The 55691-nt window shown below is 56.4% G+C and overlaps 1 protein-coding gene across 2 annotated transcripts; it reads right to left on the bottom strand.

The window, feature by feature from the left end:
• Positions 1 to 25513: 25513 nt before the first annotated feature.
• On the bottom strand, positions 25514 to 53406 carry CTDP1 (CTD phosphatase 1). 2 transcript variants are annotated; one of them, XM_087818923.1, is made up of 13 exons: positions 53102 to 53406; positions 48837 to 48920; positions 48274 to 48367; positions 46401 to 46529; positions 44303 to 44453; positions 43583 to 43673; positions 42968 to 43134; positions 41625 to 42572; positions 41172 to 41313; positions 40310 to 40513; positions 34427 to 34586; positions 29643 to 29818; positions 25514 to 26303 (listed from the first exon to the last, which is right to left on the bottom strand). In XM_087818923.1, the coding sequence occupies exons 1-13, from the start codon at positions 53404 to 53406 to the stop codon at positions 26165 to 26167; spliced, it is 2790 nt and encodes a 929-aa protein (XP_087675049.1). In that variant the 3' UTR covers positions 25514 to 26164. The 2 variants fall into 2 exon arrangements, with proteins under 2 accessions (XP_087675049.1, XP_087675050.1); XM_087818924.1 differs by lacking the exons at positions 29643 to 29818; positions 34427 to 34586.
• Positions 53407 to 55691: the final 2285 nt, after the last annotated feature.

Below are 55691 nucleotides of genomic sequence, written 5' to 3'. Positions count from 1 at the left end.
AGAGGACCAGAGTGTGTATGAGAGTATGTGTTTCATTCCTACCTGCACAATGGGTCTAAGGTTGGAATGTTGGTCTGTGAAACTCAGAGCTAAGAAATTATCCCCATAAAAAGTAGTCTTAGGTGGGTAGCATCTCTATGGCCTGTCAGCACCAAACACATACTCAGTCCGGAGCAGTGCTGCTCAACGGGGTGACTCCCCCAGAGGCATTTGGTGAGGCCTGGGCACATACTTATTTCTACCCTGGGTAGAGACCAGGGTGCTGCTAAAACCTACAGTGTACAGGACAAAGGGCTGGGACCAAGCCCAAATGTCAGCAGTGCTCCTGTCTAGAGGGACATGCTTTCAGTTCAAGCCTCACAGGATTCCCACAGACGAAGCCCCAACTAAGATGAGTTTACAAAGCAAAATTATAAAACACTCAAGGCAACGACCCACATGGGCAAATATCGGCAGACATGTGACTAGTGGGATTAGGCTCCTAGGAACTTTAGGTAATAGAACTATCAAAAATAAGACATGACAGAAGGAATTAAAAGCACAGAGGGAAGCAGACATCATGAAAGAGACAATGAAGATCTAAATAAGAGGCGAAGTTTCTAGAAATGAACAAATACAGCCCAGAGACGAGGCACAGTCTGGAGGCGAGGCTGGGCTTAGGTGGCGCTCTCTCCCAGGTCTCCACAAGGAGTCGACAGGAGACAAACATCACGGAGAGGCCATACATGCGGGGGATAAAGCAACGTATCTGCTTTACCAGGAATCCTGGAAAAACAGGCAACAGTCAACCAAGGGAAGAAATCCATCGGGATTGAGAATTTCCAGTGTTAGGGATGATGCTAGACAGGATGGGGAAAATTCCACGCCTGGTGCGTTACGGGGGAGCCAGAGAACCTTAATCCCTATAATCAATACATGCAGTGGAACCTGATGGTTTTAAACTTGGGAAATCAGACAGCTTTTGTTTTTTCACTCTGAGGAAAGACTTGCTTGAGTGCTGGCAATGGCAGGACCTTCTGGCTGTCTCTGCTGCGCTATTTCCAGTTCGAATCCCCAAAACGTTTGGTAGTTGGGCCTGGGACACGCTCAGCTGCTCACAGAGGAAGGCCTGGGCCACGTCTTCCCGAGGCAGACACCCTCAGAGGCCAGGGGAGGCATCTTCCCCTCACCCTGCTGTTTCCATCCTGGAGTCCTGCCTGAGCAGGCTCACCACCCAGTCCCTGGAGCGGCTGTGCCCACTGCCCACGCAAGCCTAAAGGAGCCAGCACCTGGCAGGAAACCAGCACCTGCGGCACCAGCAGGCTCCTAGAGAACAGAGAAAACAAACGGAGGATGGGGCGCCCATGAGGGACGGCCTCTCCGGGGGCTGCGGAGGCAGAGCTGGCTGCGCCTGTGAGCTGCGCTGAGCTGTGCGCAGGGCTTCCTCCTCTACGTGAGAGGAGAGAAAGGGAAAAGGGGGACCCGGACCTGGAACCGGGTCTGAAATGCCAGAGCCTGGCCCGCCATGAGGAAGTGCTTGTTCTGTAACTTTCCCGTTCTATATTTAGGCTTAAAAACATGACCTGGAGCCCAGCTGGCATGGCTCAGCGGCTGAGCATCGGCCCATGAACCAGGAGATCATGGTTCAATTCCCAGTCAGCACACATGCTGGGGTTTCGAGGTCTGATTCCGGGTCAGGGCACATGCCCGGGTTGCGGGCTTGATCCTCAGTAGGGGACGTGCTGGAAGCAGCCGATCAATGACTCTCTCATCATTGATGTTTCTCTCTCTCCCTCTCCCTTCCTCTTTCTGAAATCAATAAAAACATATTTTACAAAAAGAAAAACATGAACGGGAACGGACTGAAACCTCTGTAGTGGACCACGAGGTTTCAGATTTCAGCAGCAGTGAAGTGCTCTCCCAGGAGACCAGAGCAGAGCCCAGAGGGCCCTCGGGAAAGGGTTAGGGGCATCACCTCGGGCTCAGGCGTCTTTCTCCCCTGATCTCCAGACAGCTGGCCCAGGCAGCTTGTGGAGAGACCACACAGACCCCAGGACCAGAGAGGAGGCTGAGAGGAGTGAGGGTTCCTGGAGGCCCCACCCAGCTGACCGGTGAGCAGTGTAGGGTGGAGGAGGGGGTGGGGGGAGAGGCAGCCTGCCCGCAGGGCCTTGGACTTTCTAACCTTCGGGGCAGGCCCGGCAGCCAGAGCAGGAGGGAGGTGTGGCGATGGCTCAGAGGAGCTCCGGTCACACACTCAGACTTGCTTTTGAGATGAAGCAGCTGAGCCCAAGGACAGTGACAGTAGCTTCGGTTACCTTTTAGGGCCTGCCAAGTGGTAGGACTTTCGTGAATCCATTGTCACTTAATGTGCACATGAACCCAAGGCAGAAATGTAAGAATTTTTTAGGAGAGATCACCAAGAGCAAAGATGTGTCGTTAAGACCGAGACTAAGACCATCCACACCCCGCATTCCAGTTACTATGTACGGAGCCCACAGGTGGACAGCGGGAAGGCTGACAGGCAGGAATGGATTCGCTGGAAATGCGGTGCTGGGGGAGAGTCTACAGAGACCCGGACCAACAAAGATGCGCAGGTGAGTCCTAGAGAAAATCAAGGCTGAAACATCTCTGGAGGCAAAAATGACAAAACTGAAGCTGTCTTACTTCGGACACATCAGGAGAAGGCAGGATTATCTGGAAAAGACAATAATGCTGGGAAAACAGGAGGTGGCAGGAAACGAGACCAAACATGAGAGGGATGGACTCCCCGAAAGAAGTCTCAGGCTGAGTCTACGGGGCTGGGCAGGGCTGTGAGGACAGGACACTGTGGACGTCACTCATCACAGGGTCCCCAGGAGTGAACTCAACAGCACGTAACACACACAGGACCCTGAGAGACAGCTTCTGCTGGCTGCATCTTACAGGTTGGTAAACTGAGGCTCGGAGAGGTTAGGTAACCCCCCAGCCGCACACTGCTCAGTGACAGCCAGGATCCCATCCCCGTTTACCTTCCCCGCCGCTTCACGGAGATTAATCCAGGACGGAATACGGCCGAGGCACCTGCCCTCACCTACTTTTGCCTGTGAGGGGGTTTGGCTCAGCCCATTGTTAATAATAATAATAATTAATAATAATAAATAATTGTTCTTAAGAATAACTGTCCCCAAACTGGGTGAGTCTTCTTTTTAAAAATGTATATTCCTGAATGTATTTAAAGTTCTTTATTTATTGACTGATTTTAGAGAGAGAGAAAACCATCAGTTTGTTGTTCCACCTATCAATACATCTTTGGTTGATTCTTGCATGTGCCCCGACCAGGGGCTGAACGCACAGCCTTGGCTCATGGAGACAATGCTCTGGCCAACTGGGGCACCCAGCCATCTGCAGACACTGCTTGTCCTGACTGGGGGCTACTGGCACTGAGTGGGCGGGTCAGGGGTGCTGCTCAGCACCCCACAGGGCACAGGACGTGCACCATAGAGTCATCCAGCCACAGGTCAGTGTGCCGAGGTGACCTGTTCAAGGGCATCCGTCTCCTGAGTAAACAACTCATCAAAGAAGCCATTGAAGGAAGAAGTGACAAGAAGCTAGATATCAACTTAGAGTCTGGTCGTCACCCCGAGGCTGTTGGGGAGCCAGTCGCCCCAAGCTGAAGGAGGCGATCGGGCTGCCACAGGGAGGACGTCGCCGTGAGGAGGAAGCTCAGAGTGGTTTGCCCTCAGCTTAGAAGCCACCTGTCTCAGATGTAAAATGTCTCACACTCTAGATGGGCGAGAACACTAAGCCAGCACTTACAGCTTTGACAGGCTATTCTTGCCTCTGTTTGCTTTGCGAGTCTTCGTAGACTTGGTCGCACTCATTTACCTTTTCCCTCACGGCCTCTCGCCATCAGCCACCCTGGTTGGTGGGACAGGGGCCGCGGGACAGAGGCGACACCCCACCCCAACCTGCTCGCCGGTCTGGTCTCCCTCCAGGTGCTCACTGTGCGTCGCAGTCGAAACGCTTACCCCCTGACCTGACACAGGCTCACGAGACCAAGCGCAGACAGCAGGCCAGGTGGCGACAAGGAAACCGCGATCTAGGTAAGAGACACTTTTCTTCCACAAGCCACCGGCGCTGACCACGCGAGAGGCTGAAAGACAGACACACCCAGCTCTGCTTGCTGCCTTCCCTCCTTACTGCCCTCCCAAGACAAACGTCACATGGATCACAGATAAAGTCGCCTAGGGGGTAAAGACAAAGAGCCCAAGGCAAATAACTAATTTTAAATAAAATGTGACTCTTTAGGAGGTTTTCAGAGCCTTAAAATAAAGATGAGAACTCGGGTCATTTCTATAATTTCCTTCTGATGTTAAACTCATTTGTGGTCAATTATTTTGTTTTGAAATGGATTTATTTTCTATAGGTCAAAGTTATACAGATCACAAAAGGCTTCCAGGGTGTATATATGAGCAGAATGGAAAACTTGCTAATTAGATCTATTTTTAGCCACGTTGTTGACAGAAATCCATGATTTCTTTTCCATTACAATTTACGAGAACCATGTATAATCCCCAAGTCTATAAGACATAGAAATTTGGTGACTAATAACTCTTAATCACAAAGAAAGGTGCACACAGCCCAGCTGCGTATAGCAGCCCTAAAGGTTTTTCAAATTAAACTTTTTGTTTTGAGACTGTAGAGATCCTTGGACCCTTCACCCAGCTGGCCTAACAGTAGAGCCTGCAGGCTGCAGCCAGGAGGCCACCCTGACACAGTCCAGACACTGCTGTCCAGCCTGAAACCACGAATCCATCTCTGAACCTCTGTCGTTCCAAGAACGGTATAGAAATGGACTCCCGTGTTATGTACCCTTTGCGGACTGGCTTTTCTCAGCATACATCTCGGAGGTTCACCGGGGCGGCTGCTGTATCGACCGCTCGCTCCAGGGGTGACCTCTCAGGGTGTGGATGTGCCCGGCTTGCTGAGCCGTCGAAAGCTGAAGGGCAGCTGGGCTACTTCCAGGACTGGGGTATTACGAACAAAGCGGCTACAAACACTTCCATAAAGGGTTTTCTCTCCTCTGGGATAAGTGCCCAGTGAAGTGTAAGGTTTTTATTTTTGATAAAGTCCAATATATCATTTCCTCTTTTACTCACTTACGCTTGGTGTCAAGAATAATTTGCCAAATCTGACAGTGCATAGGTTCCCTACAATTCTACTTCTAAAATGTACAGTTTTACATTTTGAGTTAGTTTTTGTATAAGTCGTGGGACTGAGGTCAAGGGTTTTTGGTCTATGAATGTCTCATTGCTGCAGCACCGTATCTTGAAAAGACTATCTTCCCTCCACCGAGTCACCTTTCAACCTTTGTCAAAAATAAGCCGGGCACGTTTGTGCATACATGTCTAGGTTTTCTGTTCTTTTCTAGTGACCTATGTCGACATCTCGCCACCAGCGACACAGTCTTGATAAATGCAGCAAGTTCCAAAGCTGGGTGGACTGAATCCTCTGACGTTACTCTTTTCAGAACAGTTTTACTCCTCGGTTCCTTTCCTTTCTCTGCAGATAAACTTTAGAATGTTTAGTCTATATTTACAAAAACAATCTCACTGGCCTCCTCACACACGACCCTGGTACAGTCGCTGGGTCTCCACACCGTGGGGAGAGTCCGTAGAATCTCGACATGCAAACCCTCGGGTGTTCACTGTGCCTCTTGTGCCTGAATCCCTGAGACATGCAAGGAAAATGCTATGTTCCAGTACGACACTAGCAGCTAAATCAGATTTAATGTATAAGTAAGAGAAACATGCTTAGTACGTGTTTGCAGGTGTGCCGTTAAACCCGTTTGTGTCTGAAGTAGCTACTTACATGAGCAGTTTTGCCTCTGGAGCCCAGAACAGAGATTCCATCCCCCACCACCACGTGCTCCGAGCTGTGGGCCCGGCTGGTGGGTGATGGAGTCACCTGTCTCCTTACTGGTGTGCCCACCAGCAGCGTGGAGGAGACGTGATCCAGAAGGAAGGTTAACACTCCTGGGAGTTCTGCTTTCCTTCTAGCAACCCCCAAATCCATACTGAGCATGTCTCCTCTCAGGCTGTCTTGGGGACAGTAGATGGACCCTTGGCATGTCGAGGGACCCCAGGGCATGGGCCCTCAACAGTTTGTCCTGCTCCCATCATTTCTAACATGATTGTACATACAACATACTCAACAACAGCTCCTTTATGTCCTCAATGGTCTTAAGACTGAGAACTTTGAGAGCCGTTGTCCTGGATTCCCCAGCCCTGTCCCAGTGTGGGGCTCTGAGCCCTTGCTGGGCCTGGATGACTGCCCTGCCCAAGAGGTCGTGGCTCTGGTCCAACCCAACCCTGATGCCAACCACTGGGAATACATTTTTACAGGGACTGGGCTACTGGAATCATAGGGGAGCGTGAAGGAGACTTGGTTTGAAACTCTTGTGGATCCAGGGGTCACCCTCCTGTCCTCTGCCTATCACGCAAGGGGTGGAGGGGGTGCGCCCCCATATGACCCGTGTCCCGGCACCTGAGGGGGGGCTGCACTGAGGAGCGGGAAGTCTGGAGTAGCCCCACCCAGGGTTCCCTGAGCCTTATGTGAGGGTCCCCAGGATGGTCCTCAGAAGGGGTTGGAGACTCCCATTGTGTCCCCTAAAAGACCAACAGATGTCCTCCCACCCCAGGGAGAAGGGCCGGCTTCCTCAAGGGCACTGTTGGTGCCTTCTCAGTCACCCGAACAGAGTGCGTGTCAGCCAAAGCAGATGTTCCCCATACTGAGTTTTTACTTTGAAATCACGACAATTCCTAATTGGTCACTTCTTTTCAAATCAGTTTTATGAAGCAAGCGTCCCTCAGGGCCAGCATGGACGGCACACACTCTGACTTCCAAGGTGAAGGGCACACACAGTGGAGGTTATCTCTCCACTCTCTCCAGCACCGATGTGGGACGAGCAGCAGAGAAGCCCGACAGCAGCCTGGTTTCTATGCAGCCATGGCTTCCTCGGGGACCAGCCCTGCACATCCAGCAGACCCGGGCCGCCGACTTTCTGCAGAAGTCAGTCTTCCATCGACGTCTGAAGCACCCACCTGCACTGAAGACCACCCGCTCCAGAAACTGTCCTTTGGTTTGACTGCAGGGTGCTTGACTTGACCACGGAACAGAACCCCCGACGTTCCTGACCTGACATGCGGGCCTCTCCCTCCCGACTCCGTGCCAGGCTTGGCGCAGACCCACCTTCCCGATGATTTCCTCACACACCTACCTCTTCCCTCCAGGGCCTGCATCTCTCTCTCTGCCCATGTCCTCTTCAGGTCTGGGGCACGATGCCTGTGATGTGGTGCTTCACAGAAAAAGCTGGTTTATAGCACAGCACAGGCGTGTGACTGTGTGTGTGTTCACACCGTCGCTCTCTGTGGGCAGGTGTGTAAAAAACTTCCCGATGGAGTAGGTGTGGGCCATGAAATTTTAGGTGATTTCCATTTTTTTTCGTTATGTTTTCTCTCCTGCTTTTTTTTTTAAAACAAAAGATACAAGTAATTTTAGTATCTAGAAAAAAAATCAAAGTATTCTAATTTTAGAGGGGAAATCACATCGTATAGATTTTTATATGGTGAGACTGAAGTCCCGTGAAACAACAGTATGATCAGTATGCCTCTGTGTTAAATCCTTATCGGCATTTAATAGCCTGAGGATTAAGCTCTAAGACTCAAATTGATGTCAGCCGGCAGTCAGGGAGTTGGCTGAGGCCGCCTGGGCCTCTGATTCCCGGGGACTAAACCCTTTCCTCTGTCCGCAGCAGCCCGGACGGACAGAGAGATACTTTTGTATCCGCACAGCAGCCAAGCTTTGAAAACCAGGGTGGACGATACTCTGTAACATGTTGCTTTGCAAACAGTAAGGCTCAGAATTCTAGGATGAGACTTCCAGTCACTGAAAGGTTTTCCTTTTCCTTTTTGTAACCACTTGGTTATATTAAAGAAATGTAACTTTTGAAACAAGGAATTTTAAAAATCTGTGACATCAGGTAGTGAGACAACAGTGTCCCTGTGTGAGGACAGGTGAGACCAAGCCTGTGAAGAACCATCATTCATTTCATACAGTCGTAGGAACCAAACGTAAACCACTTCCACTCTGGCAACAAAACATTACGGTTACGTCCCGGTGAAGGCAGGTCCGCGAGTCTGCCCTGTCAGGAGACGCCAGCTGGCGTGGGAGCACAGGCCTCGGGAACGCAGAGGGTCCGGGACCGTGTGACCCTTCTCACCAATCACGTCCCTGGGGCCAGAAAGAAACGCAGCCTGGAATGAGCAGCTTCAGATAAAGTGAAGTTTGTTGGAAGCTCAGCAGGAACTTCGGTTCATCGGGGAGACAATCCACTTGGATCGAACCGGTGATCATTTAATTTTTATATAATTTGACTTCAGCAGCCAGAGCTCCAAAAATAAATAGCTGTATCTCTTGTTTCAGGAACATGTTCTCTTCATTTCAAATAGTTTCTCACTTAAGATGCATATTTGTCGTGAAAAGTGCGGAGACCTGGCTCAGGATGTTGAGGAGGGAGGAGGCAGGAGGGAGGCAGGAGCAGCAGCCTCGCCGCTCGCCAGGACCGCATCTCGTGGGGGAGGACACTCTTCCTGCCGCACTGCACCCCCACCCCTGTGGCGTCTTCACCCGTGGGTGCGGTTTCCGCCTGCACCTCCGTGGGGATGACGGAGCAGTTGTCAAGTCCTCTTTCAGGGTGGACATCACGTGGCTCCCGGGTGGGAGAGCAAACTGTTTGCAGCCACTCGCTTCCCGCTGGGACGGGCCTGGAGCCTCTGTCCCTGGCCCGGCGGCCCTCCCCGCCAGCAGGCTCGTGGCTAGTCTGTCCTGTGGGGGGGTGGCCAGCAGGGTCACTGGGCAGGCGCCGCAGGAAGGAGGTGAGGTGGGGACCTGCTTCTGTCCCACAACCTTCTTTCCTGGGAGGACCGGACGTTCTGCCCCCATTGCTACCTCCCTGGAACCAGGCCCTTCACAGGCTCAAAATGCTGAACGAATAAAGGAGTCTTCGGGGTCAAGACTAGTGGGTTAATTCGGCCAAAACACATCACCTTATGAACCCCTGAGATTCAGCCTCCACCCATGGAGGACGTCTGCGCCTGTCCATTCGGCAAAAACCGCCGTGCGCCGGGCGCCGGGGGAGGGGCCTCTCAGGAGGGGGTGACCCTGCGAGGCCTCAGAAGGGCATATTCGGATGTTTCTTTTTCTTCTCTACATTGATTTGCCTAAATGAGTCTTAGACACTCATCGCCATACAAGATAATGTTCCAATGATACAACTAACCCATGGGAAGACCGGAAAGCTGCAGAGTATAATAAAACATAAGGAGAAATACCTCTAATCCCGGCACCACAGGCACCACCGCCGATGCTGGTCTCATGTGTAGTTTGACTTGGTGGGCAAGGGGCACGGGGCAGGGGAGGTGGACAGGGCAGCTGGGGGAGGACACCCACATCACAGAGGCGGGAAGCAGCCCCAGGCAGGGTCACGCTCAGCACCTGCAGTCTCCATTTCCAAAGTCCTGCCCTCCTCTCCCTCCCATGAACTCAACAGTAAAACAGGCTTAGCAAGACCTACAAGGAGAAGAGCTTGGGGTGTGCACTGTCTGGTCAGATGGGGACAGCGGGCATGGAGGCGTTAGAGTGTATGTGTGTGAACCCGTGTGTAATTCGTATTTAAACACTGAAAGAACCTTGGTCGGCGCTGCTCAGTGGTTAGAGCATCAGCCGGAGCACTGAAGGGTCACGGGTTCGATTCCTGGTCAAGGGCACAAGCTTGGGTTGCAGGGTCAATCCCTGGCCCCAGGCAGGGCATGTGCGGGAGGCAACCCATCAGTGTGTCTCTCTCACATCGATGTTTCCCCCCCACCTCCCTCCTTCTTTCCACTCTCTATAAAAAAGTCAATGGGAAAAACATCCTTGGGTGAGTATTAACAACAACAAATACTGAAGGAGACAGAAGGAAATACAGCAATAACTTAGGATCCATTACCTCAGCAGAGGGCAACACATACAATTTTTCTTTAAATGTGTGCTTTTCCTTAATTGATATTTCCAAGTCTCCTATAACTAAATGTACTTCTCTGATACAGAGGAAAAGCTATAACAGGTGGTTAAAGTCACATTTGTTGCATCTGGAAAATATGACAAATTGTCTTTCCACTTGTACCTTGGGCCAGGCGCTGTTTTCTGATGTCACCTTCTGTCTGCGTGAGTCTCCTCGCAGCTCACACAGCCGGGCATCACCTGCTGACCCCACAGGGGCCCTCGTTTCCTCACAGGGACGGCCCTGAGGAAGCCCCATCATCATGGGTTTCTCAGAAGAACAACCTGTCACGATTCCAGAGATGAAACTCAAGGTGTCTACCCTGGGTGTGGCCGCTGGCTCCCACATGCCTACACTTCCTGACCCTCTAGAATTTTCTATTTCTAATTTGGAGGGTATTAAAGGAGTCAATGATACATACTTCCTATCTTTGCTCATGTAAAAGATGTCTATTTTTTCTTTTGGTGGAAAAAATATTCAAGAAAATTTGTTCACAGTCAGAAACTAATTTTCTTGAAGAAACTGTGAACCAGCTAAATGCTCCAGAATGGAGATGGGAAGACGAGCTCTGCCTCCTCATGACATCAATCCCCACGTCACTGAGGCCCATGCAGGACTGTTTGGTCCTGTGACTAAGCGGCCAGTCTGCACAACAGGCAGCAATTTTCATGCATTTCATTTCACTGAAGCATGTCAGCCCACTGCATTATTGTTATCACGTTAAGTAAAATATCCAGGTATAAAACTTGTCATTCACTTTTTTTCCTGTTAATCTACAGAGACACCTCCCCCAACCCCAAGAAAGAAAGAAAGGAAACAGGAGGGAAATCCTCTTCCTGGCTGTTACCAGCCGTGTTTGACCCCTGTAAATTCAGGGAGACCAGAATCCGCTGGGCAGGAGGGCTGGGGCTCAGCAGAGCACACCGGGGACAGGCCAGGGCTGGGGGGCAACACTTGGAAACTGTGGGAGCTCACTAAGTTAAATCAGAGGGAAGCAGATCTGGGTGCCGCTGCACACACAGTCGGGCCCTGGGAGCCTGGCCAGCTGGAGGCAGACCCTCTGTCGCCCACACCCTTCCCAGGCCAGAAAGAACGGAGCCAGGAATGACTCCTTTACAGAAATAAATGCTCCTCCAGCTAGAACTCAGTAGAAACGGCCACCACGTTCAGATTAGCCTGAGGGCTTTGAGGCTCTGCTGGGCCCCACAGTCCCAGCCTTTGATTTCCCTGCGCCCAAACACTCCCGAGACTATGATAAGACTTAAGTGCCACCGTTTAAATATCTGAGAAGGTTAAGAATATCCAGGAAGGTCACCCTTTGAATCACAGCCTGGGGCTCGGGCCACACCTGCACTAGCCTGCCTTCCTCACTTAGCCGGCTGGTCCTGGGGCCTGAGCCCAGGTGGGAACAGAGCAGGAGTGGCCTGGAGGGTAAGCAAGTGAGGCTGGCCGAGGGGCCCCTAAAGCAAGAGATGCCCTGGTTTCCAGGGGGAGAGGCGAGGACACGGAGCACAGGGCACCCAGCCCACCCTGGGCCCGCAGAGCACTGGACGGGAGAGCAGAACTGGGCTTGGGGCCCAGGGCCCTTGCCCTGGGCAGCTTTGCTCTGTGAATTCCGTTAGGGTCCTGCTGCGTTGATTTAATAAAGTGACATGAAGGTCTTCAGTACCATTTGCACTAAACACACAATCAAGTGTAAGTCTTTGGTGTTTGCATTTAGAGCTCATGTACCCTGACTTCCTTTCTTTGACAAAGGCTTCTCTGAGTCAGAGGGCCGAGGCAGTCGGCCCTCCTCTGACTCAGGGGGCTCCGGGATGGGAGTTAACGGGGGCCCAGGTCTCACGGGGACCACCTGCCTTGCAGGAATGTATCCACTGGTTCCAAGGATCCATTAACAACAGCCTGAGGAACCCGTTTGTGCATCACTGGTCAGTCTGACCCCACCTGTCACACGGAGAATCTGAGCTGGACCATTTAAAAATTCCTTCCAGAAGTCCTGTGGCTCTGAATGGACCCGTGGCTTCCTTGCAGCCATCTATTTCCACCTGATATTTGGTTTAGTTGCTCCTCAAAGTTTTCCGATTTAGGTTTGTTCTTACAAACAAACCAACTGGGTAAATGGAGCCCAGGAAAGGCTGCAGGTGTCCACAGGTGAGACCCCAGAGGAGGGGGCCTCAGAGTCAACCTCTGCTTCCCTTCAGCTAACCTTGAGAGAACCACCAAATTTCTCAGGACAGTGCCGGATGGCGACGGTGACATGGCCCAAGTGGACCCTGAGTGGCCCTCACTGTGATGAGCAGGTCACAGCTGAAAGGCAGGTTCCGCCAGCCAGCCCGCCAAGCACCCGCATCCCTGACCGGCTCCGAAGGCTGTGCCTCGGTGCCCCGGGCTGGCTGCCCTCTGCTCCCCTCACTGCGCTGGGCTGGGGCTACCGGGTAATGCTTCTGTGACGAGGAGAGACCTCCAGGCAGTGGGCCTCCATGACTCCAGCCCTAAACTGTCCCCCGTCCCCCACGAAACTGCCCATCAGTACACACGTTCAGCTGTCCAGACACACGTGCGTTCTCAGACCCCGGGAACCCCCACCGTCCTCATCGCAGTCCCTAGGCGCCCCTTCGGTTCATCCCAACCCCCAGCACCCACGCACCCGGGCGCTGCCCCATCTGCTCCCGTTCATGCCGCCCCCAACATCCGAGCGAGAACGCCCTCCCACCCTCCTCCCACCGCACTGCGCTCCGCGTCCTGCCCTCCTGGTGCCTGAGTAAGAGAAGCTTCCTCGTAGGAGCAGCCAGACCCGAGACAGGAGGACTGGGCTGCGTGGCCCTGGCTGCCAAACCACCCGAGAGGCTGAGATGCACCTGCCTTGGCAAAACCAATATTTTATTTCCTACCAGCCTGTGTGCCCTGCCCAACCTACTAATTATGGCACACATACCTGTAATTAGGGTGATGCGGCACCAACCGTACGCTGGGTAGGGCTCTCTCTTTGTTATAACTCAATTAATCCACAGCACATATTCTGCGGAGCATCTGGCTTGCCCGGGACTCAGTGCCAGGCGTTGAGAAGAAAACTGCACAGCCTCCCGCACCCCCCCAGCTAAGCACTTGCTTCCCTCTTTTCCTCTGTGCCTACAAAAACACCCATTTTTTTCTTAAATTATGGAAATCTCAAGGTATAAAAAAAACTACCGCCAAGTGGAATATATAAATTGAAGAGGAATCAGAACACTATTTGGCACTAGCCTCGGAAAGAGTCTGAAAGTTGTCACAATGTATCCCCAGTTAAGGTGCAGATATGACAGTCTTTCCTTGGCAACACTGTTAATCCTGCCTGTGTGTGGCTGCTCTGCACCCAGCACCCACAGCCAAGTGGACTGCACCCCGTGGTGTGTCATGATGCCTCCAAAATGCACGGCTTAAGGGAAACCAGAGCAATCCCATCCCATTGACTAAGGGAGTTATGAGTGAAGTGGAGCCTTACACCCTGGAGATGGGCAGGGGGCTTCCTTTTGCTTACACCTTCCTGGGGTCCATGGGACTGGCCCTGCATTTCTCAGCAGAAATGAAAACTTCTCAACTTAGTCTGCCCCGCTTCCATGGCCTGGTGGATAGGATGACTTTGGGGGGCTCACCTAATCGATGCCCCGTCTTTCAGTGACTGCCCCTGAGCAGGGCTGCGGAGTCAGCCAGCCTGGGCACTTGGGACTCCTCACCCCAATGCACCAACAGGGTCAAAATCCATCTCACAACCACCGACTTCAAACACTGGCCTTGAGCACATGCTGCCCAAGCCCTGGGAAAGAGGGAGGAAAAGGGAGGCTCCAGGTGGGGGAAGAGTGTTTTCTGGGATTGTAAAGGCCAAGTGGGACCCACCCAGCCCACACAGGGCTCGGCTGTGGCTTTGGGAGAGGTGACAGAGGGAGTCACAGTCAACAACTGTGGCCCTGCTCCAAGAGCCAGAAACCAGAAACCCAACCTGCTGAACTGAGGCGGGCTGGGAGGGGGCTGGATGAGTTACCCCAAAACCACTGGAGCACAAACACTTAGGGGGTGTAGGGAAGCCACAGGGTCCCCTGCGGGCTTGGAGGAGTTCCAGGGGTGCAGTGAGAGCCCAACTCGCCTGCTCCTTCCTTGCCCCAGGGCCAACTGCCCAACCCTGATCTGCTCTCTGTGCCCCCAGCACCAGCACCGAGCTCTGCGGAAGAGTGTGCAAGCCCCCGGCCCCTCCTCCGTGGGCTCGGGCAGCTCAGGCTCCGCGTTTGCAGAATTTGCTGCCCCCTCTGCCAGGTTCAGGTCCGCGCAGGGTCCGCGCCCTGGCCAGAGAAGGCGGAGAGGGCACTGCGCGTGTGCTTGTGTGCATGTGTGCGCGTGTGTGCATGTGTGTGCATGTGTGCGCGTGTGTGCATGTGTGTGCATGTGTGCGCGTGTGTGCATGTGTGTGCATGTGCGCGCGTGTGTGTGCGTGTGTGCTTGTGTGTGAGCGTTGTGTGCATGTGCGAGCGTTGTGCGCGTGTGTGCGCGCGTGTGCGTGTGTGCATGTGCGCGCGCGTGTGCATGTGTGTGCGCGCGTGTGTGCATGTGTGCGCCCGCGTGTGTGAGCGCGCGCATGGGGGCAGCGTTCACTACCACTAGAGAGGCAGGAAGGGGTGAGAAAGGGGCCGGGCCTGGAGGACTCCCCCGCATTCCACCCCCTGTTCCCGGAGCTGGGGAGCCCACCCACCCAGCCAGGGCGCGAGCCCCGAGAGCCTGCTCCGGTGCCCCCACCGACTTCCCACCCAGAGCCTCTACCCCGTGTCGCAGACGCCGCTCTGCCCCCCTGTCGTTGCTCTTACCTGGGCTTGGCCGATCCGACGCGGACCGACGGGGCGGCGGCAGGTACCAGGCTCGAGCCGCTGCCGCCGGGACCTCCGCGAAAGCGGCGGGGTGGCCGGAGCCCGCGCCTCGCCGGCGGGCGGGGCGAGGGCTTGGGGGCGGCGCCCAGCACGGCCGGACCCCTGCTCCAGGGGCCGGTGGAGGGGCGGTAGGAGGAAGGAAGGCGCTTCCCACGTCTCTCCCCAGTCCCTCCCGCACCGCGCCGCGCGGCCGGCGGAGCCGCTGAGCTGGACCAGCCGCGGCGGGACAGGTGCCTGAGGCCCCCACGCCCCCTCCTCTGCTCCGCCCCGGGACCCTCCGGTGTAGCCCCTCCCGCCGTCCCTGCTCCGCCCCGGGACCCTCCGGTGTAGACCCCCAGCCCCATCTCGCGCGCAACTTTACCTCGGACCGGACTCCGCGCGCTGCGGCTCCACTAGCCCGGCCGGCGGCCTCCGGGGGCGGAGCGTGGCGTCTCCCGAGCCCGCAGCCCGCGGGGCCCGGCACCGCCCCGCGCCCCGCCCCCGGCCCGGCCCGGCCCGGCCCAGGCTGCCCCCTGGCTGCGGTGCGCGGCGCCCCCTCGCGCCCGGCCGTGGGTCTCGAGGGCGAGCGGACCCCGCGCGGCTGCCAGGAGTCCACTGGGAGCGAACCCCCGCGCGCGCGAGCCCCGGACCCGCCCTGCGCCCCGCGCCCCCACCGTGCAGACGCTCGTGCGCGCCCACGGGGGCTGGACCAGGGCCCCTCCCGCCCCGCAGGCCACCCTCCCTACAGGGCACCGGCGGGCTCTCCACGTGGCGCTGCCGAGGGCCCTGGGGGCCGCTTGGGGGTCTGGAGACGCTCGCAGGCCCCCAGCAGAGCCTGCTGTGGGGCAGAGGGGCCAGCGGACCCCAGGGACCAGGCTCGGTCTGGGAAAGGATTTCAGTTACCAGAAGGAAGTGTCTGCAGCCTGAGCCTCAACACCCAGGCCCGGAAAGAGGCTTTTTCTCCATAGAAACACTAATTGAATTTGGAGCCAGGGAGGCCTGGCCACCCATCCTTGAAAGGCCACCTCCCTCGGGAGTGTTTCTGGGCCGTGTCTGTAGCAGGCACTGCCCGGTGGGCATCTGTGCTGCCTGGGAGCCAGGAGGGATTCCCTTCGCACAGAAGCCGACCGTGCGGGAGAAACTCACTGACACAGAGAAGCAAACAAGAGGCTTCATGGAAAGCTCTCAGCCGTGCCTGGCACAGTGGGTGCCCAGCTGCTGGTAGTTGTATCTATAGTGGTTGAGCATATAGGAGTTTTTTGGTAAATATTCCCCAGTCCCTTACTGCTCCAGACCCAGCTCCACCCCAGCTGCCTCTTGGGGGTTTTTGTGTGTGTTTTTTAAATCCTCACCTGAGGATATTTTTCCATATATTTTTAGAGAGTGGAAGGGAGGGTGGAGGGGAAGAGACATTGATTGGTTGCCTCCCGCATGCGCCCAGACTGGGGCTGGGGATCGAACCTGCAACCCAGGTCTGTGCCCTTGACCAGGAATCGAATTCTCTACCCTTCGACCTGTGGGCCGGTGCTCTAGCCAGTGACCCACTGACCACGGCCACCCCAGCTGCCTGTTGCAGGCCCTGCACCTTGTATGGAGTCCCTGGGCTGCTGTGGCCATGCAGAGTGGACGGGTCCATCGCCCCCTTTTCCTGACACCATGCCTTCATTAATTCAGCCTTTTCTGGCACCACGTCACGTTTTCCACCAACGATGGTTTTTTAGTCAACAAAAATCTGTGAATCGCTCCGTCTCTACTTGTGCAGCTGTTTTTAGATTTTTCCTGATCCACTATTTTCAGTTATTTGGTTCTTTAAACCCTAGGTACAGCGTATTACAGTTCATTCCTGTTCAATTTCATCTCATTTTTGGTGAGCCTGTCAGGAGTATCAGAATCTTAATCTGCAGCCTCTTAGTGCCTTCTCACCTTGAGCCTTTGGAACACCCGTAAATCCAAGTCGTCCATAAAGTCAACATTCTCCGAGGTAAGGAGCGCCTGGGCCAGCAGCGCTCTCCTCAGTCTGGTGTTGAGTAACCATCAACTTGCCTTGGACCTGATGGTCTGTCTCTGCCCGTTTTCCGGTTTGTTTGGGAGGTGTCCATGGAGACAAAGGCCTTTCTGAAACTGAATAAACCAATCAGACTGAACTGGTAAGTGCCCCAATACCCCTTTACCCCACAAAAGGACAACAGACACGGTCTTTCACGCCACTTTTCTGTAGCACTGGACTAATACCCCTTTCTTTCTGAAACAGCGAGCTGTGCCCCTGTTGGCCATGGCAGGTGCAAATCCTAGGCCACCGCTGAAGGTTTGTGGGTCCTTGACCAAGTCACTTACCTCTCTGTGCCTCAGTTTCCAGGTCTATAAAGTGGAACTAATAGTAGAACCTACTTCACCATTTGTTTTCATAATGAGATGAGTTAATACTAGGACACACCTGGCTCATAGTAAACAAGCTGTAGATCATGACTGTTTTGTTAGCACCTGAAATAACCACGATACTTCAGGTGCTAACAAAACAGTCATGATCTACAGTGTTTCGGGAATGTTGAAACAAAATAGTGAACATGTCTGCAAACCAAGGAGCTTTGAAACATTGAACCCAGGTGACCCTTGGAGAGGTCACGCAGTTCTTGACACTGTTCTTGACACGCTTTCTCCAGCTTTTCCCTATAACGCTCTGCCTTGAACACCTTGCAGGTGTACCTTGACCCACTGTCTTGGCCACAGTGACGTGCCAGTGCTGGCGTGTCCGGCCTCGGGCCGGGCAGGCTGCGTTCCGCTTCCTCCTCTGGCCCTGAGTGTGTGTTCCTGAGCACCCACCGAAGGTGCGCAAGTGAGGAAGGGGACAGAGGGACGGACACGGTCACTCTGCAGACGCCTAATCACGCCCTTTACCAGTGTTTCCCAAATCAGTAATTGTCTTCTCGACATTGAGCTATAGTTTTTATTTCTTGGCTGATTTTCAAAACAAGGTGACACGTTCCCTCCCTCTTTTGGTTACGTCTTTACTGAGCGAGAACTCAGACCCCGTACAGTGACCCCACTTCACCTGTGCAGGTTGGTGGTTTCAGGGTGCTCGGAGCCGCACCACTGTCACCACAATAGGTGATAGAGCATCGCACCCCCCATAAAGCAACCCGGGCCCTTCATCACGGCCCAGCCCTCCCAGCCCCCGCAACACAGACCAGCTTCTGTCTGTCTGTCTCCCCCGTGTTGGCTGATACTTGAGAGCGGGAAGGGACGGGCTTCCTCTCCCGAAGGGACAGTGCTCTCAGGCTCCCCCCAGACTCTGCTCCTGGCTCCTCAGCCCCTCAGACGCGCGCTTGCTTTCATCTGTCTGTCTGCCTGGTCCTTAGCTTTCTGTTTTTCTTCTTTGTGGGAAGAGCCAATTCTTCCTCTGTCACCCGCCCCCGCACGTGGTGGCCAGCCACCCTCTCTCCTCCAGGCGGGCCCTTCCCCGGTCACCACCCCTGCCCCACCGCTTCATCCAGCGGCTGCCTGAGAGCAGCACCTTCCTGTGTTTCTCTTCCCTGGTTTTCTTTCTTAGGGGTTCGCGGGATTTTCTGTCTTCAGGTCACTTTGTGGTCCCTCAGATGTCCAATGGCTGGCACCTCTTGTCTGCGTGGTTCTCGTCTGCCCTGTGATCTGCTTTGATGGATCAAACACTTCCCATCACAAGGCGGCGGCTCCATCTTCCTCAAATCTCCTTCTTACAAAGTTCACTCCTTTTTTTAAAAATTTATCTTTATTGTTGAAATAGATGTCCTCCCTTTTCCCCATTGCCCCCTCCACCCCGCACCCACTCCCTGCCCCAGGCCTTCCCCACACTGTTCTCTGTGCCCATGGGCTCCGCAGAGATGCCTGTAAGTCCTTTGGCTGATCCGCCCCCACCCCCTCCCCCTCCCGCCTTCCTCCTGAGATCTGCTCCAAGCTTCCATGTCTCTGGATCTATTTTGTTGGTCAGTTTTATTTAGTTCATTAGATTCCACATATGAGTGAGATCATGGGGTACTTGTCTTTCCCTGACTGGCTTATTTCACTCAGCATAACACCCTCCAGGTCCCTCAGGCGCCGGAGGCCCACCTTCCGCTCCCAGGCCCTCCCCTCCTCCTGACCCGCCAACGCCGACGGTGCGAGTGACCGGGGACGGCGAGCGTTCAGAATCCATGCCCTAGGGGGCACTTTACAGAACACGTCTCAATATTGCTTTGTTATTATGAAGGTTCCTGATGCACCGAGCAGCTCAGTATTTTTTCAGGAGTGCCTCCTATCATTTAATCGAACTCTTCAGTGGAATGCTCGACTCTTTTACTACCTCTGTCGATTCTGTGCTTATGAATTTAACATTCGACTTTGCTTGTCATGATTCTCAGAAATAATCTCAAATCTGATGTAATGACATTTTAAAGTAGTTGAATTGCTCAGTTCTGTAGCACGTACTAGGTTTTGGATGACTGGGACTTGCTTTTCTTCTGAATTATTTGGCACCAATGACATTCTGGAGAGACTTTTCTTGCCTTTGTGAGCAGAGTGGAGCCTTCGCTGCTCAGGTGTCGGGGGACAGGCCGCTCGCGCTGCTCGGTTCAGTCACATGTGTTAGGCCCCCCCACCTGAAGGATGGGTGAAACCTGCTGCTCTCGGGAGGCCGGGAGGCAGGCTGGAGGAGAAAACGCCCGGGCAGGTAGCTCCACCAGCCTTCAAACCTGGGGATGAGCAAACGGCACCCGAGATGGGAGAGGGTGGGCGGTTTACGCAGACGGCGGGTGGCTCATCCGTCCCGGCTCAGCCCTCACGTGGGCTTTAAGTTCTCCCTCCCCAGACACGAGCCCCCCCCCACTTCCGTCTCCACAGAAAATGGGTGGCTCAGATCACAGAGGCAGGAGACAGCAGTGAGAAAAAGACAGAGAGAAGCTACTGTCTTCTCTTGACTGTCACCTGACAATGGACTGTCACCTGGCCATGCCAGTCAGGTCTCACCTAGTGTCGTTACTCCTGTACTTACTTTTAAAAAATAGTCTCTTATCTCCCCAAATAAGCAGTAAGACCATTGCCTGTACAAATAAGTAGTACTTCAGGTGGAAATGCCCTTTGTTAGAATTTTTCCTGGGTAAATTTCAGCCCCGTATCCCTACTTTGCACAATCGCACCCTCACAGCGTTGGGGGGTGTGTGTGCCGAGCTCGGGTGCACCTGGTCTTTGGTGACTGCATTAGTGCAGGGCACCCAGGGCTTCTGCCAGGACCCCGCGTGGGAGGGAGCTTCCTGCTCCACACATTGGCTTTGGTTTCTCTTTGCTGAGGAATAACATTAACAACCCCCAAGGCCTGGTTTCAATGACAAGGCGTTCCCGGAGTTCTGACAGCACTTCAGTCTGTGGCTGGCCTGCTGGCATCTGCTACGCTGCACGTGGCTCCCCACGTGGCTGCCTGCCTGCCAGGCTCAGGGGACTCACTGTGGGCAGAGTTCCTCTCCTGGTATACACAACACAGCTGAGGAAGTTAGGGTTTCTTGTCCCTGCTTGAGACCGGAAGGAGTATGGTCTCCCTGACCTGGAGTTTTGAGGACAAGATGAGGCCCCTGGAAAAATCAGCATCAGAATCCCTGGGTTGTGGACAGTGGGTGACGGGGCCCCAGGGATTTCTTGCAGGGCCTCTGTGGGGGCAGTGTTCCCTGAGCCAGGTGGAGACAAGACGTGACCCGCTCTGGGTTCTCTCTGCCATCCTGGTCCCCAAGACCCTGGCCTCTGGGCGTGACCCCAGGGCTCCGATAACCTGTAATCCACTGCGGTTGTCCACCCCTCCACATGGGCCTCGTTCCCCCTGCCTGTGGGGTGCCTAAAACCCGTGGACTCCATCAGCTGTAAAACACAACTCCCATGGGTAGGTGGCTGCGGACTCAGGGTCCTGCTCTGCTTCTGCAGTTGGGACGGTCACAACAGCTCTGATGGGGCCAGACAGGTGGGAGCTGCCTGTGTCTGGAAGCCAGTGGTCAGCTGGAGCAGACGGTCAGCTAGAGCAAGTGGTTATCTGGAGCAGGTGGTGAGCTGGAACAGGTAGTCCTCTGGAGCAGGTGGGTGGCTGGAGCAGGTGTGCACATGCTCCTGGTCCAGGTGATGCTCAGTTTCATCTGCTGTCACCTGCTGCCCTTCATGTGGTGTTTCCACTGACGTCTTTTTTTCTCAGATGAATGAAGACATCCTGGAGCTGTTCCTGCCGTTTTCTCTCCCACTGGACTTTGGAAGTCACCTGATCATGTCTTGTAACCTCCACCTGTCCCATTACTGCCACCAAAGACCACCCGGACCAAGTGCAACTAGAAAAACCCAAGACCACACAGATGCCAAGGTGCTGCAGGGGAGGGAAAGCAGGTACCTCCCTGTGTGCTCCAGGTCTCAGTCTTGGCTCCCTGGAGTTTGGGGGAAACAGTATGGGGGGGTCTTGTACTTGGCAGACATTTGCTGGGACAGAGGAAGGAGCTGCTTGTGGGGGACACTGACATCTTGTGGGTGGGAACAGGGTGCTGCCAACTACAAGAACCCCCAACAGTGATCTGCCGCACCCTCCCCTAAGTCCCAGACCTCACATGGGAACTTTGGAGCTAAAAACAGGGTGTTTTGGGTAATGAATGCGGCCTGCCTGCTCCCTTCTCCAGGCCCAACAATTCCAATCGCGTCAACAGTTTTCCATAAGCTGCCTGCCAGCACCTCCCTCATCTGCGCACACGGACTTAATGGTCCCTCTCAGGGCCTGTGGGGCGGGGCTGTCCCACTGCTCAGAGAAACCGGGTCCCGGTTAATACCATTGGTTAATCCGTGGTTCTGGGAACAACAGCGACCTGGAGGAGACCGAAGTTTGAATGGTGTCCCTGTTGCTTGTTTTCCTAGATTTGCTGTGAATGACTGGAAATTCCCCGTCTCAACACCCACAAACCAGAGCTACCAGAACCAGAAATAGGACTCCCACAGCTCTGTAAGCAGGTCCATTGGGTCACCAAAGGCCCCAGCTTCCCTCCGACATGCTCACAGGATGCAGGGACCGCCACAGCAATTAGACACAGTTGCTACTGAGAGAAAAAAGTACCAAATGCTGCTAGATTTAAATTTTTCTTGTGTGTGAAATTGGTCTCTGGCCAAGTTATAGATTTGGATTTTAGAAGGAAATGCAACAGCCGGCTGGCTCCAGAGTAGCAGCAGGTCTCGCAGAAGACGGCCTTGTTATGCAACACTGACCCGGGGAGAGGAATCCCTCCTACGAATTGGTGCCCTGCACTCTGTCCAGATACAGCTGGGTGATATTTGAAAACTTTCAGCATCGTTATTGTCATCACCACAGCACGTGCCCAGGGGTCCACACTCTCAATGAGAGAATTTGGTGAGGTCGTCCTATATGCACCCAGAGACTTCTGAAGTGTTTCCCTCCAGGATAAAATATCTTTAGCTAAAATTGCGGAAGGTGAGATTGCATGTGACCAGTCTGCTCTCGTGTCCCCACAGGAGAAGGGCAGGAGGTCCTGGCTTCCTCCCCACAGGCAGAACAAACCTTGCCTCTGCCCGGGGACCTGCACAGTCGAAGGAGCCACAGCTGTGCCCAGAAAAGGCAGGTATCTGCTCCAATGAAGAGTTTGCTTGAATGCATGGAGACTGCACTGGGGGAGGGCACCCACTGAGGAGACTCACAGGGGAGGGTCCTGAGCCTGGACGGTCAGGTGGATATGGCTGGACCATCAGCCCAGTGGAGGCTGCACAGGGACCAGGGCTTCCTCTGCAAACGAGCCTGCAGTGGCTCACCTGTGTGGTGTGGTGCTGTGTCCTGTTGCAGCGGCTCACCTGTGAGGGGTGGTGCTGTGTCCTGTTGCAGCGGCTCACCTGTGAGGGGTGGTGCTGTGTCCTGTTGCAGCGGCTCACCTGTGAGGGGTGGTACAGTCCTTGTGCAGCGGCCACCTGTGCCATGTGGCACTGTGTCCTGTTCACCAGGTGGCTGTTTGCTCAGTTCTGAAACTGGGGACATTTGCTAATTTGACAAACAGCAGGTTGGGCACTGCCTGTGGGGGTGCTGTGAGAAATGATTCCACAACGGCCCAGATTCAGGCCCGATCAGTTGCCTGAACTGGGAGCAGTGGTGCAGCTATGACGTGTTTGCTGAGACCCTGCATGGAGGCTGCAGCCCCAGAGAAACCCGGTGTTGCAGGCTCAGAGCTGCAGGCAGCTGGTTCCGTTGTCATTACAGAGCTGAATATTCTGAGGCAATTCTGCTCACATAGGGATTTCTCACCAGCCTCACGGTTTGCTGTGTGTGCACGTTGAGTGTGCTCACAGGTGATTGTATAGGTGACTGTGTGCATGTGTCAGTGTGCTCGTAGGTGAGTGTGTAGAGGCGACTGTGTGCGTGTGCTTGTTCCCAGGTATGTGAGTGCACGTGTGCACACGTGTGTAGGCATGTGTGTAGGTATATGCATATAGGTGAGTGTACTATAATAGCTGAGGCTGTAATGAGTTTAGTAAGAAAAAAGGGAGGTGAAGGCCAGTTGACAGAGCAGATGAGGAGGGATAATAGTCGTCTAACCAGCGAGTGATGATTTGGGGAGTTCTGGGGCCCCTCTTGGGAGCAAGTCCCTTACCTCAAATCAAGGGAGGTGGATGGGGCTGTGCTGCCCAGGAGCCTGTTGAAAACTCAGACTCAGGCCCTGCCCCTGACCCCTTTACAAGATGCTGGGATCCAGCTGAGAGAAAGTTCCAGAAGCTGGCCCCCATCCCCCAATCTGGTCTCTCCTGCTCTACACTTATTTGATTCTATGAAAAGAACAGAGGCTCTTAAGAGGCTATTAAGAGACCAGCCGAGCAAGTGAGCATCTCAAGTGCTGAGAACGTTTGCTCGCCTAGCGATTGCCGGGGCCAGCGCAGGTGGGGGCAGCGGGGTGTCCAGGGGCTGCTTCTGGGCCACGAGAGCTGGGCAGCTGTTAAAAAGCCATTATTTAAGATTAACTCTCATAAACCTACCGTGACAGAAACGCATTGAAGAACAAAGCTCATCAACCTGAATGTGTTCGACCCAGTCCTGCATGTTCTTACCTTTGCTGGTGAGGTCACAGTGTGGTGTCCAAAACTGGCCCAGGCAGGGATGGGGAGGTGTCACTCCACAGAGGTTGGAAGATGTGACAAGTTGGCCCCTGCTGACTTCAGGGGGCCTCATCTGCACCACCCTCCTGCGGTCGCCCCTCTGCCTGTCCACCTGCCCTCCTGCCTGCGTGCCTCCCTCCCCAGGGGACCTGCTGGGTGTTGGGCAGAGCCATGGAAAGCTGGGTCAGTGGGAGGTTCAGGCACAGCCTGTGTGTCTCTGGCCACCTGTACAGCCGTCTACCACCACTTACTGTCCCCACCCCAGAGGATGGCACCCATGGGCCTCGAGTCACCATTTTCCTCCTCAGCAGCCGTGAGCTGGGCAGCAGCTGTCCCAGGTACCTCTGCTCCACTCCGCCCCAAAGAAATGCAGTTGGGCAGGACCGGCCTCCGTGGTCTCTCCACTGCCCTGTGCACCTGGGCACGTCTTCCCAGGAACCAGCACCCGGCCGGCCCAGCACCAAGTGAGCAGTGAACTGGACGACTGGTCCTTACAGGGCTGGCTGTCTTATCTGGAATTGAGACCATTCACAGAGAAGTGGAGATGCTGACACCCCCACCCACCTCGTTTGGACCCTCCACCTGGTGGGGTGCTGACTCCTGGGGGCCTCAGAGCTCTCTGCAGGGCTGACTAGGCATATCAGTGATCGTCAGGGTGGGGGCTCCCTGAGACCCAAGAGCCCCTGGTCTGATGTGGCAGGAGCGGGGTGGGTTCTGACCCTGGATCAGTCCTGACCTTGAGTCCCCAACTGAGTTCCCCCATCTCAAATCTGGACTGACTTTGCTGGAGCACTATCACCTCTGGGGAGATGGTGGAGTCGGGAAGAAGCTGTCCTGACTCCTCACGTTTGCCCTCGGAAGTGACGTGTCACCTTATAACCTTGTCCCACTTGGGAGAACGTGCTTGTCAGCTCACGCTGCTGGGCGTAGCTCAGGGTCAGAGGCCAGATCCTAAGAGGGCTTTTGTTTCCATGTGGCTTGGTGCCCGGCTCAGCCTCTAGAGGTCAAGAGGGCATGGGAAATTGTGTGTGACTAAGAGACCGTCAACTCGAGTGGTGGTGTGTTCCCGTGTGGGCACATGCACGTGAGTTGTATGTACATGCCTGTGCATGCATGCATACGTGTGTTCCCATGTGGGCACACATGCGGTGGGAAGCTTCCTCCCACCTCCTCTCTGCGGCTTTGTCCCGGAGGGCCTGGAGCCACGTCCTGGATGCTGCTGGTCACTGCATTCTTAGTGCTCTACTGTCGGCTTCTGAAAAACATCCCAGTAATGCAGACCCACAGCCATGGTCAGCCGAGAACAAACTCCCATGGCTGGGGCCTCCTAGGGCTTCCTGGGGCCTCCGGGCACCTCTGGGCATGCCAAGTCCCTCTCTACAAGCTCTATGACAGGGACGGGTTCAGGGGCCCCCCGGAGGAACAGAGGATGGCCCACTCGCTGCTGCAATGCACCAGACAGAAGAGCTTACAAAAAGGACCTTTATTAAATGGAGGAAAGACCTGTTTGGTGGGTCAGATATGAAATATACAAAACTTTACACCAGATCTGAAGAGCAGGCGCGGACGGCAGGCCGTGTGCAACCTGGTCCTGAGAAAAGGAGGACACAGGTTCCAGGGACCCCGGCACTGCTCAGAAACGAGCCCTGAGGGTTGCGGGGCAGCGGGGCTCCAGGCCTGTCCACGCGTGAACCGGCCTCTCAGAAATCCCTGCTATCTGGTGGCTTCAGAGTGAAGACCACAGGATGCTGGGTTCCTGCTGCGCCCGTGTCTCGTCGGATCCCGACTTCGCCCTGAACAATATGCTGTGGAATTTAAAGGAAAACCCTCCAGGCCCCTCACCACACGACAGGAACCGCGGCCCCGTCCTGCGTGGCCGAGCACCACAGATCTTTGGCACGGCCCACACTTCCCATCATTGTCACGGAACAAGTAGACTTTCCGGTAGTAAAACTTCTTCTCAAAACACCCATTTCTGCAAAATAACGTTTCTGTAGGTGGAGCTTTGCAAAATACACACATCTTCCTGGAGAGGACACCCCATCTGAGAGCTGGCATGGGAGGTCGAGGTCGTCATGGGAGGGGAGATGACATTGCGTCAGTCTGGGAGCCCTGCAGGTCACATGAGGTCGAGCTCCGCCTCTAGCGCCGCAGCCATCTCATCCGCCTCCGAGCTGCTCCCCTCTTCGTCCTCACAGCTGGATTCCCTGCTGGACTCGCTGGCTGCGTCTTCCTCATTCAGCTTCCTCTTGTGGCCCCTGAAAGAGAAGCACTTGCTGTGAGGTGGCCCCTCAGCATGCAGCTGTCAGCTGGGGACTTACAAATGCCAAGGGGCTTCCAGCCTCAGTATGGGAGCAAACCACAGTTCTGAGGTGGAGAACACGGGTGGGGCCACCAGACCCGGGACATTGTCCCAAGTAAAGGAGTCACGTGGCCACCTGACCCGGGAGCATGACATGGGCTCCCTCTGCTACCTTCCCTGCCAGGACCGAGACGTGGGGGATGACAGAAGAAAACAACGCTGGCGTCAGTGACGCATCAGAAAGTCAAGAATCTACGACAAAGAAACCGTTTCAGCCCGGCCGGTGTGGCTCAGCAGTTGAGCACTGACCTAGGATCCAGGAGACTGCAGTTCGATTCCTGGTCAGGGCACTTGCCCAGGGGGCGTGCAGGAGGCGGCCGATCAATCACTCTCTCACCATTGATGTTTCTCTCTCTCTCCCTCCCTCTCTCTGAAATCAATAGATATATTAAAAACAAAACAAAAAACAAACTGTTTCAGGTGGACAGTGAACCATGTTCAATCCCACAGGACGTAAGGGGCATAAGGAAAGGGGGCCGAGGAGCAGGAGGCTGTGGTCACTGTCCGCTCCCAGGCAGTGGCCGCAGTCAGAACTGGCTCGAACAGGACGCAGGAGCAGCCCAGCCCATAAACCTGCCTCCGTGGGAGGCTCTGACTTGAGGGAGCCTCCAGTCACTCTGGGTGGCTTCAGGCTCAGTCTGCCCACAGGGAGTGGGGCCAGTTACAGACAGGTGGGCGACAGCAGGGCCAGCCAGGCTCGGGGCCAAGGACGAGTGACACGCTTATCCAGCCTACCTGGAGCTGCCGCCCATTCCCCAACACACAGCAGCCTGCTGTGTGCAGTCACGGGAACCGTGGCTCCTCCATCTAAGACCCAGACAAACTGCCCCCCCCACAAGGCTCTGGACGGTGTTGGTTCTGACCACATGAGTGGGTCGTCAACCCCAAGGCAGGTCAGGACACAGGGCATGACCATGGGTAACAGCCCAAACCGCCCATGCCTGGTGGGGGAAGAGAGCGCGACTGACGTTCCTAAGGGGAGTTCTTCGTTCCCTCTGTTTTAGAAATGACAAACCCCAATGTATTCAGGGCCTTCCAGGTTAATCACCAATGTTAGAAACATCTTCCACGCCCGAGTGTCCACGTGTAAGCATGCGGGCACCACGCCCGGGAGTGCAGGCGGCCGGGGGGGGCATGGGCAGGTGCCAGGAATCCAGCCCTGAAAACGGGGCAGTTTTCTGTGTTTACCACAGACCAGATGGGATGGTCACAGCACCAAGACTAGACTTTTCTGGCACATGGAGAAAAGTCTTTGGTGAGGGGAACGTCGACTGTCATCGCTGTCAACGGTAACGATGGGAAACTGCTATGCTCACTGCGCTGACCCAGTGTCTCGACATGCCCACTGACTCCACCAATAGCCTGAAGGGTCCTACGCTGACGTTCAGGTCAAACCTGCAGCGGCGCCTCCAGGTACAGACAAGTGGGGCGCCCACTGGGGAAGCTCTGGCTTAAGCAGATGCATCCCTGACTTTATCTTCGGGACTGACCTCCAGGAGCTGGAGCCCTGCCATCAATAGCCAGCATTTGGCAGCTGCCGATCTGAAGGGATGAGTCAGCTCCTGGCAAAGCAGGAGAACCAGACCCCTCTCTGCTTCTGAGAAGACGCACTGTCAAGTTCAGTGGCATCTGGATGCCTGAGAACAGCTCGGCCCCGCTGAATCGGCAAGATGTACTGCCAACCGCACGTGCGGCACCAGCACGGGCCCTGCCACCACGCAGAGGGAGGTCGGCACGCGCCAAACAGGCCACATGGGAACAAAAAACCCAAAGCATGTTTCATGGGATTTCAGAGAGAAACACTAACTCTTGTGCTGGGTGGTGCCGTGTCCACCTCCCCCCAGGAGAGGACAGACCTCTGGGGGGAGGCTGTCCCCAGTGGGCTACAGCTGTCCCCTCTGAGTCTTGGTGAAAACGCTGCTTCTTTCTTTCTTTCTATGTGAGAGAAGACACTGTTGGGTTAAAAACTCATAACCACAGCACATGCCACAGACAGATGAGACGACATCTCACACTAGGAATACCACTGAGCCAGGCCCCAGTCCTCATGTCCCTTCCCCAGAAACCCCCCCCGGGACGCTTGCAGAAATGCAAACACAGCGAGCAGATGACTGTGTGCAGCTTGTCCTCACCCAACACGGAGTTAACACCTTGCTGACCGGCTATTTCAAGCCAGAACTTGCCCCTGCGGCTGGCTACTTTGTTCAGCAAAGTGTTTAAAATTATGTAAATTAACATAAGTGCAGACATAAGTTATCTCGTGACGGATCAGCAACATTTGGACACAGAAACACGTCTAAACTTGTGACCGGGCAGCAAGGTGTTCACACGTTAGCTGGGAGCTCAGCCTAGAACCCACTCAGCTCAAAGTGGCCGCCTCGAGGGAGACTGTGTTTCTTGCTACACTTCGCGGCTGCAAATCTGTTTCCTGTCTCTGAGAAAGTCCTGCAAATGAAACAGGGACCATCTGTCTCCCTCTGTTGCTGGAATTTCTGCCCAGCCTTGCCTGTCACTGGGTGTTCACTGACCCAGGTGCAAAGCAGCTTACGGTCAGGCCTGGCAGGGGGAAGGGGCTCAGTGGATAGAGGGTCTACACAGAATCACTCAGTTCAGGGTGGGCTCGTGGGACAGTGGAGGCACCGGGAAAAGCACAAAGTGTCAACCTGTGTCGACCACACCATGGGCCCAGGTCTTCTACCAGCACAGTGAGGGGCTCCCAGGGCTAGGGAGGCTCCTGCGAGTACCTGTGTCCCTGCTGTGGACACAGGGGCCAGGTACCCTCCCGACGCGACCAGGACAGAGGGGCAGGGCTCCCAGTACAGCCAGGAGGGCTGCCTGGATCCCACTGCAAACACAGTTGCACTGGGAACAGACATAACCCCTTGCAGAAGACAGCCGCCTGAGCAACAACTGAAACCACAAAATCTGAACGAAAACCCAGGTCACCATGATGTAACACTCGGAAAATGTCAAGTTTAAGGAATCTGTGTGTGGTTGGCTCAGAAGCAGAAGACAAGAACATTGGCCATCTCAGGACCACCATAGAGCAACTTGGGGTCCCTTCCCACCACCTGCTGAGGGTGACAACAACCCAGCCGCCTGGCCTATGAGCCGCGTGGAGACCAGGCCTGGGGCGGCATGAGCATCGTGTCTGAGCAGAAGGTGCTGCCACTCCCAGGACAGCGCGTGGGCATGCGCGCTGCTCCTGCGAGCCCTCCCCCGGGGCCACCCTCACCTGGGCCCCCGGGGATCTGCTGCGTTCCTCTCTCCGGGTGACTTCGACTGGAGCGTGTGCCCCCTCTGGGCCACTGGGGCCTCAGGCTCCCTGGGCTGAGATGCCCCCTCCTGCTCCTCGGGCTTCTTCTTCTCGCTGTCGCTGTCGTCGCTGCCTTCTCCTAGAATGTCATCCACCTGCCAAAGGGCCAGCAGTCAGCTTACGGATCCACTTGCCAAAGAACCACCCACGTCCCTCCCAAGAAATGAAACACAGTGCAGATTTAACGTGCTGACCCTGCTCTCCCTATGAGACACACTTTCCAGTACCACCTGGGGTCCCACGATCGACACTACTTTACACACCCACGCTGGGCTCGGCCCAACATCAGCGGCTGAGGAACATGAGGAGGCTCACGGGGGGTGGGGGTGGCGCAGAGCCTGGAGTCACTTTTGGCTGCATAACTCTGACGGGGCCTCGTGTTTAGCACGCTGCGGGATTTTACGTTGAACGACTGGGGTCCAGGCCGCGGCGTCAGTGGTGCCTGTGCCTTTGCTCTACGAGCCTGCAGGTTAGCCATTTACGGACCTGCCGGGTGAGGGTGATGAGGGCAAACCCTCTCTGGAGAGCAGGGCACCACCACGGGCAGCAGGAGAAGGGACGGGACAGAGGCTGAGGTCTGCGGCGCTCCCACCAGCGGCCAGCACTGCCACACCTCCACACAGCCTCGAGGTGCTGGGGCCCAGGCTGCCCCTGCCCCAAAAGCCAGGGAGGGAGGAGCTGCACCCCCCCCCCAACGTCATGACAATGGTCACCAGGGGCGCCGGTGGCTCACTTCCCAGATGAGCTCTGCAACCCAAGGCCATTGGTCAATTCACCTGCTTGACCCTGGGAATGACCTTCAAGCAGCTCCCAGCCCTTTAGCCCAGAAGACTTGGGGTAGCAAGTGCAGACTCCAGCCAGCGCCCTGCTCTGCCACGACAACTGGGACACTGCCATGGTCTCAAGTGCTGAGTGACCACAACTGCACCCATTTTCACTGTTCTGAGTTAACTTGTGAGACAAGTGTTGCCCTCCCCACGGAGCCGGCCTCAGGCAACGCACGGAATAGAGACGTCAATCCCGAGAAGAGCCATAATCTGGGCCAAGGATCATGAATGTATTATGCACAATCCCAATCCCAACCCACAGTGCAACTGGAACGAGGCCACGAGTGCGTGACATCCGCCTCCCACCATCCCCACAGCAGTGAGGGAACCTGCTTGTCTCAACACTGAGCCAGTGGAGAATGTGCTATTTTGTTCAGAATTAATGACAGGACGGTACTGCTCCCAGGGCAGGGCAGACACACCAGCACGGTGGCCTCTGGGGGCCATCTGACAGCCTGCCTCAGGACAGACACTTTGATTGGCTCGTCCCAAACTGCCCTTTAGCTTATCAGTCAGCAAATCTATGGTCACTTCTTCTAAGGACATGTCTTAACACATGCAGACAGCACACGAGGCTCGAGCTTGCTGTGCTCTTAGAAACAAGCTTACAAGTTCAACCAGAGTGTCTCCTCTACAAACACAGGTCACGGTCTCAGGATGGCGGGAGCCCGTGTTGGGCTGTCCCAGCACAAGCACCGGCCAGCGCCCTCACCATGGCCCTGAGCCCTGGGAACCCTGACGACACTATGGCCCTTGTTTGGCAAAAACCTTTCTCTGAGGGAAGCTCCACACACAAACCACTTGGCACCAACATGACTAAAACAGACAACCACAATAGGCGTGCACATACCTCCAATTCTCTGAGAAACACAAGCAGAAATTCTCTCAGATCTGGGTTTGCAGGACGTGGCTCTAAGATGCTAGGGTGCTGCCAGGTGCACCATGAGGACAAGTGCCTGAAACAAACAGCTTGGGGGCAGCTGTGGAGCCCCTGGAACACCTGCCACGGGCCACATGTGCTTCCTGGGTGAGCTGAGCTGTGTGTGAAACAGCTCTGGTGGCAGAAGGAAGTGGGCACGGAAATGACCGGACCCAGGCTGCTGGGGCTGGAAGAGGCGTCTGGGCCCTGACACCCTGGTTCACAGCAGGCAGCCACTGCAAACCCATCTCCTGTCAACACCGATCCCAGCCTAGGAGCCCCCTCTGGTGGACTAACACAACTACAACAAGCTCAGAGTCCCAGGGACCTCAGGACAGGGCACAGGTGAGCACGGGGGCCTATACAGAGCACAGGTGAGCAAGGGACCTCAGGATATTGCATAGATGCGAGTGCAAGGACCTCACAGAGCACAGTGAGTACAGGGACCTCAGGACATGGCACAGATGAGCAAGCTCACATTTACAGTCACATTTCTCAGGACCCTCCATTTACTGAAATGAGTGCCACCAGGTAACTACAAAACCGTGCCAGGTGACCTGGGGATATGTCACGATTCCTAGAACTTAACTGTATTTGACATGAATGTTTTCGGCAGAGCCCCCACATAAGGAATTTATGCAAAACGACAGGTCCTCGGCTGCTAAGTCAGGGCGGAAGCCATCAGAAGTGGAGAAACTCAAGACACACATGTCCCGAGTCACCTCCGAGAACAGGATCTCGTCTGAACAAGGATCCTTGGCAGCAGCAAGGACCGGCAGCTCTGATCCCAGTTTCCACATTCCAACCTGTCCTCCCGTGAGAGGTGCTGGGAGCAGGGTTGCCGCCTGGGACTAGGACATGCCTCTCCGTCTGCGTGTGGAGCGGGGAGCTCCTATCCATGTGTCTCCTGGTTTCACAGGGACTTTTGTGACTTCTCTCCACCTGAAGCTCCTACTGTGCACACAGAGCCCCTCCTGGGACGCAGGAGGCGGCGCAACCCTCACACTTCACCCTTAGGACCAGTACTTGCTGAGACAATGTGACCAAGGAGAGGTCTGGCTTGGCGTGGAGGACCCACCGGGTCCACGCGTCTCCTCGTTGGCCAGCTGACACCTAAGCTTTGGAGGTTCTCTGAGACTCACAGTGACAAATGACAGACATGTCCAATGGTCACAGGGTCTCCTGACACCCTGGAGTCTCACGTAACACCCCTGTCGAGGAGCAGACTCTGAAGGACAGGCCCCTCTGGTGAGGCTGCTGGCTGCCATAGGTACAGGGCGACCAGGGAACCAGGAGTGACTCTGCCCTCACTGCCCTCGCACAAGCAGCCACAGGACCCCTTCAGTGGGCGCCAACCAGGGGGAAGGAGCCTCATGTTTGACTAAGTCTTAAGAAAGAACAGACATCTCTGCTCAGCTGCTTGGGGAGACTCCACGAGGGCCCTTCCCTATTGCACGCAGCCGTGGGGACAGCAGCCCAGGCCAACACCACTGGCCACTCCTGGCATGCTCATGCCCCCACTTTTCTCAGCTCTCCCGCCATCCCCCGTGGGGCTCCCCAGGACCCCCCGAAGAGGAGGAGAGTCAGCTCCTACTCACTCAGGGAGCGCTGACCACATCCCCGCTTCCCAGGGTACCTGCCGCCCACAGCACTAGCGTGGCTCCTTGCTGGAGATGAAACAAGCCCCCGTCTCGCAACGCCCGCCATCCTCACCCCCTGCTCCCTGGCAGAGCTCAGAGGTCTCACTTCAATCCTTCCTATTCCGCAAAACAGTCTCTGAAGCGTTAAGGCTACTTTTTATTTCTGTAACAAATACTAGGTTTCAGAGGAAGAGTCACACTCAACACTCATCTGACATAAAAACTCCTCTGATACGAAATAAACAAGAGTAAAAAATGCTGTCACTGCCTGAAAACCGGGCAGGGTGTCTGCACGTCCCAGCAGTGAGGCCACCCATGACCAACCGGGGACAGACAGGTGGCCAGGAGGAGAGCAGCGAGGGCCTCAGGTGTCCTCCCTCCCAGCCCCTCCTAAGGGGGCAGCGTCCCTCCACTGGGGCTTGGAGAAGTCGTGTTGAGGAAATTCTCTGAGAGAGAACCTTGTATGAAACAGCAGCTTGTGCCTTGTGAGCTCTGAGGCAGGTGATGGGTTAGAGGAATTCAGCCCCTACAGAAACAGCTTAATGGTCACAGGATAAAGTATCGTCTGAGGATGCTAATCTGAGATGCTATACTGAACAGACCATGTACATCTTCCTGCTCTTGCTAAAAATAAACTGAAATTCTGTTTTCCTCCTCAGCACTCAGCCCAGCATTCCCCGTGAAGACCACATGACCTGTCCACACAGTGCGGTCGTGCCAGGCAGGTGAGCACTGTGGCCAGGGATCTGTCCCTGAGATGAAGAGAACAATGCCCGGCCCGCCAGGGCCCACTGGGACTCTAGTGCTGTCTGTTTACTTGGGACGTGGGACATAGTTCTTACATCGGCCCTTCAAACAAGTCAGCCCAAGAACGACGCTGTGCTAACCACCTAGAGACAGAGACCCCGACGGGTGTGGCCCCTCCCCAAGGGGCCTGGCCCACGACCGGAAGTGAAGGCATAAATAAGGGCCAGGAGGGCCCTCGCTGACACGGGCCTCTGTGGTTTTAGAGATGGACACGAGACAGACAATACTGACTGACATGGCTGTCTAGCAGCACCCCTGGCCCCCACCTGCGTGATGCCAGGAGCACCCCTTCATCAACGACAACCGCAGATGCTATCAGGTGCCCCGAGGGAGCGGTGGGGAGGGGAGGGCCCACTGATGGACACCCCCCCCGCCCAAAGTTAGTGCACTTATTGCGACTCGACACTGTTGTGAATCTCTTTTCCTAGAAACACAGTGCTCGTCCCAACCCACAGGCAGGACACTGGGTCCCGGGGCCGGCCGAGGGCGCGGCCGTCACACGGCGCTCACCTCTCTGTCCATACTCTCTAGGTCTTCCTTACAGAGCGTGTACAGCGGCAGGGTCTCTGACATACTGGGCTGTCGCTTTCTTCTGGGACCGGGCTGCTCCCCAGCGCGATTATCTGGCAGCTCCTCACCAAACATCTGCTGCTGATGTGGCTGAACAGCTCTGAAAAGAACATGTTAGGTCCCACGTGAGGCAAGGCAGTTTCAGTTCACCTTCCCATCACTGAATCGGATCTGACCCGCGACAGGCAACCACACGCGCACACACAGAACACTCTAGAAACATGCTCTCTTCTGCCCGCTGGCTCGAGTCTGCTGGCCTCCAGTGGATGCAACACCCACGGCCGCCCAGAGCATCTGCCGGGCTTCACTCATTTTAGAACAAAGGGCAGAGAGGAAGAGCGACGATGAAAAATTTCCAAGAGGCCAGCAAGGAGTGTTATTTATCCTCAAAATAAGGCTGCGCAAGCCCTAAGATTTAAAAAACAAACTCACTACATCTCTACTATCCAGGCTATGAAAACAGGAAACGTGACGGCGAAGTGAAGACACAGACGCCACCTACCCACAGAGAACGCGAAAAGGCACCTTGAGTTCTGTGTCCGAAGTTGGATTAACTATTAAGTATTAATACACTAAACCAACCAGCAAAGACCGCCCCAGAGCCGACACTGTGTGAGCCAGAGACGGTTCCATCATGTTCCAGCAGCTCCCTCTACACGTCTCCATGGTCAGGTCTCGTGGACACACCCACACGGCCTGTCACGTGACTCCTGTCACGGCCGTGGACTTTAAGGGGCTCGTGACCGCGGGAGTCACTCCTCTCTGAGCGCTGTCTCTGGAGCCAGCAGCTCTGGGGCTGGGAACCAGAAACCACAGGTTCAATCTCTACAACACTGAGCACATAGTAAAACCTCGTTATTTTGAAGAAAAATGGGGGTATAAAGTCTAAACTACAAAATTAAAAAGCAGCAACTGTACTGAACTGATCATATGTTATCTAAGGAAGGTAAAATGTTTTAACCTGGAATCAGAAAGGACAACCTAAAAAATGCTGATCTCGGCTTATTCAAGTCAGAGTAAGTTGACTCCTGATGAACACGGGGTCCACCTGTGCGTGGACGGCCTTCAGTAAACACCTGCTGTTTCTGATCTGAGTTGGGAATTATGGGTGCGGGGGGCCGGCCGTGTGCATGATGTAGGCTGTTCTACAGAGGGGCCTTGAACATCCCGGAGTCTGGTATCCCCAGGGGGTCCTGGAACTGATCCCCCGAAGGTGCCCAGGGACAATGAGGCTCTGGGGACTCAAAGATTATATGTGAATTTTCAACTGTGCAGGTCACACCCCGCTGTTCAAGGGTCAGTGGCATGTTCCCGGCCTCGCCAGCAGTCCACCCACCACCCTGAGTGCTTGACCCTCACGCTCTGACGGGGACATCAGGCCCACTTACCATCAGCTCAACACGCAGAGCTCCAATATGAATGCGGAAAAGTGGCAAAGGGCTCTTTTTACTAAAAATAAACACATTGTATAGTCTCCCTTCAGAAAAATGGTTCCAGAGTTTTAACAAAAACATGGAAGGTGGGAACGAGCACTCCCCTCTTCAGAAGCTGACCAGGGGCCTCCGGACCTTAGGGTGCGTGGAGCTAGACGGAGCCTGGGCTGCAGCGGGAAGGCGCGAGGGGGAAAGGCTCGATACCCCATGTCCCAAGACCTTGTAAATCGGTCATCAAACTGAGGGTCCTGAGTCCCTCAGGGCACCTGAGAAGTTCTCCCTTAAGGCCGGGGGCGGAGGGTAAGGGGGGGACAGTCTGTTTCTTCCTGCGTCTTTCCGGAAGAACAGATCTTGACAGGCGGTGGGACCACTGTCCTTGCTAAGCCAGAGACCCACAAAATGCAAACAAGCCCCGTTTCTCATTACGTTTCTTTTCAATCTGGAAAATAGTTATGAATCCACCAGCAGCTACAAGAACATTTTAAACAAAGGGAACAGCAGCCTTGGCAAGGAGACAGAAGCACCAACTGACCAACCAACCAAGGAGACGCAGAGGGGAGTTCCCCGTCACTATGGAGGAACAGGGAACAAAACCAGTGACCTCAGAGATGGGACAGAAACCAGCAATCTGCACCAGACAGAAAGGAGACTGAAGAGGGAATGAGGAGAACAGCTCTGGGGACACGTGAGACGGTCACAAGGCTTCGACGTCCTGTCCCTGGGACCAGGAGGAGGAGCTCGGCACAGCCTTCAGGTCTGGGGCTCAGTGAGTCCCAGACAGGACGAAACAGCACAGCCACAGGACCACAACGAAGCCCCAGCTCAGACAGGGAAAGGTCCTGAAGGCGGGGAGGGAAACGCAGCTCGCAGGGCAGGGAAGAGGCGGCACAGGGTCTCCACCACGCGTGATGGAGCCAGGACAGAGGACGGGGGACGGGCTCCTTGACTGCGGCACAGTCACACCCATGTCTGCCTCAAACATGAAGAAAAAGAGAAACTGCACAGGTCAGAGGATAGCAGGGAACCAGAGCAGCCTTCTGCTCCTCACTGTCCCCCGATTCCAGTGTGATCAGCGCCCCCCCGAGGGCCTCAGCACTCGGACTTGGTGGACACACACAAAGACCTAAAACGAAAACTGCACCCTCTCAGGGAGAGGACCTGGCACGAGGCAGGGCTGCCAAGCCAGCACCAAAGTGAAACCCACGGGAGGAAAATCAACCACCTCATCAGAGTAAGAACTTCTGTTCTGCCAAACACTCTAAGACAGCGGACACCAGGCAGAGGGGACAGTCTGCAGTCACAGAAGTGACAAAGGGCTCGTATCCAACGTGTACACTCAACCCTGAACCTTGGCAGTACAAGCAAGCAGCCCAGTTAGAAAAAAGTCCGAAGAGAGGAGGTGCTCCTGCCCAGGGCACACGGACGGCCCAGGCTGGCCCAGCACGAGACCTTGAGGAGGTGCCAGTGAAAGGGGGACACACCTCATGCTGTGCGACACTGAGAGGCAGCGTGGCTGCTGGGGCCCGAGAAGGTCCCACCCTGAGAGGGCTGGGCAGGTCCTGAAAGGACCAACCCACACCTGGCACCAGGACCCGACTCCGAGCGCCCTGGATGGGCCAGCGTCCCAGCCCAGAACCCACACCTCTCAGTGAGTGTGTCAGGCGCTCAGTTCCAGAGCCTCCAGGGAGATGGGTTCCAGGTGCCCTGTCACAATAGGGTCCCGGGCCCAGAACAGGCTGTGTTGCCGTTCTCAGGGTGAGGAGAAGGGGCTCCCCCTCCCACTGTCCTTGACACAGGAACCACGGCGGGCGGGGGGGGGCACCTGAGCACTAGGACCAGCAGGAAACAAGGTCTGGCGAGTGCCTTGGGGGGGAAGGCATGGGGCTCACGAGGCCCAGAGCCTGCAGGTCCTGAACGTGCAGTCTACACACCTTGCATCTGAACTGCTGACCATGGATGGGGACCTGTTCTAGGGGCTGGGCAGCCATGTGTGGATAGGCCCAGGTACCTACCTGCTGGGGCTTCATTTTCCCTCCTTACCGGGGACCCCCATCCCAAGGTGCCACGACATCCCCACTGAGTTCAGGGGATGCCCACATGGGACTACCACCCAGCTGCTCTCAGGGGCTCAGCCACCATGGCCACTGGGCTGTAGCTGTCCCATCATGCCAGTGGGGAAATCCACACAGAGGGCCACCTGGCCCTGCTCTTATGACAATATCACAGTGACTTCCTGAGGAGCGCTGTCCCTGGCCTCACCCCCCCACCCCCCAGAAAACCTCTTATGGTGCAGCACCTCCTCCTGAGACCATGAGGCTGTCAGGACGGGTCCACAGTGTCCTGTTCCTGGGCAAAGCATAGCTGGATACCCAGAAGGGGCGGAAACAAAACCATGTGCACCCAGCACCATCCAGTCTCCTCTCAGGAAGGACGACAGTCTCACCACGGAGGAAAGATTCAGCAATAAACACCCCGCCCACTCTGTGGCAGGGATACACGTAGGCCCAACCGAGCACCTGGAAGTCCACCCACGTCAGACGCTAACCAGAAGCCACCCTCCTTGGAGGGCCCTCTGGGACAGCAAACGCAGAGCTAGAAGCCCACAGTCCATTTTTGCAGGACAGCCTGGATGAGGGTCACTCCAAAACACTACTGAGTCTCTCTGCCTTGAGTCCAGGTCCTGCACGAATGCGTCCATCACGGGCTTCAGCCGAACCTTCAATCGACCAGCAACCCATGGACCTGCTGCTGTGGTGACAGAGAGGAAGCCACAGGTCTGCTCCCCTGTGCTCGGGGGGGGGGGGGGGGGGGAGGGCTGAGCTCACACTGGACCACAGGGTCTCCACAGAGAGTGGGATGCAAACGGAACCCACCTTAAGAAATACTGCAAGAAAGGTCTCACGGTGAATACTATACGTTATAAATGTTTGAGCCCTAAGTGCAACTACAAGAAAAGCGCCCAGCACCCCCCGTATTCAGAGTGAAGAACGCCGTCCAGAAGAAAAGTACCGTATCCTCTGTTTCCACGGCAGCACTGACTACAAGACGCTTTTCTAACTCAACCAACATATCCCAGAAAGGACAAAGCAAAAATAAGAAAAACCCAACAAGAAAATGGTATATTAAGGCTACAAAGGGCAGCTTGCTGAAGCAAGACCCCGAAGGTAGGTCGAGATGCGAGAAGGAACCAGCCCTGTGATCCGGCGCCTGCACCTGTGGGTGGGACGCCAATCCAGCAAACTTGGCCAACTGACCGTTTATTAAGGGGCCACGTGACCTTCCCTCCACCCTGTCGTGACTAGAGATCACAGGAACACAAGCAGCAGCACAGAGATGTCAAATGTAGCTCCTTAAACGGTGGAATTTGGTTAGTGATGATGCTTCTAGTTACAAACAACAAACTCCCAAACAAAAGCCCAACACAACTGGTGTAACCCTGGGCATCTGTCCACGCACCTGGGGCTCCACGGCAGGGCCAGTAGACACCTTGCCTGGCACTCGGACAGCTCTACGTACACTCTCTGAGTGAACCATGGCTCCCGTTGAGCTCTGAAGGGTCAGTGTTGCCAGGGGAAGGCCAGAGGAATGCCACTGCTGTCTAGGCCACTCTCAGCTCAGGGCAGCCGCTCGGGGGCCCAGTGCTGCCCAGGGGGAGCAAGAATGTGAGGCAGGACCACACGCCTACCCCAGAACGTCACCTCGGACACCGCCCCGAGCGTATCTACACAGTGGGGTGTATGGTCCTCAACCTCAGGCAGGCGGATTCTGTCAGCAGAGGAAGTGAAGGGCGCACCTACAGGACTCGTGGGGACGGTTCACTCAGCAAGCGCCCTCCCCCCCGGGAAGTGTCAATGCTGGTCCACTTGGGTGTCTCACTTCCACGTCCTGCTCACACCCACCATCGCCACCAACTGCCCACCTGGCTGAGCGTGGAAGCAGCAGGCAGCCAGGGAGGCTGAGAACCACCACCCAGCACGGGCCCAGAGGTTCCCTCCTCCCTCATGACACCATCTGTCCTGGGGACGAGGCAGTTGGGGGTCAGGCCCAGCCCCCCACCCTGTCATCTACTGGGATGTGGGCAACAGCGGCACACGTGTGGTCAGCAAATGGAATGGCTCCTGGAGGGCGGCACTGAGCAGGCGTGAGTTAGCCGGTGCACAGCAGATGACAGGTAACCCTGACTGCTCCAGCTGGGACCCGACGCAGATAGGAAAGAGTGCAGAAAGGTCCCTCATGGAAGTGGGAGGCACTTTCCACATGGTCAGTCAGGGCCCTCAGCAGAAAACCACATCCAACCCAGAGCTAGACACAGCCTGACTCCACACACATGCTGTGCCCAGCCCACCCGAGGGAAGCCAGCAAGGGTGTTCCGTGGTGCAGCCAAATGTACCTGAAGGAGGAGTGCTCCGTGTGGACTTGCAGGGAGCCGGGGGGCCCGGGGCCGGCAGAGCCCTTCCGGATGAGCTTGCCAGTGCTGGCGTCGTAGATCCGGACGTCGGGGCCGGGCTGGGCCCTGGGGTGCACAGGTGTTGGATGGAACAAGGTAGCGGGCAGCGCCCCTTGCCTGTCGGGAAAGGCTGCGGGGCCATCCTCCCTGTGGGTGAGGACAGGCCATGAGAAGGGGCCCAGACTGACTGGGGGACAAGGGATGCCCTCGCAGGCCCGCAAACTAGGTCCCTCCATCTGACGCTCAAGAGCCTGTGTGGATGAAGGTGTGGACACCACCCTTCTTAAATGCCAGGGCACAGCCCTGGGCAGGACGGCACAGACATGAGACAAAGAGGGGCCCCACCTGGGACCTCAGCACAGAGGCTGCATTGTTGTTTCCCTCAAGCCTGTCGCAGGATTTTCCCTCTAAATACAACATTCAAACTGAACAGAAAGATTTTTTAAGTCTTTCTGAAAAAAATCACCAGCCTCTCTTCCGTATTCCTCGCCTTGGCCCAGCTCCCCCACCCCGATTCTACGGCAGTTGTGTGGCTGACGTAACTTCCAGCAGCCGTGAAGGAAACACGCAAACCAGATTCGCGGCTGAGCCCTGCTGCAGTCACAGGACTAGGCAGCAGCCGTCACCTTTTTCAGATAATCTGTGCAGGGCAGAGCCTGGAGGAGCTGCAGTGGGGCAGCCGGGCACAGGTGGGAGGGCTCTGAGGAAGCCGAGGACGCACATCGCGGATGCCACGTGGGGCTGCGGGCAGTGAGGCTGGCAGCCGGGGGGCTCTCCAGAGGGGACAGGCCTGTGGGCAGCTCACCTCTGCACTCTGCCGTAGTCCTCGCTCAGGGGGAAGAGCTGCTCCTCCACCCTGTCCCACCGCTCAAGGCAGCTCCACAGCCAGTCAGGGTTCACCACATGCAGCTGTCCGCACGCCTGGGCTTGCCGCACCTTCTCTGTACCTGCAGGGAGGGGCACAGCAGCCTTGCTGTCCAGGGGCCCTGCACCGAGCCCGTGGCACTCGCCCAGGACACGCCCACGTGCACACAGGGGCCCAGACGGGCAGGCACGGAGCTGGCCCGGTTAGAGTACTGCTGTTGTGCGTCTACAGGAAGACACTGCTGAAACTTCGTGACACGGGAGCCATGCTAGTTTCAGGGTGACCAGCTGAGACCAACGCAGGCACGCCTGGCCCAGAAGCCCCCTCGGGTGCCCTTGCCCCCACCCCAGGGCGGGACCCAGCGAGGGCCCAGAGGCTGGGCCGGCCACTCACCTGCCTTGGCGGCAATCAGGTGGGTGGGCCTGTCGGGCGCGTCGGGGTCCACCACCAGCTGGGTGAGGATCCGGGCGCCGAGCGCGGTGGCGTGGTAGTGCTCCCGCGTCCGCTCCACGGGCAGGTTGGTGGGGTGTAGCCCACTGAAGACGATGGCCACGTCCGCGAGCACCCGGCTCTTGAGCTCGGGGACAATCCTGCGTATGTCAGGGGCCTCTGGGGCCTCCCCGCGCAAGTAGCGGTCGTACCGGGCGTAGTAGGCGGCGTGCACGCGGGCGAGGATGCCCTCCAGGTGCACCAGGTGGTCGTCCCCATCCTCCTCCTCCTCCTCCTCCTCCACACTCTGGTCCAGCGACTCGCCCACCGTGATGCCCGACTGCTCGCTGTTCTGGGACTCGGTCTCGGCCTCCTTCCTGTCGGCGGGGCTGCCGGCCAGCCCGCAGAGGCCATCCCGCTCCCCCTCCTCCTGCGGCTCTGCCGGCACTGCAGGCACAGGCTCCCCGCAGTGATTTGCCCCCACGGGCCTCTCCCCTCCCTGGCCCAGGGCCCCGCCTGGCTGCACAGCTCTCCCCGTGTCCTGCGCAGCCTTAGGCTCCTTCTGGCTCCTCTTCTCCCCACTTTCACCGTCGGAGGTGCTGGAGGACCGACCCTCCGACTCGCTGCTGCTCTCACTGTCGCTGGACAAGTCAAAGTCCAGGTCGCTGCCCGCAGTGCCCTGAGGCCGCTTCTCAGCCGAGGTCCGGCCTTGCTGCTGAGCACACGCCAGGGGCCCCCTACAGTCTGCCGGAGGGGCGCGGGCAGCAGGTGAGGCCCAGTCCCCATTGAGCTCCCTCGCGGGCTTCCCAAGGCCGTTACTCTGCTCAACCCCAGGGACCTGCCTTCCCTCCTCGGGGTCCATGACAGACGGAGCTTGATCTGGGACGTCGGCGCCTTTGGGAGGGTAAGTCACTGCACGTGCACACAAAGGGAGAAGTCACCGTGATTTTCGAGAAAAGGAAAAGCCGCAGGATACACCCACCACACCCTGCTCAGATAGGCCCTCGAGCCCTCCTCTGCAGGGAAGCCCCAGCCCTCTCAGTCCTAGTCTAGTGGCTGAGCAACAACTGCACATATCAGAACATTTCACTTAATCCTACTCAACTGAAAAATTTTCAGATTACTACTATTTAAAAACTCAAACTGAAACCAAATAACATCATGCTTTTCAGTACAACATAAACACAACAGCCCCTGCAACACTGACATACAAAAAAACAGCAACAAAGTGAATCCTGCATCCAGAGCAGGGGAGACAGTGAAGCAAACACTCATACTTCCTCGAGGGCCAGAAGGGAGCCGCCCACCTTTCTTCCTTGCCAGAGGCTCCCGGGACCCGGGGGGAGCATTGATGTCCCCTGTGCCCTGGAAGTAGACATATTTCTTTACGGTGATCAGGTTGGGGGCGAACTTCCAGACGTCTTCTCGATCATCGATAATGCAAACCATTGAGTCTCCACAAGGAAAGAGATTTCTAGAAGCAAAAGTATATCAGGACTATTAGTGCAACTTACAGGAAAGAACCATCAAGTGACCCAGGTTCTCCTAACACTCACAGCATTAACAGCAGGCCAGCTCCTGAGGGAATGTGAACCTGAGATACCAACACCAATGCCAAACACCTTCTTTAAACTCGTGACTTGGCGGACAGCGCACCTGCTACTCAAGGAAGCTCTGTGCTTTCCACCCACAGTCACCTGCACTTCCTGTGCCCAGCCCTGCTCTCAGGCCCCTCTCCTCAGACCCTGTCCTCCTGGGCTCCTGCCACTGCCTAGACATCAGGGACAGGCGGGGGAAGGGGTCTGGCTGAAGACAGTGGCAGAAATGGAAACTAAATACAGAATCACTGCTCTGATGCTCCCAGGGCATCCATACGATGGGAACCAACAGTGGGTCTTGTGACGACCCCAGCAGGCACATACCTGAGGTTCCCTGTCTTAGAGAACGGGTCAATGCACTCGTCCCTCGACAATATTCGGTGAGAGAAAAGCTTCTTCTCAGGGTCTAAAAAGCCTTTAAAGAGAAAACAGGACAAGGTCACCCATGTCTAAGATGCCCAGAGGCTCCACTGTGCACATGGCAAAGGTCTCAATGCTTCTTTAGAATCAGACACAGAGTCACAGAACCTACGTCTTCACATTAGTCTTCACACCGCATGTCCTAGCAGTCACACAGCAGCCACGTGCCAAAAGCATGTATGTTGAATTTTAGTTACAAGATGATTTTAGTGTTGCTGACGTGTCTGTGATTAAAATGTCCTATGAGGGCACTACATGGAACAGGGCCATGTCGAGATGTCACGCTGCTCTGTTTGCACCTCAAGTGTTAAGTGCAGATGGACATAAGTGACATGGCTCCATAGCTGTTTCCAAACCAATTAATAAAACATTTTCTTAAGATCACTTACACAAGAAGTTTCCTCTTCCTGGTATCTGTGGTCCTGACCAACTTCCAAACTGGTCTTTGGCCCTACCTGACCAGAGTGACTACAGGGCAGGGAGGGAGGGGCAGGAGCAGTGGCTGAACTTTAGACTTAACCCTCCCAGTGAGGCTGACTCAGAGCTCATCGCGGACAATTAGAATGACCCAGCATCAGTGTCCCGGGCGCATCTCTCGCAGTTTGGCTGGAGCCGCACACTCACCTGCGATCGTGTGCGCATACAGCCGGCTACCAAAGGTGAAGACATGCAGCTCGTACAGCCTGGCAACCTTCTCCAGGAACTCCCTGCAGTGTGGACGCAGGCGAGTGTGCAGCATCGGCTCACCCCGGCCCAGCTGGAAGTGCAGGATACCCTGCAGAGAGCGAATGGCCAGTTGGCAGAGGACCCGAGGGCACCAACTCCACCCCACCATCACAATGGGTCCAGGCAGGAAGCCAACTGACCCAGCACAAGCTTTCCTCACACGTGCTCCACTGGAGTGAGCTCAGCCCCCTCTGCAGCCACTACCCACAGCAACCACACAACTACCCGCGACAACTACACAACTACCCACAGCAACCATCGATGACAACCACACAACTGCCCACAGCAACCATCGAGATCACAGCGACTACCTGTTGCCAGTCTACAGTAATTACCTATGGTAACTAGGGCAACTATCTACAAGTACAGAGAGTGCCTGGGACAAACACCCACAGGAACAAGCTATGACAACTGAGACCACTACCCAGTCACTACTGCATCACAGAAGGGCTGCAAGGACACCAGCAGACCCTACGCTTCCTGACGACTGCGCCTACTCTTTCTGATGGCAGATAAAGCAAAGTGTCCCCAAGTAATGTCACGCACGTCTGTATTGTCACACACTGACATCTGTCCAACTGCAGAACCACAGCAAGTGGCTTAGATCAGGTTCCCATTAGTCTACTGACAGCATCTTCCCCAGGTACCAATAAAAGCAAACCACAGGTTCCACGGAGGCTAGTCCACCTCACAGACCACTTTAAGACACAGCTTTATTAACTTACAGACACATCACAGGACCTGAAACAGCATTTTAAACCACCTTAGCAGATAGTGAAATTAGTAACACTCAGTTGCTTGTACACAATTAATATGCAAATAAGCTCCCTCTCTTGAGGAAGTAAACTCAGACCCTTTAATCCTGTCATTAATGTTCTCAGTTAAAATGCTCTAAATAACAACTATAAAGGGAAGGTGCCGATCTCAGGCTTGGCTAACTTTCTCGGCTCTAGTCAGCCAGAGCCCTTCAGGATCGGGCTACTTAGAACACTCAAGAGTGAAGCCTTATAAACGACCTTCACCCCACTCAGCAGTAAACAGTTACTGAATGGCAATAAACTCCCTTAAAGGCACAAGTTCAGATCTGCAGAGTTAAGAACTAAACCCATCTTTCTGAAGTCTCAGTAGCACCCAGGTCAGCTGCAGCGTGTGGGTGGGCTCTGAGTGGCGGGTAAAGCCCTGTCATCAGGCTGCTACCAAGCCCAGTGGAGGGATGAGCCTGTGGGCAGGGTGTGGCAGAGGCACTAAAGCCACTAGCAGCAGATGGGACGGGCCACACAGACGCCGGGACACCTTCGCCTTCTAGACCACACTGGCTGAGAAACCAGCACGTTACAACTAGTTCAACTGTCATAAACGCCAACTTCAAAGCCGCGATAAACCCGAGTGCCAGCCTGGCCTGGCCCGGCCCCTCCGTCAGGACACCCTCCCATGGTGCTGTCCTAACCAGACTGATGAACCTGTGGATGCAAAAACCCAAGCGCTAACAGAGGGCTACACAGCAACCATCCTGCAGCAAGACAGTTACAGACAGACGACAATCTCAGTGACGCTAGTCTCCATAGGTGGTAGCAGCAGCTGACAGCTCCACGGGTGGGGACAGCCCTCTGCAGGCAAACCTTCTGAAGGGTCCAGAAATTCAACTTCCTGGCCCCACCGAGCACAGAACTGAAGCAGCATTCTGTCCTGACCCTCTGAATCCCCGGTGAATCACACAGGGCAACATCCGGCCTTACCTGCAGCCCAGCCCACTTGCACTGCCCCCCCCCCCCCCAAAGACGTTCCCGGAGGGCACACAAATCTGCTCCTCTCCCCCCGCCCAAGATTGCCCCCACTGCTGTCCACTTCCAGGCCTCCCAGGTCTCGAGCCCTCAGCCCCTAATGATGTGTTCATGTGTGAGCCTGGCACACAACAGGCTCAACGATGAGGCGCTGAGAGTGACGAGGGCCATGTGGAGGCCCTGCCAGTGGAAGAACCCTGAGATCCTGAACTCACTTTGTTGGACATCTGCTGGCACTGCTGCTCGGTGGTGTGGATCAGGGTCTGGTCCAAGTCAACCATGAGCACCAGCTTCCTGTTCCGATGCAGGCGCTGCTGGTCCTCTCTCCCTAGCTTCTCAGCTTGCTGAAGTTAAAAGAAACAGGAAAAACGACAATGTAAGTATATCTGGATTCAAAATGAAATTCAGGTGGAAGCTGAGCATGTTCTTTGCTGCCCTCTGTGTCACCCACCAGCAAACCTGCTGCTGTTCAGACCACGCGGGGCCACAGGGCTGCTGCCCCTGCTGCCTGGAGCTGGTTGTGTGCACCCCACCTGGAAAAACACTCTGCCTTGTGAACCTAATCCTGTTGTTTCACCAAAGGTGTAAACCAGGGGTGGGGAACATCCGGCCCATGGGCTGAAATCATTGGGTCTGGCCCTGCCTAGGCAACTGTAGGCGGGACGCGAAATTCAATAAATCTGGTTTTTTGCAGAGCTAATTTTTAAGTTGATCATTTTGTACGGCCCATGAATGATGTTACAAATATCCAAAGGCCCTTGGCAGAAAAAAGGTTCCCCACCGCTGGGGTAAGCCCATGAAAAAGGAGCTAGAAGTGCTTGTTACTAGGAAACTTCAGCTGGATGTTGTGGAGCAACTCAATGCCGTGAGCTGCAGAACGCAGGGAAGTGGGGCAGTGGGCGTGGGCGTGGGCTGGGAACGACGGGGACCCGAGGTGAGGCAGCAGGCGTGCAGCGTGTGTCACAGGTGCCTGCCACTCAGAGCTGAGCTTCACTTTGGAAGAGACCCAGGTGGGCCCGGGGACTGCACGGCACAGAGGTCGCCCTTGTGGGCCAGCGGGGACACTGCTTCTGGAAGGGCCTGGTCCCACCACGCACAACTAGCCGACGGAGGGGACTGACGTGGGCCCATGACAAAGACTTGGGGGCCCGCACCACGACCATTTCTCACTGCGACTGACACTCATGACTCCTGTCAACAAACGCCCAGCCTCATCAGGTTCACAGAATTCTACCCTCTGTTCCTGAGGGACTGCAGCCAACAGGGATTCCATGATGGGAGGAAAAATGGGGGACACTTAGTCTCCTCTTTATCATATAACCCCCAAGTTGTGTTACACACACACACACACACACACACGCATTTACACTTGTTTAAAGTCCATTAATTCAGAAAAACCTGAATCCTGTAGAATCTAATAAAATTGTAACAAGCTCTGAAACTGCTTTGTAACTGAGTTTCTATACAACGCCAACAGACCTGTGCCTGAGCTCCGTCCTGGTCATGCTCCCTCTCCCCACCATTAGACCCCGACCATGAAAACGTGAGGTGGCAGGGACTCTGGGGCTCTTGGGACAGGTAAAAAGAACAGGTGTAGTAAAACTCCAAGCCTCCCAGCTGTGCAGACACCTTCAATTCCTGGGCAAACACACACACGGGGCCCCCAGGAGCTCTGGGGCCTCTTAGAGGTCCCTGCACCCAGTTTGCTCCACCAGCACAGCCAATGTCCTCGACCCACAGGGCTCACCCCCCTCCCCCACGGTCGCCAGTCCTGGCAGCAGCTGCTCACGGGGCTGAGCCCGGCCCTCGGCCTCCTGGACTGGGTCTGCTTTCACAGCACCGCTCACCCAGCCCTGTGTTCACGAATCTTATCTCTCCGGCCCAGACCCAGCTCCAGGGGAACAGAGCCAGAGCCTGCAGAGCAGGGAGCCAGGTACTTCCCAGGTGGAATCACTTGGGAAAGAGACAAGCGTAGCCCCCGCCCGTCGTCCTTCCAGTGGTCACTTCAGAAACCAAGGTGATGCCAACCCTGAACGTTCCCCAGCCACCCTCCACCTGCTCTGGGACCCACAGGTGGCCGGCACTCACCTCGGAGCTCACCATCAGCTCTGGGACGCTGTGCACCATTGACACGGTGGCTGTGGACAGCGGCATCTGCTGCCTCCCGTTCTTGCTCTGCAGCCTGCGGGAGTAACAGGGCCGTGAGATGGCCACCTCCAGCCGCTCACCGAGGCGGCAGTGAGCACTTTCATTTCTACGTGGTCCAAGTGCTGCTGGCGGCCGCGGGGCGTCCTTCACTTAAAACACACAGGAGCCTGGCGAGATGGTGACCTTCCAGCCCCTCAGAGCTCTGCCGAAAACACACTGACCCATGAAGACACAGTCCCCCCCCCCCCCAGTGGGGTCAGCACTGGCGCAGGGGGTGAGGCGGAGCCCTCTGCTGGAGCACAGGCTGCCTCCAGGATGGGGGTCTGACAGAAGGGAGGTGAGGTCTGCTCGGTCATCCCTTCCCTCACACCGCAGTGACCAGGCGAGATGACCCTCGTGCAGCCAGTTCCCGGCCCCCGCCTGTGCCCTCCACCCTACACTTCTGTACCCACGGTCCCCCTCCACCATGAGAAGCACTGTGCTCACACCAGGTGGGTACTTACTGGGTCAGGTCCTGGCCACACTCGGCACACAAACCCTTCATGACGACAGGGTGGCTGCATCCTTCTACTCGGACCAGAACCGCTCTAGACACGGGGGCAAAATGCAGAAATCAGTAAGGGAGGCCCTGAGGCTCCTGTTTCTTACCACCCTCCACAGAGCGCTGAGTGGGAGGAAGGCCTGGCTGCGCACCCAGGCCTCCTGCGCACCTGGGTGGGTTACCACCCCAGGGCCTGGCTCTCTGTCTGTAAATGAAGGAAGAGCCATTTCACCTGCAGGCCCCTCTCACATAAAACACAACAAACCACACAGAACAGGTGCAGGAACTAAAAATGTCCCGTCAGGGGAGGAGATGTGGGAGTAAATGAAAACTATCTCAAACCTCTTATATTCCTGATAAACGACCTACAAGAACTGAAACTTTGTTACTACAAGGAACACCACCGCCACCAAGTAATAAGTGGCTGCCTCCTCCGTGCTCCAAGTGCACAGAGAGGCTCGATGCACCTGCGTTTGACAGACCATTGCAATCATTCCAGTTTCCTCGAAGGCAGAAATTACCATTTTCTTCGTATGGGTGGGGCCCAGGGCGAGGGCCTCCCTGTCCCGTCTGCAGCCTCCAACCCCATCAGCTTATTCCTCTCCCTGGAGCACACTCTCCCCTCCTGTTAACACCATTTAAACCTCTATCGAAAAATCTGCTCTAATTCCCATCTTAAACAATAAGAGGAACAGACCAGCCCCTGCACAGGACCCCACACAGCTCCTCACCACAACCTTCCCCTAAGGAGCCTGGCCAGACGCCTCCTGCCTCAGGCTCCTGCCTGGCAGAGACTTACCCTCCACTCGCTCAGGGCACCCAGCATTTCCTCATCTCTCACCACTGGCCTTGTGCCTCTGCTTTCCAGAGCCAAGTCCGGCCTTAGGACCCTAGCTGCTCTCTTCCACGCCCCCCCCCCCCCCGGTGTATGGCTCTGCAGCACCCCATCCACCCTCAAACCTCATCCCCATGTGGGCACCCCTTCCTCGTTACCCAGGCTCAGTGACCTCCACAGGAGCACCTGCCCCCTCTTCTCCAATCCCACCCACCTCTCCTTCAGAACACCTTACCCAGCTGCTGCATTAAGGACACACCCTCCCGGTGGACAGGGTCCCACCCACTTTCCCAGACCCCCTTCAAACGCTAATTCAGGCTCCATCCCCCACTGGGGACCCTCCCACACCTGTCTGAAAGCATGTGGCAGAGTCAGCAAAGGAACCCGAGGCCTTTCTCAAGAGTCAGAAGCGTTTGGATCCCCAGCTGATGAGTCTTCTGAAGGGAGCTGTGGGGCCCTGGAACTTGGCAGAAGTCTGCTGTCTGTCCCTTGGAACGCTGGTGGCAGGTTTTGTGAGAAACTGAGCAAGTGGTTCGTTCACCATCTACAAGGGTTAAACGTGCCAGTGCTGCTTACATTTTACTACGGGTTCTTCTGAACTGTTTTCCCGTGAGAACACGCAGGCCACACGCCACCAGGGACTGAAGGGTGCCCAAAGTCTGCATTTAGTCACTTATTTTTAAACTAAAACTTGTAGCTTGCAGGATGTTTTTTCAGAAATTCCCCAAAATGTAGTTGGACTTCAACAACTGCCCTTAATAACATTAGCCAAATTCTTAGTTTTGATCACGACTAATTCATCAAATTTTCTGTGTACTTACTAAGAAATCTGTCATGCCCAGGTCACTAATGTTGAATGGGACCCCAGAGTGGGGCCACTGATGATAGACCAGCGGTTTTCAACCCTTTACATCACATGGCACATAAACTAATTACTAAAATTCTGCAGCATACCAAAAAATACCAGACAGCCATCACAGTTTGGCTGTTGTCATTTTTCATTTGACAATCTAAGGAGAAAAGAGGTCAGCTCCCCTAACTAGTCAGGTGTTGCACGTTTTAAAAATTCTTGGGATACACGGTTGAAAATCTCTGCTCTACAGGAATAACTCTACCTTAGGTGGAAGGAAGCTTCCAGGACAGACCCAGGTGAGAGGAAGTCTGGGTCTTGACAGATGATGAGGAAGCAGGTGAGATGCTCTGGCTTTAGGCCTGAGGTCGGAGCAGGAACACAGAGCAGTGGGTCCAGCCAAAGGGCGCTGGGCACAGAGCAAGCAGGCAAGACAAACCCCAGGGCACCAGAATGGGTACCGCTGTGACGGAGCCGGCCCAGAGAGCAGAAGGCACCCACAGTGCCACAAGGCCTGGAGCAAACCTGCCGGCTAAGGGCCAATTGGACCCAAGGAACAGGGAAGGAAATGGGTGAGATACAAACAAGACCAGCAGGTTCTCCTGGAAACCAGCAAGTGAGGGACAGGGGCCATTGGCAGCAGACACAGCTGAATGTGTGCCAGGAAGTGGACAGGGCCAGGGCATCGCCACCAACAAGGAAGCAGACATGATGGACCTTTGGGAGCCCCAAGGATTAAGAGTGCGCAGAAAAAAGAATGACAATTAGAAAAAAATCAGTGTCACAGAGGCTGCAGAACCAGGCCCAGGACCGACCGACATCAAGGAGGGAATATCTAGAGAAAGAGAGTGTCAGCATTAAATGCCCCCAAGAGGAACCAGATGGGGGTAAGATGCATGTCTGGGAGAGGGAGATGTCCATGTTTCGACTGGGGGTGGTTTCTAAGGCACGTCTGTCAAGACTCACCAGACTGCACCCAAAATGCATGCGCTGTTCTGGCTGGTCAGAAACACATAAGCCTAGGCCACTGGACTTGTCTTTTCAGAAAGGCCCTCTGGCAGAACACCGCAGGACAGACCGGAGGACCCAGGCTGCTCCCCATGGACTCATGGAGGCAGCCCCCCAGGTCCCTTCTGGTCTCTCTCCCCACCCAGACGGCCCTGCCCCGTAGCCAGCTCCTATCTTGTCCCAAGGAAAACCCACACACGTGTACACACAATGGCCTCCTTCCCATCACCCAGCAGACCACTGGGACCTCACTGTACCACTCCACGGCCACTGTGACCCAACAACATGCCCAGATGATCATGTGGACCCAGGCACTGGTAGAACAGGGCTCCCTCCGCCTGCACCACTCCTGCCTCAACCTTATGTGTGAACAGCCCCGGCCAAGTGTCCTCCACACCTGAGCTGCACAGAGCAACAGCACTGCAGGACCACAGCTCTTCACTGGCACCGAGCTTCACCTCCATCATGCACAGACTGGCGGGTTTACAGGTGCATTGAGGCCGAAGCGCAGGTCAAGTGAGATGACTTCAAAGCAGTGATGAGAACAGGCAACAGTGTGTCACACAGACAATACTGAGCCCCTCCCTCTAAAGAGAACAGGCAGCCTGCTCTGGGGAAGCATCCATCCCGCCCCACCTGCGCTCAGTGGGCAGGTGTCTGCAGGCCAAGGACCCCGGCTCCACCTCCAAAGAAGAGCAGCCGGGGAGAGTAGGCGCAGGTTGAGGCTCCCGGGTGGGATAAAGGATGGGCTTACCCTGTCCTGTCCTGTCCTCCACATCAACTTCCGGGAGCGAGCACAGCTCAGCGGCTGAGGGTCAGCGCGGCCCCAGGGCGAGGGGAGGAGACCACAGTGAGCAGCCCCAGCAGAGGAAGGCAGGAATGGACAGAAAACCGACTGAGTGTGGGGGACACACTGCGGCCCCCCAGAGGAACGCTGTGCACCACCCACTCCAGCAGGAGGCAGGATGCTCAGCCCCGCCTTTCGGCCCCGAGTCGCGCGCACACACCTGTGTCCACTCCAACCCGATCTCAAGAGCACACGCGCGGAGCGCCGCCAGGCTCACACACCTCAACAGGGGAAAACGGCTCCTTACCGAGGTTAAATCTAAGGACCCGCAGCTGAGCCAACCCCAGGAGGGCGCACCACCGCCCGCGCCCAGCTGCACCTCGGGCCTGAACCAGGGCGCAGAGGCGCGCCAGGTTTTACAACCGCGTTCCGCAGTTTACGAGAGTCTGAGGCGCGCCCCCGCCCCTCTCCAGGAGTTCACAGCGACGAGCGTGGAGCGCGCCGATTCCTCCCGCACTCGCCGCCGCCCCGAGGTTTCCTAACTCACGAGCGCGGAGCCTCAGGGGCCCGCACCTACTGCAGGAGAGGGGGGAACGCAACCGCTTTCTAAAGAAAAGCCCCGAGCAGTGACTGCCGCGCACCGCGGGAAGGCGCGCAGCCCGGGCGGGGGAGCCCCGCCCTGCGACGTTCGCCCCGAGCGCGGCCCCCCGACCCGCTCCCGCCGAGTGCCGCCCCGGACGCACTCACCCGGGGGCCAGCAGCTGGCCCGGCTGGGCGCACAGCTCCCGCACCACGCCGGCGCGCTCCGACCTCAGCCTGCGCTCGGCGCGCACGCAGCCCCCGGCGCCGGCGCGGGCAGGGGCGGGCCCGGAGGGCTGCGCGGCGGCGGCGGCCTCGAACACGGCCAGCACCGAGCCGATGCGCACGGTCGCGCCCGCTGCCACTCTCCACTCGAGCAGGCGCAGCGGCCCGGGGCCCGGGCAGCGCACCTCCGCCACGGCCGCCGGCGGGGTGCCTTCGGCGGGAACGCGGTCGGCGGGCGGCGCCTCCATCGCGGCCCGCGGGGTCGCTGCGGAGATGCGGCGGGCGGTCCGCTCAGGGCCCGGCGCCCATCGCGGGCGGGCGGGCGACCCCGGCCCAGGCGGCGGTGGCGGCTGCGCTGCGATTCCCACTCCTGCACCGGCTTCCACCCGCCGCCCGGGTCCGCGCCGACTTCCGGGACAGCGTGTGACGTAACGTGCGTGCGCCACGTGCGTGCGCCAGGGGGCCCGCTTGTAAACACAGGCGCACGCCGAGACCGAGAGGCGCGGCACCGGCCACCGGTACCGGAGGCGTCCCAGGACCAAGCCCGCGGTGCTCGGCGCGGCGGGAACAGGGCCGCTGCCCCCGGTCTACCCTGTGAACGACGGTCCCGGCGTGCAGCGCGCGCCGCTGTCCCACAGGCCCCTTCACACGCCGAGGCTCTGGGGTCTTTAAACCATGAGTCCCGGCATGCACCCCGCGCTGCCTTACCGCGGATCCCCATCAGGCGCTGCGAATCCCGGCATGCCACGCGGGCCCCGTCCTACCGTCCCCTCGCGCGCCGAGGCGGGCGTCCTGAGGACTACGAATCCCGGCATGCCACGGGGCCCACTTTGCTAAGGTCCCTTCGCGCGCTAAGGCGGGCGTCCTGAGGACTACGAGTCCCGGCGTGCCACGCGGGCCCCGTCCTACCTTCCCCTCGCGCGCTAAGGCGGGCGTCCTGAGGACTACGAGTCCCGGCATGCCACGCGGGCCTCTGAGCCGCAGTCCAGGCAGCCAGTGCGTGGTCAGGGGTCAGAGGGCGGTGGGCCCCCCACGTCGCTCAGGGTTGCGTAGTGGGGGGTGCGAGCGGCCCCGCCCACGTGCCCGCGTGGGGCGGCCTCGGCGCCGTCGCGGTGACCTTGGCGGGCGCTCCTCCCCGTGTCCCCCGCTGTCCCCCGAGCTGGGTGGGGCCCGAAGCGCCCGCCCCGCCGCAGCGGAGGCGGGGGGCTGAAAGCGGTTCTCAGGTTGGAGGCGCCGCCCCGAGCCTGCTCCCCGTCGGAGGTCACGGTGCCGACGAGCGCGGGGCGCGCAGACGGGGCCGGGAGGCGCCGCGCAGCCGGGACGCGAGCCGCGGAGGCTGGTCCAGCGCTGCGCTCGGGCGCCGAGGCGCCGGCTGCGAGGAGGGGCTCCCCCGGCGCCGGCCCTGGCCGGGGGAAGTCGGGGGACGAAGATGAACGAGCCCGAGCGCGCACGAGGCGCTGTTGGGGCGAAGTGAACGAAATGAGGAGCCTGGAGGGCTCGCCAGGTCGCGCCGGACTGACCGGGAGGGAGGGGGCTTGCAGGAATCGGGGGTGAGGCCTGCCGGCCGCGCAGGACCAGGATCCCGCGGAGTCACGTGCCAGCTGTGTGTCGCCGGGGCGCGCGAGTCGGGGAATGGGTGACCCGGGGCGCAGCGACGGAGCGCGAAGCGGCTGCGTGTCCCGGAGCCTCTCGAGGACGCGCCCCCAAGGGGGTCCTCGCTCCGCACCCTGTCCCCCGCCTGCGTCCCGACTCCACCGCTGCTCCCCCAGTTTTACCTAGAGGCCCCCCGAAGCCCAGGCCCGCGGGCGTGGCCCGGCGTTGAAGAGAGCCGCCTCCCCAGCAGCAGCTGCTGATTTTTCGATCCCTGGTTATCCAAGAAGTCCGCACATCTCCCGGGGAAGTGATGGAGCAGAGACCAGGGTTCTGAGTCATGGCTGCCCCAGCAGTGACGTCTGAACCTTTGGCTGGATCTCTCTTTCTTTTCTCCCCATTTAAAAATCACTTAAATTTTGTACATACCAAAGACCACGTGGAATCCTAAGATGAACGTATCAGCCAACCTAAAGTCTAGAACATTCCCAATATTGTTACAGCGGCCTGTGGTCACCCTCTCATCCTGTCCCCTCGATTCCACACGGGGAGATCGGCCACCTCCGGGTCAGGTTGCATTCTCCTGCCAGGTTCTGTCTGCTGCCTGTGAGCAGAAGGCCTCACCCACTGTCCTCTGTGGGTTCTGAGACTTTAGGCAAAATGACATAAGATGAAACCAGTTTTACCCCAGGCTTGGTGATTAAAAACAAGAGTTCGGTTCTTCCAGCATCTCCTTCAACGTTATATAACCTAACGACGTTGAACGGAATGATGCTATTCGAGGATCTGCTGTTTACACAAATATATTGCTTAGTTTGCGTGGTTGTAAAAATGCATCATATACACGGTCTTTTAAATCTGTGAATGGCTTTTCCATTCATCACTGTGTGTCCAGAAATCATACTGCTTCACATGGTTAGGGCTGGTTTACTGTGCCTTCCGC

The sequence above is a fragment of the Miniopterus natalensis genome, chromosome 7, assembly GCF_054644295.1.
Source record: "Miniopterus natalensis isolate mMinNat1 chromosome 7, mMinNat1.hap1, whole genome shotgun sequence".
Lineage (NCBI taxonomy): Eukaryota > Metazoa > Chordata > Mammalia > Chiroptera > Miniopteridae > Miniopterus > Miniopterus natalensis.
Note: the sequence above shows the minus strand (reverse complement) of the source record. Positions and strands in the feature narration are given on the sequence as shown.

What these genes read in the sequence shown, in the direction of transcription:
- CTDP1 (XM_087818923.1), bottom strand. Translation starts at nt 53,406, where the DNA reads ATGGAGGCGCCGCCCGCCGACCGCGTTCCCGCCGAAGGCACCCCGCCG. An exon ending in TCTAAGACAGGGAACCTCAG is followed by an intron (nt 43,135 to 43,582) that starts GTATGTGCCTGC and finishes TTTTGCTTCTAG; the next exon opens with AAATCTCTTTCCTTGTGGAG. An exon ending in TAGAGAGTATGGACAGAGAG is followed by an intron (nt 29,819 to 34,426) that starts GTGAGCGCCGTG and finishes GCCCTTTGGCAG; the next exon opens with GTGGATGACATTCTAGGAGA.